The following is a 72,089-nucleotide window of genomic DNA, read 5'->3' on the forward strand; positions in this document are numbered from 1 at the left end:
GCCTCTGCCTGGGCGCACTGCCCCATCCCCCAACAACCGTGACAGCATGGCGCCCCAGTGCTCTGCTGCCTCATCCTGGATTCTCATCAGCAAAGTCGATAATTTCGAATTGAGAGGTAACTACTTACTGCGTAGTCAGGGAAAATATTTGACTGGAGATGAGGAACTGGATTCTGTCAGCCTGTTATTGCTGTGGATTTTACTTTTTTTTTTTTGTATATGGAACGCTTCACGAATTTGCATGTGATCCTTGTGCAGGGACCGTGCTAATCTTCTCTGTCTGGTTCCAGCTTTAGTACATGTGCTGCCAAAGTGAGCACGCTGTGCATTTTACTTTGTCCAACTTGTGGCTAAGAGAGTTTATTAGGATAATGGATATCAGTGGTTCTCTAACTCATACTCATCATAATCACCGGTGGAAATTTTAAATAATACAACACCTGGACCCATCTTCAGAGTATCTGATTTCAATTCATCTAGGACGGGACTTATTATTTTTTTATAGAGGGTGGGTCCCCTGTGGGGTGGGCCCAGCAAAAAGGGGGGGTCCTGGAAGAGGGGTGGGGCATGGTGGAAGGTGTGGTCAGGACCTAGTCTTTTTTTTTTTTTTAATTAGCATCTCTGATTATCTATTTGAATGCCTCTTCACATGCATTCTCTACGGACCTCAGGGTTTCACTAATGCAAGCCCCAGGCCCAAGGGTTGTCAGTGCAAGAGAACTCACCCAGAACAGTTGACCCCATTAAGGAAGGTGGTGAGCATTTTGCAAGATAAAGTGGCCAGAGAAGAAAATATCTCTGTTTACCAGAAAAGGCACAGCCTAGTAAGCATTTTAGATTTGCATGGCCTCAACCAATAAAAACTCATTTAATATTTTTAATCGAATGTGGGTACCGTGGGGATCTCTGAGAGGGATAGATTTTGCATATGACTGCAATTTTTAGATGAGCAGCACGTGATCCCCCAATTCACCAAAGGGTAGGTACTAAAGTCAGTACTTAAGGCAAAAGATAACCAACACTACCCTTGAAATTCCCATAAGGATATGAAGGTGGTAGAGCTCGTTCCCAGTTCAATACAGTTTTCCCTCTAGTGTTAAAACAGATTGCTTCTTCTCTGGACCCTTAAGAGATGGTTGGTTTGTGTTTAAAAAGGACTATTTGTACCTAAAAACAATATCTTTAATACAAACTTCACACCCAGAGGGCTGAGAAGCTTAAGTTGAGAGAGGCTCTGGCTTAGTAGCAAGGAGGGTATGTGAAGGAAATTTTCAAGTTGTCACAGTGGGAGGGTTGGCCTGCTCCAAGCTACTCTATCTTACCTGAGGGCAGAGGGCCCGGACAAGCTGTCTAGGCCGCTGTATCGGGGTACCATAACTAGTGGGTACAGGAATGAAGACACAAGTCCGTCTGGAGCAGACTCCTTCCGTTATGAGAGCAATCATTTGTGTGGCTAGTCTTAGTTATGTGAATGTAAAGGCACTAGACTCTCCTTGCCTAGGAAAAAGATGTAACAGAATTTTATAAAACGTTCTGTGGCTCATCAGTTTGCAAAAAGAGCCCTGGAGGCTTCTGTAAGGGAGTGGATGCAAGACCTCATGCTCTTCTTCCTGAGTTGAAATTAGAGAAACCAGCTTTTAAGAGTGTGGCCCTAACCATCTGCTGGCAAGGGAGGCTTCCAGATGCCCCAGAGGGGAATTCCTCATGACAGAATCTGCTGGTGATACAGGATGTACAAAGAAGAGTTCTCGAAAAACATATAGGTGAGACTGAGGAACCTCCAGACCTAGCCGCTAAGATGTGTTGTCACTCTTCGAGAGCAATGGCTGACTATGTGAGTGAACACGGAGAGCTTTAAACTTGGAGCCCAAGCATGAGCTTTGGGTTGGGCAGGGATCTGGCCCAGCAGGGTATCACCTGATACTTGAGCCAGAGTCCTTGTAATTCCACAGGATTCGTGTTCAGTGATGACACGATACTTTTAAAAGTCACAGAAGCAAGAATGCCCATAGGCCGAGGAGACTCTCCAGTTATGCCGTTTGGAAGTATCGCCCCACCTGGGCTCAGGGAGTCCCTGGGATTCTTGGGCAATTTGAAGTAGGAATCCCAAGAGAGCCCCTGGATTTCTGTAAATTAGGAATGATTAAGCAATAACCAGGGGAAATGTATAAAGCTGATAAAGATTTGGGGAAATACAATTCTTAGTAACATGTTGATATTTATGTGTTTCAAGACAACCAGCTATCAGGGACCATTCGGCATTTGAGATCTTTTTGATCATTTATAGGAAATTGATCAGAATGTGAATTTCTGATGCTTTCATGAGTGGGTCATTTTATATATATAAATTGAAGGTATTATATATATATATATAAATTGAAGATACTTCTTGAGCCACAAGAAGTATAGAGCTATAGGGAGCTATAGATTATTATAGGAAATCAGAGTTTTGTTGACTTTAAGAAGTATTTAGAAAGTAATGAGTAATGGTCTTCTACTCTTATATTTTAGTTAATATGGGTTATTTTCATTAGATTAACACTAAGAAGTCAATATTGTCATCTATTTGTGTCTCTCAGGAGCACTTCTAATTTTCCAATTGTAATCAACTCACAAAGTGTCCTTTGCAAAGGGTTGGCTCACATACTTATGCAGAGATTCAAAGCTAGGTATTATCTTGATATGTACTGTGTATCATGCTTGATGGGACTTTTTTTTTGAGGATGTAAATCAGAAATTGCTTGCAGAACAGTTGAATTATTCACTTATTCTTTTATTTTAAAAAAATCCTAATTTATTGAATATTTGCTACGTGCCTGGTGCTCTATAGTAGAATCAAAAGTGAGAAGTAAAAGGGGAATTGGTGCAGGGAAAGGGAGGGAAGGAGGGAAAGGAAACAATCATAATCATCCGTGGCTGGTTTTGTACTAGAATTGTAGCTTTATAGATTAATTTTAGTAAAAAGTTGACAGTTTACAGTATTAGGTCTTTCTATTGTAATCTCTCCATTCAAAGTATCTCTTATTTCCATTACTAAAGGTTTTAAGTTTTTTCTTATAATTCTGCACAATCATTGTTGTTTATATCCAGATATTTATATTGCTATTATGAGCAATAGAATCCTAAGCCGTTTCCCTACTTTTAATCTAAGTCCTCCTGCATCCACAACTACAAACCTATCCTCCTTTTAGATTGATTGAAGAGTTTTAAAATTATTTTTATTTCCTTAAAATAGGAAATTACACATTTTTGTCTTAATGGTTATCCTTAAAATTGAGACATGCTTACCTAACAATGCCTAAAGTTTATATTTCTTCCCTCCTCCCCAACAATATAAACAAGTTTAAAATGCTTAATTTTGGTCACTTCCTTTCCATCTTGATATTGTTACCAACACTTGATTTCACCTTTTTCTGTTACCAGAAATGAGTAATTCCTAGTTATTTTTATAAGTTCATTATTGTAAATTTCGCTGCATGTATACAAATTTATTTGCTCAGCTTTTCCTCTTGCATTTCTTTTGGAAAATATTTGTTCTGAAGTTCCTATAGATAGGATCTGTTCTTGGTAGATTTGTTTGTCTGAAATTTCTTTATTTTACTCTTGTTCTTTAATGATCGTTCAGCTGGATATAAAGTTATAGATTGATTTTTTTTCAGGGTTTTGAAAATATGATTCCAGCGCCTTCTTGTTTTCCCAACACAGTTCTGGAAAAGTCTACTTTTGGTCTGATTTTCTTTTCTAGGTAACTTGTCTTTTCTCTTTTGTAGCTTCTGAAATCTCTTTTTCTTCTACTCCCTGCACTTTTGCAACAATATATTTTTGTGTGGATTTATTTTGTTTTGGAACTACTTGGAACTTTGCTTCTTGACATTGAAGATTTATATCTTTCATCCATTCTGGAAATTGTTCATCTTTCTCACTTTCTCTCTTCTTCTTTTTTCAAAAGATTTTATTTATTTATTTATTTATTAAAAAGAGAGAGAGAGAGCATGCGCAAGCGGGGGGGGGGGCAGAGGAAGAGGGAAAAGCAGACTCCCCACTGAGCAGGGAGCCCAACTCGGAGCTTGATCCCAGGAACCCAAGATCACGACCTGAGCCATAGGCAGATGCTTAACCAACTAAGCCGCCCAGGTGGTCCATCTCTCTTCTTTCTTTCCGGAATTCCTGTTATAAGACATATGATGGACCTATTAATTCTACTTTTCCTGTCCCTCAACTCCTTTCATATGTCCCATTTTTTTTAGTATCTTGGGCAGAATTCTAGGTAATTTCCTTAATTTCCTTAGATCTATCTTCCGCTTCACTAACTCTCTCTTTAGCTGTATCTACTTTTCTGTTTACCAGTGAATTTTTTTAAGGTACATTTAATCAGCATCATGATCAGCTATTACAGTTATCAATTAACAACATGTGAACAACAACAACAAAAAACTGCATTAAAACCTTCTGTTGGAATGCTTTTCACTTTTCAGAGAACAGAAACTAAATTATATGATTAGTCACAAATACCATCCTTATTTTTTTTTTTCTTGTAGCAGTTAGGCTCTGCCACTGTGATTGACTGAGTTCACAAACTTATTGTAACCCATAGCTTTTCTGTCACTTCTCTGGCTCTCCTTTTCTGCAAACTTTTTTCTTGGCAGTAATTAAAATCTCTGCCACTGCTATAACTACTGGTGTTGCTTAGACACCCATAATGACCTTGGTTTTGTGGTTTGGCAAAGTACTGGCCTTCACCACCAAAAGAACCAGAAAAGTTTCCTTTCTTCATGGGTCCAGAATCTGAAGATTGATTGTTGTAATTGCCAAAGTTACTGTGGCTTCTACCACCTCCAAAACTTCTGTTATTACCAAATCAATTACTGCCATCATATCCACCACCACCAAAGCCATAACAACCCTGGAAGTTTCCTCCATGACCAAAGTTGTCATTCCCTCTAAAATAACCTCCACAACCCCTGCCAACATTTTAAGAACTACTTTGACCTACATGAGACACTGGCCATCTCTTGCTTAAGCAGGACTCTCATTACTTCACAGTTCTTGCTATTCATAGGATGGTATATCTGAATGACAGTCTTATCCATGGAGTTATGGTCGTAAAAGGTTATAAAAGCAAAACTTCTCTTCTTGTCACCATCCTCATCAGTAATGATTTCAATCACCTCAGTCTTCCCATGTTGCTCAAAATAATCTCTTACATGATGTTCTTCAGTGTCTTCTTTAATGCCACTAATGAAGGTCTTTTTCATAAGTAACTGTGCACCTGATCTTGAAAAACCTTCTCTTGTGACACCTTCTTTGGTTCTATGACACTTCCTTCCATCTTGTGTGGCCTTGCATTCATGACTCCATATGCTTGCTCCACAATGGCTTATGTGACAAGCCCAAAGCTTCTAGAGTGCTTGGTGTTTAGATCTTTCATTGCTATGCAGTCTGTGAGTGTTACTCATATTTTTCAGTCTGCCACTGGTTATTTTGAAGTTCAAACCTTTAATGAAGAGCTTCTACAGTTCTTTGGGCTCTTTGAGAGATTCTGAATTATATATGGTAGTGGCCGTGGGAAAGAGTTTAACAGTGCTTCCTCAGTGGTGGCCGTAGGCAGAAAAAATCACTGTTTTAATAACAGTGGTTATATTTTTAATTACTGGATGTTCTTTTTAATTATTTTTCAAATATATTTTAGCTTTCTCTTTTTTCCTTTAAGTATTATGTACTATATTCATATGTATTATTCATTTTGCTTTTTAAAATCATTCCTAAACAGATTTGTTTTATAGTCTGTATATAGTAATTTTATTATCTGATATTCTTGGGAGTCTAAGTGTGTGTTTTGTTTTTTATTTTCTGTGACTCTCAATCATGGTGGCTTATTTTGTAGTGTGTTTTGTAATTTTAAATTATCAACTCAGATTTGGTGAAGTATTACATGTGAGAATCCTCTGCGGCCTGGTTGAAAATGTCACCCTCAAAGAGGTTTGTTCTTGTCTCTGCTAGGCACCTCAATCTAGAACTATTTTGTTTTTTTTTTTTGTTTTGGGATGATACGTTGGCTAGACAATTTCTGAAGTGTGCAAGTTATGTTCGTTCTAATATCAACCTAAACAAAGAGAGGCTGGTAGCTGTAAATGGTCCAGGCTATATATTTATTTTAATTAATTTTTTCCTACCCTAATGCCATTTCAGAGCAAACTAGTTCCCAGTTGATTCCCTGTGCTGGTAGTCAGAGTTTTTCTAATTGAACTTATTGTCCTCTGAAGGTTCTGACTTCATGTGGGAAGAGATGGGATGCTGTATCCTAATTCCAACTCCTCACTTCAAGAAAGCCCAAAACCCTGTTTCCTGCCCTGCCCTGGTCTTTAATTTAAAACCCAATCTGCTAGGGGCACCTGAGTGGCTCAGTCAGTTAAGTGTCTGACTCTTGGTTTCAGTTCAGGTCATGACTTCCAGGTCATGAGATTGAGCCCCACTTTGGGCTCTGTGCTTATTATAGAGTCTGCTTGAGATTCTTCCTCTCCCTCTGCCCTTTCCCCACTGCTCACACACTTTCTTGCTCTCATCAGTCAATCAATAAATAAATACCCAATCTTCAAGAGAGGCAGATTAAGAAGCCTGCACTGGGGGCACTAAGGCTTGAGTTTTCAGCATCCTCTTCATATTTAACCTTTGGAGCTTTCCTATATTTGAAGGTGGGAATGGGGAGAGTTTACTTATGTATTTTAAAGGATGCTTATTTTACCTATGTCAAATTTCTGAGCGTTTTGCGTCAGAAGGCTTCTTTTTAGGGTATTTAGTCTGCCATGTTACCAGAAATAGAAGTCTCATTTATATCATTTTCTTTATTCAGTGCTGTTTCCCCAACACTGGGGAAAATATTTGGTAGATGTAAATTGTGCCAGATATTTGTTGAATAAATAATTGTTAAATTAAGGAAGAGACTTGAATAACTTTTATACATTTTAAGAGAAAAATTTTGAAAGATAAGTTCTTAACCTCCAGGCAGCATTGGTAAGGGTGAGAATTTTAGGCCCAATTTAAGATCGATGAAAGGAAAATGGCATTTGGGGATGAGTTGATTCCCCTCATGGTTGTCAATATAATCTACACAGGGAACTGATTCTGCTATAGTTGTTATAAGGAAAATGCTTACATGTCCAAGAAATAGGGAAATTGCTTTTGGACATCATCTCACTCTATTTATTGGTCCAAAAGAATGAATCACATTCTAGGCGGGATTACACTCTCTGGATTTTATTTATTTATTTTAAGGACCACCTTCTCCATGATCTCACATTTCTTAGCAGCCTTCTCACAAATTAAAATGCATATCTGGGGACTTTTTTTTTCACCATGAATAAACATGTGTTTAAATCTATTCCAAACAGTTCTAGAATAATTGTGATAAATGCTCCACCCTTTCCCCTGACCCATCATTTAAGATTCCATTTAGACAAAGATTCTTTCTCACTCTCCTACACTCCTCAGATATTCATATAAGGTCTTGTCATTGGTTCCCTTACACTCTGAAGAGACTTACTTTTGCTAATTTGACCACCATCAGAAAAAATCCCCAACTACAAGATTGGATTAAGTGAAGTGTTGATTCAAGATCAATTAGAGGTCAGGGCCAGCAACATGTATTATTCCAGCCCTGCTGGATTGTTTTCACATTAGAAGGTAGAGGAAAGGTCACCTGTTGTTTCTAGGGACAATATCTAATAATCTAGGATTATACAAACCTCCCCAACTTGCTTTGTGGAGAGAAAGACCACCTATCCTTTATGTTAAATGAAGTGAAAATATTATTAACCCTAATAGATGCTAATATCATATTTATATGCACTTTGTACCTCTAAAACTATTTTAAAATACATTGTTACATTTGATTCAATTCTGAAAATTTTTTTCTTGGGCTTTGTTGCTAAGGAAATTTTAACTGTCTCTCTTCCTCAGTGTAAGTGGACAAGACTATTATGAAAACTATTTTTAAAAATTATTGACATGTTAATTCAACCTGAATAAAAGCATTAGGTAGGGGTTTGAGGAAAACTTAAATAAATCATGATTTATACCATGTTTGAGTTGGTTCATGATATTTTTAACCATCTTCAAATGTGGGTTGTATCTCCATCTGACAAGGAAAGTAGATTTCTTATGACCAGAAATCCCAGATTTTCTAGGAGGATTTAGAAGCCATTTTATTTTAAATAAAAGTGCTTTGTTAAATGAATAACTAAAAGTCACGTTCTGGTAGAACTTGGTTAAATGTGTATCTAACATATGATTTTTTTTTCTCTGGATTGCATATAAATTTAATCAGAAATCATAGAAATATTTTGACAGTCTACACATTCTAATTTTTGTTTGGAAAATGTGGTCATTGAACCAACCAAGTCATTTTCAAGCTCATTGGACAGAATACTTCTGACTAAGTTTTAATCAGAGGATGCTCTGATATACTGGAAAGGACACTGGAGTGAGAGTTGGAAGACAAATATTTGAGTCCAGACCCTGCCTCTTATAAGTCTTTTTATCATCTTGGGCCAATTACCAAATCTCTCTGAAATTTGTCTCGTCTTAAAAAAAGAGGATAATCGTGTCTATATCTAAGGGTAGTTGTAAGGCCTAAATCCAAGCGTGCACGAGAAACTGCTTGTCAGGTAAGAAGCAAAGGACACGTGTTCTGTGTTAGCCCTCCCCGAAGGTTCTGAGCAAGGGCACGTTTGTCTTAGTCCCTGCTGCGTTTCCAGTACTGTATGTAGCACAGCAGCTGACTCACAGGAGATGCTCAATACAGACTGATGGAATGAATGATAACTGTTCTTCCCTGAAGGTGATTCAGCGTGTTGTTTATATCACCGTCTGAACCATGAAATTTCTTTTGTTTTCCCATGAACAAGATATGGAGGTTAGAATAAATTATGTGCATTGTTCCTTCCAAATGTGACGTTCTATGATTCTATGAATCCTCACTCTCAGACTCTTGGAAGTGTCATGTAACCTCATTGATCTGTTGAAGTCTCGTATCCATATGACAGAACAACACAATTCTCAGACACCATTTAATTGTATGTCTACAATATACAAACCAGAAGGATAATCCTGACCCAATCACTTAGTCAGTTCAGAAAAAGTGAAAGAAAATCACCAGTGAATGAATGGTTAATAGCTAGAAGCATTCAAATTCATTTGTCTGTATAGTATACTGAGTAATATTCTTACTCCAGTTCCTAAGCCCTGTAGAAGAGGGAAATTTCTCATCTGTGAATCATGATCCTAATAAAATCTCCAAGGGCTGGTGTAAATACCCACAAAACACTGGTGCTTGTTATTTCCTGAGAGTTGCTGAGAAGATAAGCCATTGTTTATAGTTACAGCAATATGTAAGAAAATTAAACCCGTACTCCCTTCTTCTCCTCGTCCTCTTAGGCTGGGAATATTTGTCTTGATTAAGCATGATTCCACAATGACAACTCAGAGTTCAAGGCCTTTCATGAAGTCTTCATTACTATTGGAGAATAATGATCAAGGGACAGATGTCAAAGTTTATTTGGGTGGGTAGACTTTTGGAGACTCCAATTCAGTTTTCGTTTTCTATGTTTCCTGCTATTTGTTCGGCTGGTGTGTCACCTCCACCTGTCACATGAAGCCCCGAAACATTCACAGATGGGTTTGCCATGCTCCCCAGCCTCTGCTGAAGTAACCAGGGTGAGCAATCTGGCTGACTGGACACTGGATGCATCTTCGTCATTTAATTATTTGAATTGGGTTTACGGGCAGTAATATGATTCCTCTCATCCGTGCAACTTAGGAAGGACTGCGGTGCTATTAAAATAGGATTGGGTGGACTGCCTGGGGAAATCCAGAGCCTATGATTCAATTACAGGGGCTTTCACAGGGTCAGTCACTACTCGGAAATTACAAAATCAAGTCAAGATCCAAAAATAGTCTAAATGGTAAACTGATCATGTTGATCAGATTTTAATCATGCTCTATTACCTAGAACTAGATCATAACATGAGGGAACAGATGAAGAGTTATTTGTTCATCGAAATGGTTTTGTCCAGTCTGTATCTCCATGGGCAGCCAAAAACATAAATTCGTTTGGGTCCATGAAAAATTGTCAGGTGGAAGAAGACTGGCTTTCCAATTCCTTCTTTTGGCCGGTTGTCATTGCCCCCAGTCTCTATCCAGTTTGGGTTATCCTTTGTTTAGTCTGCCATCCAGGCTTGTTTCTTTCTCCTCTCTGCCCGTGTTGCACCCAGCTTGTGCTCTCCCCTTCCCGCTCTTCGCTGACACACATTGGACAGCACTTGGGTTGCTTCGCTCTCCTAAAATTCCACCCGTACAAGGCTAGGGTTACCTGCAGTAGGGATAACTGGCAGTGGGGGGGGGGGGTAGGGGGGTGTTCAAGGATCAACCTGCAAATGATACCCATCCTAGTCTTAAACTGGAGGTTCTATTTTTTTTTTTTTTTTTTTTGCCTGAAACTCAGTCTTTCTCCATGTTTTGGTGCCCTTTCTTTCTTATTGCCCTCCTCTCTGTCCTGAGAAACTCAAAATTACCCAACTATTTAATGCAGAGCTATAACAGTCTTACTCTTCCACCTTCCAGGCCTTATCTTGGGGCTTCTCTTTCCCAGTGAGCGTTGCGAAACTGAGGAGTTCCTAGGAAGACTTTTGCCTTCAGCTTCTGAAACCACACTAGTGTTTTTCCTTGCTAAGCTTCCATCCTTCCTTTGATTCCCTACAGTTAATGCCCATCCATGGAACCCAGGAGCCTGGTGCTTTCCCACCCTCCCAGGACACATTGTGAACTTCAAGTGTCAGCCTGTCTTGTTCTGGCCCACACTGCTGAGGGGTTCTATGATACACCCATTCCAAAAGATTCCTTCCCAGTTAGTCTTATGCATTAATACCAAGATTTAATCCCATTAAACTATCACTCCCAGTGAAGTGTACCTACCTGAAAATGGCAAAAATGTATATGGATTGCATTTCAATAGAGGACTTGACCCAAAGTGTTACGTCAGTGGTTCTCAACTGGGAACAGTTTTGTCTCACACCTTGCTTCCTCCTCCCCTCACCGGGAACATCTGGCAATGTCTGGGGACACTTTTGGTTATCACAGCTGGAAAGCAGGAGCGTACCTCTGGCATCTAGTGTGTAGAGACAGGATTGCTTTTGAAGATTGTACAACGTGTAAGACAGTCCTCTCACCCAAAGGGTTAGTGAATAGGGAATTTTCATTGATAATGTTTGGGCAAAAATATTTGGTGAAATGTTCTTTGAAAAACATATGTAGACACATGTATCAACACATCTTCTGCAAGTCATCCAAGCATGGGAGTTTCCGAAAGGGACAAAGGAATCCTAGAGGGACAGCAAGCAGCCTGACAGTCGGGCCACCTTGGAGTACTTGATGTGCAGAGTCAGCTCCTTGCTTAGGCAGGTCACCCCAAAACAGTTCCTCAGGGAAGGGCAAATGTTGGGTGGATTTCCTTTGCTGCGGGAGAGTTTCTTTCCATTTTCCGAGCTTTCCCTACTTGTGTGTAAACAGCACCCACAATCAGGATACACAGATCTCAGCAAAGGGGCAAGGGATCTTGTATGTTTCTAATCAAGCTGAAAAAATACCATTTCAGCCAAAAGCAAGCACTTACATGGAGTGTAATAATTCAGAGAGGTCAACGAGGGTGGGTCTAGCTGCTGTGGAGACACACTGAATTTAAAAACAGAGCCAAAGCGTGCTGGCACCTAGAGAGGGTAGGCACTTAAATGGCAACACAGGGTGAAAATGCAGAATGATTTCTCAATCAGGAATATAAGCCTTACCCGTGAGCTCACAAGAGTATTTATCAGTAAGGGAAGCCAACTGGCTTCCCTGAAAATCTTCACAAACTTGAAAGCCACCTCTTGATGAGGTTGTGTAGGAAGCATATTCCTGAGGAAGACAAGGGAATAATTCCCATAACCTGCAGGGATTTCTTTCCACCAGAGGGTTTGGCAAGACTATCACAAGTTTAAAATAACAAAGTCAACACTGAAAATTCACTTTATTATGTTTTGATTTCGCGAAAGATGTAGACTTGTAAATAACAATAGTTCTTTGTAACAATCTGCGTGACACTTTTATTAGCTCGTGGAAGTGGGAGGTTTGGTTAAACAGGAATCATGTGAATATCAGGGGAAGAAAAACTACAGTTGGAACAACTATGATTTAGAAAAATAATAATCATGTTGGGCTTTGCAAACCACCTGTCACCTTGCTGATCCCCTGAAAAATGTAAAGAACATTCTCATGGATGAGTGAAAATTTTCTCTGCCTAGGTAAGGAGAAGGTCAAAATAAGCACGCCCTTGTGAGCTTATACCGGTGGATTGTTTTTCAGAAGGTCAGCACAGACCTAACAAGAGCAATTTACCAGCTTTGGAATTGGCGAGGTTTATTTGTTAAGAGTATGCTTCTTACTCTTAAGATAAGGAAACCCAGGTTGAAGTACAGTAAATAGACACAAAAGAATGGTTCTGGTCGATTGGACACCTCTCTGAGCCTTTATTTGGAGAGCAGGCAAGACGGGGAGATGAATGTTCTTCAGCTGAGCGAGACACCACCAGCCCCAGGCTAGCCTTTAATAAATGAGCAGTAATAACAATATCTTGGCCTGAAAACGCCAGCGAGGACAAGTGCATGTACGGTCGTGTTGGGTGCCTCCGAGGGAGCCCTGCTTTAGGTTTTGTAGAGCTGATGTGAGATCCCTTAATAGATTAATCAGGCTGAGAAATGTCAATGTGAAGCTAGATTTTCTGACTTTAAAGCTACTTTCTTTGAAAAAGAAATGTGATACCTAACGTTTTCGAGCTTCTTGATAACTCCAATGGAAAGGAATATGGTTATGACAATCGAGAACATCTCTTGACATCAACCTTGGAAGCCTCGTGCAGAGCTACATGACAGGTACGACAGGTTCGGGGAACGTGAGCGATGGCCTGAGGCCCTGCCCCTCTAGGTCTCCTGGTGTCTTGGGAAGTAGGTGCTGGGAAGGGACAGGGAAGCAACAGTGGAAGGCAGGGCAGAGGTTACCCGCGGGAGCTGAAAAAGCCGCTTTGCGCTGTCACCAAGCTCAGCCAGTCACATGGCAACAGCCACCTGGCTCTTCCCCTTCCCATCACCCGACCCCATACAGAATATATTGCCATTTGGTAGATCCTTCAGGGATGTTCCTTTCAGTCTGGCAATATCCAGATTATGTTGGGGCCTCCCACCCGGAGGGGCAAAGAGCCCTGGCTGAGTGTGGTCATGGCACTTAGGGCTTTTATGTGGGAGCCTGTGTGTGAGAGGCTGTCCGAGGTGTAACCGGGATGCACCCTGACCAAGCATGCTCACAGAGCACAAAGATCAGTCCAGTCCAGTCTTCCAAACTGCAGGCCAGTGTAGGGAGGCACGTTTATTTTGAAGAAGACAACTCATTTGTTAAGAGTCAGAGTCGGGTGCAGATGATATCTTTATTGTAGAAAACTCCGCTGAGATGGTCAAGCTCTATTGTGTTGGAACTTTTTCAGCGATTGCAGAACATTAATGGGCAACCCCTGGGGCCTAGAAATCTTTCTTTTATCATAAGATTTTCATTGAGAGGGAATTTGTAAGGGATCTGAACTAAATGGATTCTTTCATTTTGTTTTGGGTAATGGGTGCCGTACATTCCCTTAAGAGCCTCAGATAATCAAGAGCTCAGTATACCCTAGAATCAAGGCCTATTGATCCTCAACCAAACCCTAAAGAAAAGGAGTTGGAATTTATCTTCAGCTCTTTTTAAATTTGTTTTCCCCAAGAGTGGAGATTTCCTCTTTCAGAAGTAAAAGCAGATAAAAATACTTCATTCTCTTATCACGCCCTCCATGATGACCACACCCACTGCCACTTGCGATGGCTGCCGTAGTCTCCCTTACAGATCAGAAAAGTTAACTCAGGTTTCTATATGGATATGCCCTGTGCCCTTGCTCCTTATCAAGAACGATGCATCTCAGCATGAAATGAAAGTCAGATCAAAACATCCCAACAATTAAAAGAAATCATGACCATCCCCTTTGGATGCTAAAATGACTTAGAATCCACTTGGGTTAATTTTGAGACAAACTAGATAAAGTGCTTGGCTTTCCTGATTCCTCTGTTTGCAATGGAGATTGGGGGCAATCGCAGTAAGTGCACACAGGCTTTCACCCCTCTTGGTCTCAGCTGCCCCAGATACAAACTGGAGGGAGCTGAGATGTCCTCTTAGATCCTTTCCATTTCTAAATACACTCGTGGATTTATGATTTCATAGTTCATCCAGCAGGCTAATGGCTGTGGGACCACTGTGCAAGTCCCCTCACCACCACCCCCAGAAAGGCATTCACAGGCAGCTGCAGTGTAACTAAGACAGCCCACCTGCCCAGCCTTCCCACTCGCCCCCAAAGGCCCACACTGAGCTCAGAGCAACTGTCCCGCTCCACTCTTCCCACCTTCTGAATCCATAGGATAAAAAGAGGAAAGAGCTACTTTGGAAAAATCAGATGACAAATTTTGGGGTTTGGGAGTGAAAGAAAGGAGATGAATTCTGTCATTTTGATGAGGGCTAGGAGGCAAGCAATAATTCTGACAAAGTACTCCGGCAGGCTATTGTCCGTGAGCTTCAGTCTAGACGTCCTGCTGCAGAGCAAGGACGGAGAAACTGAAGACCAGGCTCTCAATGAGTGAGCGAGTATCAGTCACTGGACACCAGATGCATAGAATAGAACATCATCTTAGTAAATGTGAAGAGACCACATTGAGAACCAGAACCTAATTGTACCGACGGGATGAGACATAACTTCAGATATTTCGCCTTTCTTTCATTTAATATACGAAATGGGGCGGCAGCGTCTGTATTTTCCTTGGATGTCATCTTTTGGCTCATGGCCAAAGCCAGCCATAATTTGCATGTTGATGTTCCCATAATTACAGCTGGGTCCATAAAATATAATCTCCAAATGATGATTTGTTTGCAATATAATATACTAGGGTTGCCAACTTTATAAACAAGGCTCTGTGTCATTTGCTCTAAGCTATGGTGTCTTGTCATCTTGTCAGCCTCAGATGAACACAATTCAATATGACAGCTCTTTCAAACGTGCTTGAAGGGTGATGGGTACAGCTGATGCGCTTGGCACATGTGGCCAACTCGTTCTGGGCATCTGTTCATGGTGAAGGCTGTCCAGGCGTGACTTAGCTCTGGAAACCTCTCTGTCAGCATGCTGGTTCCCTGATCTTGTCATCCTCAAAGTTTTCTTTCTCAAAGCCATTTCAACTACAAAATTCCAGGGGTCACATGCATCATACCAGATAGGAATTTTATTCCCCCTTTTCTTCCTTATCTGTACAGACATGTTTTCTGATATTCCACTCACTAAGTTATTTTTCTCCATCTTCCCCCAATAGATACAGAATACTGCCAGATCATCAATCTTCTTTTAAATTCCTTTCAGATCCTAAGAAGGAAGTCTCCTTCCCTAAAGCTTCTTTATATCAAGCAGACAGTAATGCAAAGCAAGTCCTTTCTGAGGCTCTTGCTATTGTAAAGATTCCAAACTGTACCGAAGGACACCGGTCCTGTCTGGTCACACCAAACTTTAATATGGCAATAAATGCCTTGAAAAATATGCATTTAAACCAAAAGTTCATTGAAAGCCATCGTTCTCCAGGCAATTACCAATCAGCCCTGGAGGGGGTGGCTGTGAAAATCACTTGATCAGGCAAAAGCCTTGCTTGGTCTTTTCAAGATTTAAAGTTAATTCAATGGCAGTTGGTCCTGCTGTCTTTACCCTCCAGAGAGAAGTATAGAGTTTGGTAACTGTGAGCATTTATTGTGAGACACAGAAAAAGCTCCTTTGGGACACTCTTTTCCCCTCTGGCCAAGTGCTCCAGAAAGAGGAAACGTCTAGGTGGGTGGAGACGGGGATCGGCCCCCCGTCCCCCCCTTTCCCTCCGAGCTGTCTGTCCTGACAAGGAAGAGGTGTGCCCCCAGAATGCTGGCAGTCGGGGAGGATAAGGCATGCTTTATGTGCGGCATGTGGCCCCCGTCCTGTGGCCCCCGCGGCGGGAGAAGGAGCTTCTGTTGAGACAAAGGTCACATGCCTTAGGAAATAGCTCCCCGAGAAAACCCCGAGGCCCAGTGTCCTTGCAGACCCGCCAGAGTCCTTGCAGGAGGGCAGGTGGGCGGGGCCTTCCGCCGGCGTCATGTGGGAGCCGCCCAGTCAGCGCTCTTGGGGGCCTTGCACGTGTGCACGTCCAGGGCCTCCAGACAGTCCTGACAGCGCACGGCACAGCACCAGTGGAACTTACACTCGCACTTGGTCATCCGGGTGACGCGGGAGGTGTCGTAGCCTCTCCCGCAGCACATGACTTCGCAGCTGTCCATGCCACGGGAAGTCAGGTTGCACACGCGGCCTGCTGTCCCCGGGGAGCCTGGAAGACAATTGGGGGAGGAGTCACTGAGAAAGCGTGGGCGGAATACAATACGCCTCAGGAGGGGGAGAATCCCTCCTCCAAGATGGCGCCCGGCGGCCCAGGCCGGGTCTGTGTTCCCTGGCACCGGCCGCAGCGAGTGTAGCCGTGCCCACGGGGCCAAGTCCGGGAAAGACGGATGCGGAACTTTGGACCTGCCTTGGGCAACTTAACTCTAGTGCTCCCACTTTTGAGCTGGATAAACGTTTCAGTTAACACCTACCCAGCCTTGGATTGGCGGACTGCTGAATGGGCAAGGCCAGATCAGAACGGAAGAAGGATCTATCCTAGCTCCCTCTCACCTGCCCTCAAACCACATCAAAGGAGCAGTGACCCAGCTTAGTGCTCTCAGAATTCATCAGGGTGTGGAACCCTCAAAGGGAGGGGATTCTGTCTCCGCAGACCTGACGACGCTGCCTTATTAGAAGGAGGCGAGAACTCTGGCACTGAAGGGGAGGTGTGTAAGACCCCGAGGAGGAGGCAACACCAGCTGCTTTACCTCGAGCGCGGCTGTCCAGTGGGCCATCTGGATGTGCGTGAGGCTCCTGGTCGAAGCCAGGATGCTAAGCCTTCAGTGAACGGAACTGGCATAAAAACCTGCTAGGAGCTACCAGCAGAACATTGTCTTAGTTATGTAAGGTAAGGTTTCCTAAATGGCAATTCATTTTTATGTATTTGTTTTTGAAAAAGCCTGTCAAAGGTACGATGCCTCTTCACATGTTCTATTCCCAGGGAAGCATCCAGAATTCTTTTACAAGAGCATTATCAGACAACAGAACAAAGTGTAGTGGGCCTTTGTGGAGCGTTAGCTCAGCCCACAGGATCCTTTCTGCTGCTTTCTCTGGCACAGAAACGGGCACTTGGCAGCCATGTTGAACAACATCAGCTGCTCTGCTGGTGGCAGGTGATTGGACAGGTGTGGGGACCTGGCTCGTGCTGGCCAATCAGGTAGATTTCCCTGGGGATTGGTGGTTTTGCTGGAGCTAGGCGTTCTCGCCAAATAGACATTGAGTAACCACTGGCAGCCATGCGGTGTGTAGGCAAGTGGTCTACAGAGAGAGAAGAATGAGGCAGATGTGCAGAGACAGCGAAGAGAGAACATGGAGAGAGGATGCTGCCCAGATCCTGGACTGTCTTCCTGAAGCTGCTTCCATATCTCCCCTAGGCCTGGCTGCGTTCCAAACTTTGGGTTCCTAGAGATTCTGTATCCTTACTATAAATTTCCCCTTTCAGCTTAAACCACTTCGGTTTCTATTACTTGCAATCAGCAATCCTAAATAATTGACAAACTGAGAGAAGCTAAGCTCTGTATTTAAAAAAAAAAAAAATGTCAGGATGAAAAAGACAGTGACTTTATTCATTTTTAGTTCCTCTATCATTTAACAAGGAATTTCTCCTGCTTCATAACTCCTGTCCTGCCTCGTGACTCTCTGTTTATCACAATCCAAACTGTGTTCCAATTATCTACATAAATGTCATGTTGCCCTGCCTGTCAAGAATGACCCGGGAAGCAGCCAGGTTCCAGCAGGGCGTGGGGTGGAGAGGAGGAGAGGGGTGGGCAGAACTCATTCTGCGTGATCAGGCCCCTGACAGCAGGAAGACAGGCAGGGGATTTCATGATGACAGGAAGGATGACAAAGGGCTGGGGTCAGGGTGGAGGGGGGGGGTCAGCCAGGGATGGCTGGGAGCCTCTATGGTGCTGAAGAAGCACACAGTTAGAAGAGGCAGCAGCTGGGGCTGGACTCGGGTCGATGGTCAGGACAGGGCTCAAAATTACTGACTGGACAAGAAGGACTGACCACCAAATACCGCCTTTTAACAGCATGCCCATTATTTCATTCAGCAAACATTTAATGAACACAAATTTGTAAGACACTGTGCCGGCTGTTTAGAGTTTTGGGTAGTGGTGGTGGAGAAATAAAATAATTAGAATTCACTTCCTAGTCTCTGAGAACTCATACTATGATGAAGAGATTAATATGTAAAGAGATACCTCCAGTACTTCAAGATAACCATTCCATTTGCTGAAGACCAGATTCTCTAACCTCCAGGAGAGTTTTGTGCAAAGCACCACTGCAGACAAAGCTCACGATCGTAGGATGAGGTCATTTAGAGCTTGGACACATCAGGGTTCAAGCCCTAGCTTTTGCCATCTAACAGCTACGTGACCTTGGGCAAGCTATTTAATGTCATTAGGTGTCAGTTTCTCCCCTTGCCAAACTGGGATGGAAATGGAGTTCCTTCCTCACAGGGCTGCGGTGAGGCGGGAATGAGATCCTGCATGAAAAGCACCTGGCAAATAAGGGCTCAATTAATGTCACCCTTCCATTCATTTAGCTGGTGTTTATTGAGTGACTACTATGTGCTATCACAGTTGTGGGAGCCTGGGATGTAGCAGAACAAAATAAAGATGCTGCCCTGAGGAGCTTGAGTTCTAGAGGGAGTGAGCCAAACCTATTATAATAATGATGAGTGCTATTAATATCGGTAGCAGCAAACAGGATCAGAAAAGGAGCTGTTAACAGCACAGTTTTACAGAGGCGGCATCAGAGATAGGATGGAGGGGAGAAGTAGAGGATCTGAGGGGAGAAGGGGGCGAAGGGCATCCCAGGTAGGAGAGAAGCTGTCAGCAGACCCCCCGGGGCGTGTCTTCGGGCCCGCAGAGTGGACGGTGGCACAGGCGCAGGGCAGGCAAAGGGCCCGGAAAGGGAGCCGGGCCCCGGTCTAGGGCCTTCCTGCCTTGCTACAGTTTGGGTTTTATTCCATGATGAGTGGCAAGCCTGTCCAGATTTGTAATCAGAGGAAACCGCGTCGGAATGACAAGTCTGAAACGGCTTCTTGGGACAGGGAGGTATCCTTGAGGCAGCTGGATTCGTCCAGGAGATAATGAGCGTAGGACAAATACGTGATGGGGGAAAGGGGGAGGATCACTAGGACTTGGGGACTCACTGAATTGGGGGGAGGGGATCAAGTAGGAAAAGACTGAAAACCATTCACTTGGCTCAACACGAAGGAGGTAAGCGGTGCCCTCCGACGAGAGCGGCTCCAGCAGAAGCACACGATGCGGCAGCGATCGCGGAGTGGATGGGGGCGAGGGTAGGCGGACACGGAGTGTGGCCAGTTTCCAAGAAGCTTGGTGGCAAAGCGGATGAAAGAGCATGGCAGCAAGGCGTGATTAATGAGACCGAGGTGGGACTTGAAGGTTATTTTAGGCTGTGAAGTTTCTGGGTGGTTTGTTATGCAGTAGTACACATCTGACACAGTTCAGCAGGTTCTAATTAGATAAAGTACAAAGGTGGAGAAAACCAGTCCGTGCTATTAGAAGTCCGAGTAGTGATTTCCCTTGGGGAATAGTGAAAAGGGGCATGAAGGAGGCTTCTGGAATGCCAGTCCTCTTCAGGTCTTGGTCTGGGCATAGATTATATGGGTGTGTTCACTTGCGACCATTCCCTGAGCTATACATGTGGTGTGCACTTTTCTGTATGTGTTTTATGTTCCAGTAATGAGAAGAAGAGAGAGGAGTCCACATAGGCAAAACCAGGAAACCAGCAAAACTCTGATATGTGAGGAGCGGAAAGGTGTTTAACCTGGCTGGAAGGCAGCATTCAAAGGGGAGCGTGGCAAGAGGTGAGGCAGGAGAGGCGGGCAGACGCCAAGACATGGAAGGCCTTGTGGGACAGGTGAGGGCATTGACACTTTAACCCCAGGACAACGGAGTGCTACCGAGAGTTTTTACTCAAAGGGGGCTACGGTGGATTTACATTCAGAAGACTCGCTGTGGGTGCCGGGGTCGGATGGATCGAAGGGGGCCAGGGTAAACTCAAGGAGCCAACTTAGAGAGTGGTAAAGTGCCCTGGGCAGGGCACAGGGTGACCAGGACAAGGACAGTGGCAGTGGGGGGAGGGTAAAAGAGGTTAAAGGGCTTGGGGGATGTGGAGACGGCAGGACGGGAAGGACACGGAGGGTGAGGGTCAGGAAGCACTCCCAGGCTTCTGGCGCGAGTGACTGGGTTTATGCTGGTGACCTTCCTTGGGGTGGGACACCGGGGAGAGGCAGGCTTTGAGCCGAGATACTGAGTTTTGTTTTCAGCACATTGGCTTTGTTGTTGACAGTGGGTCCTCCAGGTAGAAACCTTCACTGAAAATACTCTTTGGGACTCAGGAGAGAGGTCAGCACGGAGGTGCAGAGTGGGAAATCTTTACCTCAGAGGTGGCCACTGAAGCCAAGGTGCAAATTCGACCCCCAGCGGGTGTGAAAAGCACTGTCACCTGCCACCCCAGAGGCCACCCTGAATTTTCACCTTTTTGGGGTTTTTCCATAAACCCTGCACACCCATAAGCATTCTTCACTTCCACCAATATGCATTCATTAAAATATGAATACACGCAATTGGAATTTTCTCTCCCCCTTGGTGTTGGGGGTGGGGAATGAAGCTAGGACAGGGAGGTGAAGAGTATCATTACCAAATCACCCTGTGGGCTTTTTACCGACATCAAACTTGGTGACCTTTCCCCAGTGGCCTGAAGCCTAAGGAGGTCCCGAGCTGGTGGTCTGACTCAGCCGCAGCGATGGTTGGGGTGTTTTTTTCCGTCAGATGCAAAAAATTGAACCGGACTCTGTTTGAACAGCAGGAGGGCTCGGTGAAGTGACCTCAGCACCATCAAAACTCTGAGAGAAGTGGGCAAAGTGTGGCCATTGACAAGAGCTTAACTCAGAAGTGGTTTCAGTCAAGGAAACAAAGCCTCCGGCTTTGAGATCTCAGTGGCTCAGCGTTCTGTTACAGAATGCCGGAGAACACCACTCTTCTGAACATACCACTCTCCACTGGCCGCCCAAACGGGGAGTAATGAGGGCCCAGAAGAAGGAAGATGAGAGGGGTTTTTGAAGATTGAGAGCCAGTGATGTGAGAATAGTGGTGAGGTCACAGTTTGGAGGGGGAATGGCCCCCCTCTGAGGACCCCAGGCTCCCAGGAATGTGCCAGCCGAGAGGTTCAGGGCAGGCTCTGTCATCTGGGGAGAGGACAAGGCTACAGGACGTTGGACTACAAATTGGCCCTTCCTTTGGGGTTTGGATCTAATTAGATTTAATGACAGACTGTAGGGCAGGAGGGCAATTTTGACACCTGCTGTCATTTGAGCAGAATATAGACCCATTTCTTCAAAACCCTGAAAAGAACATTTCTAGTTCAAGGATGCAGAATCTATACAAAATTTGCTGGCATTGCTTTCCTTTACTGGAGTTATAATAAAGCCCCATTATTAATGACAGCAGAAGGGCTCTACTGTCTTAGGGACCTCCCACTATCCTTTCCAAAGCAGAAGGCATCACTATTATTCTTAAAGTAAGGAGATAAGAATCAAGACTATAAATGTGTGTGTGTGTGAGAGAGAGAGAGAGAGCACGTTGTGAAAGGGACCCTCTGAGTTTTATGATCTTCCTGCTTATTTAGTTCTAAATATTTGAGACATACACTTTTAGATCTTTTTTTTTTTTTCCCAAATACTATACCTGTTCATTAACTAATGAGTCACTCATTCCTGCCTGGGCCACAGCAGGAACGACCAGGTTAATAAAGCCAGCTCCACCTGTCAGCCCAAAGCCCATGCCTCCTTGCCTTTTTCCTCTCTTCCCCTGATTCTTCTTGCTTCCTTCCACTCTGCCCTCTTTTCCATCCTCTTTCTCTTCTTTTTGTTCATAATTGGAGCTAATATTTATGGGGCACCGACATGCGCTAGGCCCCATGAGAAGCATTTTGCCTGTATTATCTCATTTAATTCTTGCAAGCTTAGAAAGTAGGTAGTGTTGTCCCCAGTTTGGAACTGAGGGAATGGAGGAGGGTAAGTAACTTGCTTGTGATCACACAGCTAGCAGCTGGCAGGTCAGGATTTGAAGCCAGGCTTTCGTGAGTCCAGAGCTGAAGCTCCTGACCACTGTGGCATGTGTCAGGGAGCTCCGTCCCGCAGCCCAGCCAGATGCCAGGAAACCGAGCCTTAGCACCCTTCCTGCTCTCTCCCGTCATTATTTTATCAAATGAAGAACTTGCAAAGGTCCTGACATGCGGTCTTTTTGGAAGCGACCTTTTCCTCCAGCATATGCTACACCATAGACAGTGAAGACCCCTGCAGTTACCTGAGAATGAGGAAGGCTAGTTAGCGTGGTGTTAGTGGCTTACACTGTATTGTCCCTGTACTGATATGCCCATCGAACTCCTGTCCCCTTTTTGAGGGACGAGACTAATTTCTTTGCAATACCAACATGCACACCTCCAAAACAGTTACGTGTCCTCAAGGCAGTTTTAATTTATGTCACTGGTGGGGCCATGGCTGAAAACGTTGGGAAGAACTCTTGCTAAGCAGCACTTTCTGGTTCAGGAAAGCCAACAGCACCAATTTGCATCTCACCGAAAATAGCATGTCTTAGCCTGATCACTCACTTAATTCTACCCTGGACTTGACTTTAAGATTTGCTGAGACATTTCCAAAACCCAATCTTTCTAGGTCAAATATTTGCAACATACAGTATCTACAAGAGCATGTGTAGGCTGGCTTTACAAATACTTCAAAGGAAATTTTAAAAATATTTAGAGTAATGGCCCTATCACTCTTTTCCCAAAGCAGTATGGTAAGAGGATAAACACATATTTAGATGCTTCACATTTATTTATTTTAAAAATCCTTCATGGTTATTTATAATGTTATCTCCTACTGTACTTTGATTTACTCAGTTTACTTAAGATAAGTTGCAAGTCAGAAGCTCTTTTCCCTGACTTCCCTTAGGTTTAGCTTTGTGAAATGTGCCCTGATGTGTGGCCTGTCTGGGTGCAGATCCCAGTTCCCAGAGTGTGGCAGACTCAGGCTCCGTGAACCCAACTTGCTTCTGTCACCGTCAACACCGCACTCTTACGAGATTATCTGCGGAGACTCCGTGTCCGGAAGACCCAGGCAGTCTGTGATGTCTATGCCGTGGGAAGGTGTGAGTTCCAGCCAGATCCTCCTTTCTCCTCCCCACAAGTGTTGTCCTCACCCTTCACAGAGATCAAATTTGCATGGGGAAGAAGGAGGATGAAGAATTGGTGTTTCTAAGTCACATAAGTTGGGACCATTGAACACACTTTTGGTGGGGCAGTGCCATGGGAACTTTACAGAATCGAGCATCCCTTCCCTAGAGCTATAAAATTAATAATGGAGTCAGGGTTCCCAGTGCAAAAACATTTCTGTCTCCACCGACATGCATCTTCCTGACAGCAGAGGAGGACGGAGAGCTTTTGCTAATAGTTCCCAGACTCACACCTCTGGGACCTTGGAGGAAGGGCGCTCTCTCGAGCACTCTTTCTCTGTGGATGGGCCTGTGTCTTTGGAAATTCCTGCCACTCCAGGCTGACAGAAGCCCATATGTTGACCATTAGGACATAAAACAAGATTCACTTAAGCCCGTCATCCAATCGGCTGTTTCTCCTCTGGTTGACTTACATGTTGTCATTAACGACACAGATTTATCGAGGGAAGAAAAGAATGTTAGAGCAAATGTTAGAGACCGCACATTCATCTATCTACACACATGGCTTGCCCCTCGCGCAGTAAGGACTGCAAACCTAAAACTAGGAAAGACAGTATCTCCACTTCTCTCAGATAATCTTATTCAACGTTTTTATAATAACCAGGAAAAGCTTGACTGGCACCAGAAAGCATGTTCCATTAAATTAACAAATCCTATCGTGGAATTAAAGTTAAGGTCAGGCTCTTCAAGGCTTTCCATGTCTGGCACACCTAGTCCACCCAAGTTTATTTCCCACTGCCCCCTACTTGTGCCCCTTATGAGCAGGCCAACTCCTCACTGTCCCACTGAAGTGACTGGCTGTGTAGACTGTTTCCTCACAAGAGCTACTCTCATCTGCTGTCCTGGCCTGTCCTCACTCCATTAGATCAGAGGTCTTTTCATTCCTCGAATTTCGGGCCTACTTCAGCACCTGCCTTAGAGCCCTCCCTGTTTCTGCTCCTCACCCACCTGACCCCCTTCCAAAGTCCTATAATGCGTGTCACGCAATAGAGCTCATACACTGTTTCAAAATGTTTGATGATTTCTCATGCATCTTGTCTCCCCAAGGACAGAGGTTAGATCTTGTATTTCTTCTATACACTGCGTTGTGCTCAGCTGTCAACATATAAATTCCTGATTCATTAAATATTAAATTAAAAACAACTTAAAAATGAAGATCAGCTTTTCCTTGCCAAGGGAGGGCACGCTTCCCCAGGGAGTGGTCACTGAGTCCTCAGGCACTATGGTCATAGTAAATTGGCTAACAGCCTGGTTTCTACTCAAATGATCTCACTTGAAATATAGAGAACAGATGCAGAAATTTCAGCACATTTTAAAAAGATAAAGATTGAAAATAAAAACCTAAGGGAGTCTGTGGCATTAAGTTCATGTTCATGTTCTGTAATGGCAAACTTAGAGTGAAATTAATTAACAATTCACTCATTCATTTATGGAATCATAGAAACCTAGGGAATTTCTGGGTAAAACACATATCTTAAGAGACCCAGAGAAGCTAATTTGTCCACGGCTACCCAATCAGTAATCACTAAAAATAGTAATAGGTAGCAACAGGTAGCATCAAAGTCTCTGCTGATCCATAGGCCAGGAATTATTAGGAATACAGGATTTGCATAGGGTTAAGGAAGAGATTCACCACACCAACACAAAATAGGTTTCATGGGGAAAGCCTACATGAAGTAAGAAAATACATTATTTTAAAATACGTTAACATCATTCTTTTGTTTGTAACATATTAATTTTTTCTATTACAAAAAAGAAGGACATCAATTTGACAAATTTTTTGTTGGTGCAAATTATGTCAAAGACTTCAAAAATAGGAAAATGAAAATTTTGTTTCCTTTTTTTCTGAAAAAAGTGTCTTTTTTCAGTTTTCACAAATTCAATCTGATCGCCACTGTCAATTCAAATTAGGGCCCTTTTCAGTGTATCCTAAAAATTTAATAATTCTAGTACATGTACATTCTGAAAGGAAAGGCAGACTTACAGACCACGCCTATAACATAAAGTAGCATTAGAAGTATTTTGCTTGCATTAACAGCAAAACCAGATGAACTAACAAGTAGTCCCACTGATAGTCGTAAATGAAAAAGGTCCCACACAGAGTAAAAGAACTGAGTGTTTGGTGGCAACTAAAAGCCGTTGATATAGTCTACTGCTGTATATGAGACTTTTATCTCTTCCAGGGAAATGGGCAGCCAGCAACATCCTAAGCTCTCTAAATGGTCCACTAATGCATTTGAACATGAGGAAAAATTCCATTTAACATTTCAGTTTAAATGGGAATTTTCATAGGCCGTGTGTTATCATCAGTGATGAGCAAAGACGTGCTTAATAGTCACCTGTCAAAGCAACCAAGTTATCTTTAAGTTATGACGTTGCACCAGCATAACTAAGAATTCAGCTCCTATGATGAGCATATTTAATATGGTTGATAACTTGCCTTTCAACTCAATTCAGCACATTTATATGCTAAGTGAACATAGTTCCTGCCATCATGGAATCAGAGTCCAGTGGGACAGACCGAGACCAAACAAACATGTAAATAAACCAGTGCTGTGAGTCAGGGAACAAGGAAGGCTCTCTGAGCTAGACCCTGATGCATTTCCGGAGTACCTGGTGATGGGTCGATGCGCAAGCGAGAAAGAGGGCAGCACATGACCTGCGGGTTTATGGCTGCCAGTGGAGCGGATGGCTCTGCTGTTTTCTGAGAAGAGGAAGCTTGAGGAAAACAGGTTTCGGGAGTGGGACAAGTCAAGAGTTCCGTTTTAACAGAATCAGGCTGACAATGATGTGAGCAACTGAGAGGAGCTGTTAAGCAGGGGTAGGACCCAAATGAGGCCCCAGAAGCAGTTAAAGGCATTGTGAAGAAGGCCCCCAGGGCAGAAGGTCCAGAAACAGAAGGGAAGAGGGCCCAGCCGGGCCCTGAAGATCTTCAAGATTTACAAGGAGAAACTAGCAACTGGAACTGGGGAAGACCAGCTAGTAGGGCAGGAGGAAAGTCGGAAGACTGTGTTGCAGGAAGGTGGGGCTGGCTAATTGCATTAGCTGCCGCTCAGAGTTTGAAGAGAGGGTCCTCTGGATAGTAACTAACCGTAATTATACAATGTAATCAACAATTGCCTATGAAAACAGCGACTTACAGGCCTCCCCAGTACATTTTTCATTTCATCCTCGTCTAGCTGTCTTGTCACTTTTCAGGTATCAATTCATGAATTTCTAAAATAAATCTCAATGCAGAAAGGGATGAATAACCTATTTTTTAATTTTCCAAATGACACATGTACGGTAAAAGCTTATAATAGAGCGTCAGAGTGAGGACCGAAACCCAGAAAGCACCCCCTTCCTGTCCGGGCTTGAGGACCCCCAGCACCTGGCCTGAGTCCCACTGCCTGCTCGGCACCCAGCTCATCTACAGAGACAGGGAGGCCTTGTGAAGGCTCAGGGCAAGGACGGGTCTGGCTTCCTCATCTTTGCATTCCAGAGGCTTATCGTATGGTCTGACAAACAGAAGGGGCTCAATAAACATTTGGGGCCTCGGAGGTACTGTGGGAATTGTGCATTAGTTATCAAAATAAGGTCCATCCATTCCTATTGGCTGACACGCCGTTCCCTTGCTTTCAGTTGGGTCGCAATCACAGAGCGTCAGCAAACCAGGCCACGCCATGGAGCGTGTCTAGATTGGTGAATCTCTGTAAACCGTGGTTGGAATCGCGTTCCCAAGGTTCCAAACTGTTTGCCAAGTACGATTTGTGTAGAGAACACCTTGATACCTTAGTGCTTCCCCCACTCACAGCCCGCAGCCTTCGGCCACGTGGCGGGCGTACAGCAAACAACAGGTTAAGCAACTGTGGAACTCTGTTTTTTGAACTTGACTGGAGAAGACGTGCAGGGTCGCCTGTTTCCTACAGTTGGAGAGGAGACCTCAGGGTGACCTCTGGCCCAGGTCAGGGTTTTACATCATAACGGGGGAAAGTGGCCCGTGATGAGGTGCATTCGCATCTCTGGAGAGGACACCGGCATTCCTTGGAGATGGACTATCTCTAACTGGAGGGCTTCTTTGATTTACAGACGCCTGGGGCAATAACCGGCGTAGATAACCACACGAGCGCGAGAATATCCGCCTCAGAGAGCCCGGCTTCCCAGATGCAGCCTTCAGAGTGGCCTGCATCATGTCACATGCACGGCGTCCCGCTGCCGCACGGACTTGCGGAATCTGAGGGGAGTCTTTATCGTTGAACATCAGAGTACTCACTTTCCTCAACTGAAGGCTGGTGGACAGTGTCTGTTGTTGTTGTTGTTGCCATAGAATAGCTTCCTTAATCATTTGAGCTTGTGATTTTTTTTTTAGGAACAGTTAAGGACATTTATACTCTCGAAAACTTGAAGGGCTTGTCCTTGGAAGGGGCCTCAAGGCAACGTGAGCCAAACAGGAGGGAAGCTTGGGTCTGACCACTTTCCACCTCCCTGTGGGCCCCTCCGCGCACTCTGTTCCCGTGTCCTCATGCTGCCTCTTTAGGACACAGGTTTCCCCTCCCCAAATTTCAGGAAGTTAAGTGATAGAGCGAGAAAAGTATGGACTTTTGATTTTTATTTATTGTTTTATTTACCACCTACAGGCCACACAGTCTCGGGCAAGTTAAGAAGCTTTTCTGAGCCTCAATTCCCTTCTCTATAAATGGGGGTAACTGCTGTGCAGATTCAGAGAAAATGCCCAGGAGGTGTATAGCAGGGGCCAGACTCTCAGGGGAACTCACCCAATGTTCCCACCACCCTTCTCCCCCCTGGGGTCTGGGTCTGTCCTCGCCTGGGCATACCCCAGGGTCTTGACTCAGCCTTCTGCATTTCTCATCGAAATTTGCTATGCCTGGTATTATTCTCTTAGGACTTCACTAAAGGCTGGCTTGATCATCTCTGTCAAGCTAATTCCAGTGAAAGCTTGGATGGCTGAGATCATTTTAATGCACTGACAGTGCAAGAGGGTTCCTGAAAATTCAGGGCCTCTACGTGGAAGAAGATCCTTTATACTGGGCAAGCCAGGGTGGGGAATATTTTTGGGTGCTACTTGTCTAGAACTCCTTAAGTAAAGATTTCTTTTTTCCTTTGTAAGGTATCAGGTATTCCAAAGAATATAATGTCTCCCGGGATTTCTTCTTACCTAATACTTATGAAAAAATACTTATGAAAACAGTGTTAGGCCAGGGACTGCCTAAAACATCGATTTTCCACTTTAATGCGCTGAAGTTTGAAATGCAGACAGAATCTCACCAACAATCCCCTGAGATTCTGATTTAAGAGTTTTCCGAAGAGGCCCTCACTTTGGAAAATAGTGGACTAGACCTGTAGCCTTCGTCCGTTCCACAGACCGGATTGACAAAACAAGCAGGCTCACTCCGGTCACATAATGAGTTTCTTGGAAAGGGAAACAAGTGTTGGCCAGCGAGAGTAAAGTCAGTCAGCTGCAGGTATCTCTTACTTGGCAAGACTCAAGCTGCTCACCACCATTGCTTTTCCAGTGCTGACAAGTAGAAGGTACCCAATCAGTTAAACAGGAAATGTGTAGGATATTTTAAGAAAGCGAAATAGAACAATATGGCCACAATTAAGCACACTGGGTGGTGTGAGATGTCATCTAGGGAAAGATTAGTGCCAATTTGAATAGAGAAAATGAAAGAAAAATTAATTTGCTTTAAATTTTACTGCCCCATTCGGACCTATTTTAGAGCCTGGATACCTGTGAAGGTAACCCATTCCAAACACGTGGGCGTTCCATTTAGCCCTTCCTAGAGAACAGGCCCTTCCTAAGGCAGTATGGTGCTACTGAAGGGAAGAGAGTCCCTCCGTGACATGCTCACTCAGTAACGCGCACATGCTGGGGGCTTCTTTAATACAGATTGACAGGACGCTAGCCTTGGAACCCCCAGCACCTTCCTTTCAGGACAAGGGTGCAGAGCTCAGAGAACGAATGTCGCTGTGAGTTATGAGCAAGAATCTCCCCCTTCCTGAAGGACTCAGATTTTGTCACATCTCCCTGCCTCCGCAGAGGTTAGGGGCTACTCCAGAATGATTGGGAACCACACCCTTCCATGACTGTTGTGACCAACTTTCTAGAGTGCACGCTACAGGATTTCTAGTAGAAAATGGCCAGGATAAGTCTTCATCTTTAGAAGGCCATCGGTTACACGGCAAGCGGAAGGCTCTAGGCTGCTGTGTGAGTTGACGCAGGCTTTCTCAGGGAAAATCCGCATCTCACACGTGTGGCTATGTATATGTGAATTCGAGTATGAACAATGAAAACTCTACTCTTTCAATAATTGGAACTTTTGCCTACATGATAGCAAACACCCTGAATCATATTTTCACTTAAGTAGTCACCTGATGGTCAATAGAATTAAAAAGAAAAGTTTATACGGAGGACTTTGGCATTTTGTTCGGCTCAGCTATAAAAAGACGTGAAGGATAGCTCAAACGGGTTATGAATAATCTAGGGGTCCTAATGGAAATCTGGTCCAATACACTGAAAATGGCTACTTAAAAAAAAAAAGAATAACAGGGTGGCTCCTGGTTAATCAACACCACCAACAACCAAGTTCACATCTTTTTAAGCTAAAAATGAGACAGGCTAAAATGAGCCTAAAATAGAACAGAATAAATTGAGAGTGACTAAATGATAAAACTTCCCTCCGAAAGTCAGCATCTGCCACAGGGTGCCTTGCGGCTGGTGCATCGAGAGACAGAGTGAAATGCTTAAAAGGACGGACGGTTCAAGTCTCTGCTCTGTGTCTTAACCAACCGGGAGTTTTTGAGCAAATTCCGTAACCTGTTTGTCAGAGCCTCATTCTCCCTCCCATAAAATGGGATGATAACATACCCCTTTACAGATTCTCTGTGGAGTCACTGACAGAATGCAGATCAAGTGCTCATGAACGAGAGGTACTGCAGATGTGTTCGCTATTTTAGGATCAAGGCACAGAACCGTGTTCTAATTCCGGGAGGAGCAAAAGCAAAGTGTGGAAGAACAACTTAGTATCCTGAAGACGAGTCAGGGGATAGATTCAGAATCTCCTCTGGGGGGAAGACAAGGTAAGGTCTTTATTTCATTGGACACCCATGAGGCAGTTCAGTGGTCATCACGCATCATAACCATTTGTTTCACTGTGTGAACTGCTTCAATTCAAAAAGCCAGAGAAGATGTCTTGGGGAAGCAGGTCCTCTGACATTTGAAATGAGGGTTTGGCTTCACGCTGTCTTTTCAGAGCTAGCTAGTGACAAGTTGCGTCAGGGTCAGGTGTGCGGGCCATGGGATCAGATAGCCAGACATCCATCCCCTCCAAGACCAGGGAGATCTTGAGCTAGTCATTCACTTTTCTCATCTTGGGATGATGATATCATCCAGGGCTGCTTATCTGATCTCAAAAGCTAAGATGGGAATTTGGTTCGTGCTTGGTGTTGATCAACCAGGAGCCACCCTCTCCCCACTCCCAACCCCCGAACTGGTTCCAATGTGCTGATGTCATTGGGTGGCTCTGAGGATTAAATAAGACCATGTGTGCAATGATCTGAGCCCATTACCTGGCACACAGGAGTCAATCCACTGTAATTCCTAAAGGGATCACAATGTCGTCATCCCCATGTCCTGTCGGAGGAGCCTAAGCTTAGATGGCTAGTTAATGGCAGAGGGGAGCCAGACCTCTGGGACAATCCTGGATCGAAGTATAGGTTTCATGGTGATTTGGCTGAAACTTTGGGCTGAGAGTAGGATGACTTGTTAGAGGTCCCAGAGCAGGTCAGGAATGCAGCAGGGCACAGATCTGCTCCTTGCGCTCGGCCCTTGTTAATCCGTAGGCTGCATGTACAAACCTGCCCAAAGGCTGTAAAGAACGTGCTCATCAAACAGGAAGGAAATTCAGCTGCTCACGGACAAAGGAGAGGCTCTGGACTTCTTGTGACATTCCCTGGTAATAGTCCCTTTTGGTCAATCTAGTGTTAGGAGCTGGCTGCTGTCTGCACTGTTTTACTGGTTTCTTTGCAATTACTTTAGAACCAAAAACAAATTTAGAATTTAAATTCAAGGATGTTTTTCCTGATAATGAATTCCCTTGCTTTCTACTAAGTCTGGGAAGTTGGCTCGAGCCAGAGTTTGCCTTGGGCTCTCCATCTCCTCCTATCCACTGAGACTTGGGCTCATTCTTATTTTGGATGAGGCTTTGCAAAGACTGTGCTAAGCCTGGAGCTCACTGCTGCCAGGGAGAGGTGAGAGGTAGAGAAGAGCAGGTGCCTTAAACCACACTGGTGGAAACAGCTACGTTGAGGCTGATGGAGCTGCTCTTTGAGTGAGTTCAAGACAGACGAAGTGCTGTCTGGAGGAAAGGGTGTGGCTTTAATAAACAAAATGCCTCTTACACAGCTCTCATCCACTGCCCACCAACGGCCAAGCCAGTGGGGATGAATTTTTGCTTTCTAGTATTTGGCAACTTCTCCGCATATTGGAAAGAACGAAGGAGTGAGAAGTATGGCAGATCTCAAAACTGGCTAACTTTAAAGCCCTGGGCCCCTCTTCCACAGTCACAGAGGTGGGATTTGTAAGGGAGAAGGTGCATGGCCTAGCTCTACTCTCTCGGCTTCGGGATCACAGCAGAGACACCGGTTGCTGTTCAGAGCGAGTGGGCATTAGAGTTTCGTCCAGGCTGAAGAATTTGGCTAATCTGCATATTCTGACTCTTTGCCATGTACCTTCTTGGGTTCACCTTTCTCCAGAACCTGCACATTATGAACCCATTTCTCCAGTTGCCTAGGAAAGCTCTCCACACGCTCACATGACTGAGCAGAACACGACGTTGAACGTGAAGGCAGCTGGCTGCACTTACGGAACTGTCAGGCTGCACACCCAGGACTGCACTGAAGTTGTGGAGTATGGATCGGTGACAGAATTAGGTACTGCGAGTAGAGGGTTTTGAACTTACCTGCATCTCGGTCCCTGATACAATAGTCTGGAGAATTCTCAAAATACACGAGGTCATTTTTTGTTGGCTTCTTAAACCTCTTGTTAGCCACAGTGAAACCAGTGCCGTCCTGGTTCATGACGACCTGGATGGCCCCGTTGTACTTCCTCCAGAGGTAATCGCCCGTTTTTCTGAAGTCGGCCATGGCCAGCCAGCACGTCCTCAGAGTACACGAGCCGCTCACGCCGTGACACTTGCATTCCTGTTTCAAGAACCGCTTTACCGCCTGCCGGGAGAGACGGGCAAGTTCAGTGCAGGTGGACGCGAGCCCCTGACGGGTGCTGCAACTCCCCTTCCCGCCGAGCGATCGAGAAGTGACCCTGATGACAGAGGATCCTGGGGCTTAGGACTGGGAGATGTTGGAGGGCACCTCCGCCACACCTCACTGACCACCGGAGGTGGGGTTCCCGGGGAGACTCGGGGTGGGGGCAGTGCCTGACCGTGAACACCATTTGGCTATTGGTATAACAAAAACCTCACTAATTTGAACTGAACAGGGCACAGGGCCAGTGTGAAGAGTGAGAGAATGAATTAGAGGGGTTTTTTGTATATAAATATGGCTTTATTATCTTAAAACTGTACAGTACTACTCAGGAATTGCTAAGCCTGCTTTCGATACGCCAACGATAGTGATTGTTACTATTTCCATGTTCCAGGCATTGTGCTGATGCTTCCTACACTCTATCTCAATGACCTTAATCTTCACAACGATCCTGTGCTACCATATTTATTTTGCAGATGATGGGGGAGCAAGTCTGAGGGAGGTTAAAGCACTTGTCCCAAGGGACACGGCTGGTACAGGACAGAGCCAGGGTACGCTGGAAGTCAGCTGATGACCTGAGAACGCCAGTCATTTGGGAGATTATCACTCGACTTTGGCCAAATTATTCAGCTTAGATGACAGGGCTGAGCTTGCTCTGTCTGTTTGCAGAGAGGAAACAAAGGGAAATGGGACCAGCCCATCTCAGCTGGCTCCCAGCACGGGCACCCCCTTTGTGTAGGCTGTGGGTCTGTGGACAGGGAAGGGCTCTGGTGGGCCCTGGAACTGTCCAGGGATATTTCTGCTTTGGTCTTGATTAGCCAGCAGACCTGGGCCAGCCCCAACACAATTTTGTGTGTTACACAGGCCTGGCCCATTCTCCCAGACTCAGCTAAGGGAAGAGAGTCTTCAGGACCCATGGTCCCCAGAGCCTTCCTGAGCTACTGTTCTTCCCACTTTCTAAGTGAGGAGACTAGGCATCAGGGAAGTAAGATGACGGGCCCAAACTCCTAGGCCAGGATGTGGGATGGCAGATGCAAACTCAGACTCTGGAGTCTTTCCAGCTCATAGGAGGGACAAATAAATGGATTTCCTCAAAGTATTTTCTAAGAGCATGTGTTCTGATTACAAACCTTCCTGTGCTCCCTTTTTCATATGATTCACTAATTTAACAATTGTCATCCCCCCCGAACAGTTAGAACTAATTTCTTGTTCAATCAATCAGTTTTCCAAATTATTATAATATTGAAAGAGCTTTTTGTTGCTCATGGGAGATCACGACTGTCGATTAAGGACTTCCTCCATCAGATACCCAAAGTGACACACAGAAGGGCAGTGGGGGCGAGCAGCCTTGGGGGGCTCACCAAAACAACGCCTTTGATCCTTGGCTCAGGCACAGAGCAGAGGAGGAGAAACCTGCCTGCCGAGGGCTCCCACCTCTCTGCTTGTATCCCCAAGACAGCACCTATCTGGGTTGGAAGGCATAGGCAGAAGGGACAGTGAACCCCATTGATGACATTATCTAAGGTGGTACTATGAACAAAATTCTTGGCGTAACACATTGAGAGAATGATTTCTAAGACCTCGGATGTGGTAGATTCAACCTTGCCCTGCCTATTTCCTGAGAGTCTGGTATAATTGCTCTGGGGGTGGGACGTGGGTGGGTGTCTCCAGCGCTCATCTCAGGGGGAGCTCCCTGCAATACAATTGCTTACCCTTCCCCACGCTCCCCCAAACCCACACGCATGCAGATGCCAGTCTTCCAGGCTGCCTTGCCAGGGCCTCACCAAGGTAACTTTGCCCAAACCTGGTTTTGCCTCCTCTACAGATTCAATTTCTTTTCTAACCAGGTGTGCAGAAAGGTTCTTCATTCCAGAAAGTCAGTCCCAAACAAGCATTTTAGAGCCGAAGGATCCAAGACATCGTGGTGGCTCTCCAGTTGCAAATTCAATAACACCCTTCCCAGGTTGGGCCTCAGCACCCTACATGTCCTGCTTTGCCCCTCATGGTGGACCATGCCCTGTTAGCATTTGAAATCTGTGCTCTTCAACATAAGCCAGGCTTGAAGGGCAAGGACAGAGAAGTGAGCTGGAGGAATGTCATTAGTTTGGTCCTCCAGGTCACAGGGATCTGAGGATATTTAAGGGATGTCTTAGAATGAACTCCTTTTCTAGAACTATACTCTCCCATGTGCCTTCCTCCCCCCCATATCTTTATATTCCAGGTGTTTGGTATGAGGTTCCCTGGGTGACCTGGATGGCAGGCCTCACCACAGACATGGCCCTAGAAGGGCCACCTTGGCTCCCTGACTGCTGCATTTGGGTCCCACCTGCCCAGGAGTTTTCTATCCTAAGATCTCAAGAGAGCCACATAGAACTCATTCCATGCCGAGTGCTTGGGAACTGAATGCTCATTCTTCAAGCCTTAGTCCTTTTAAAGCTGGGCTATTTACTCATAAACAACACTCTTAGCTTCACAAATGACAGGAAATATTACTGCCCTCCCTTTATAATGCTAAGTTTCCAGGTTGCAAACTTCAAAGTTGGTAAATGTTTTAGATGACTAACTGAAGCATTTGCGTATTAATTTAAAATTCGATCTTAAACATGTATTTTACGAATCCTTCTAACGACACATGGCAGTGGTACACCCTGCCGATCATCATCACCACTGGCAACGGCCGTCCCCTCCCCCCTGCTAAGTTTTGCTCAGGTGTGGAAGCCGGTGCTTCAGAACGGGCCAGGCCTCTCTGACCCAGAGCAGCCCAGGTCAGTGATAGTAATTTCAGTGTCCCGCTACTGATTCAGCTGGGGCCCATACGATGCTCGGAGCACTCTGTAGGGGGACTTGTGAGAAAGATTTCTTCATGCTTTAAAAAAGACACACGAGAAGCTTTTTTTCCCTCTGTCTCTGGATGTGGTTTTCTGCAGCGGCTCCCCTGGGACATGAGGCAGCCAGCTCAGAACCAGCAACAAGCTGCTGCTGGCGGTATGGAAAGATGGCAAGGACCGGGCTCTGGAGCATGTTGCTGAACCGCTTGAATGAATCCACCTTGGCCTGGCCCTGCCTCCGTACTTCTTGTGATCCAAGATATGAAGTTTGTGCCCCCAGGGTCTATTACTTATAACAGCAAGTATTTCAACTGGAACCATGGTCAGTTCTTGATTGTGGATTAATCATAGGCTCTATCTGACAGTGAACCTTGGGGGAAAGGGAGACCTTCTCTGATGCTGGGTTTGCTCACAGCTCTAGGCCCCACTCTTAACACACAGCCTGTTCGGGGCTCCATCACAGCTCGGGGGACCCATCCGCCTCTGGGTTTGCAGACTTGACATTCAAACTCTTAACCATGAAGGGGACAACCCCTGCTCAATCAGAGAGGCAGAGGGAAGGGGACCTAAGCCGAGGTGGCATGATTTAGAGAGTAGCTAATGCTAACGTACGAATAAGGAAGGGGACTGGTGAGTTTAGGAACTTCCTAGTTTAGAAAAATTCCTATGATCCAATGTTATAATAACCACGTAACAATAACAACCACTTATCCAGTACTGCACTGTGTGACAGGCTCCATGACAGGTGGTTTACACGCATTATCTAATTACCACAATTAGGCAAAATAGGTTATTATTCCCATTCTATAATTATGAAAACCGGGGCTCAGTGAGGAAAGTAAAATCCCCAGTTACCCAGATAGACGGAGGCAGAACTAAGGTGTGAATCCAATTCTCACTCCCAGATGTGCGATCTTTCTAAAAACATTTAAAATCTTATATAAATTTCATTGTGCTTTTCTCAAATTTTGAATTATGCATACTGTTTCCCTCCATTCTTTTGAATAAGTCAAAAATTGACTAGATAAGATTGCCTGCATAATGGAATAAAAGAGGCAGAGAGATTGAGGAGGGGGGACTATATTGCATCGTCCAAACTAATAGTCATCAAAAAATCTATTCAACAGGCAATTCACAGAAAAAATATAAAGTCCTAACAAAAGTACAAAAAGATATTCAACTTCAGAAGTATCAAGAAATGCAAACTAAAAGAATGCAACATTGTTTTTTGCCTAGCAGATTCACAAATAGTAAAAATGCTGATAATACTAGGTGTTGGTTGGGAGTACCAATGAAGGAAGACTTTAACAAACTGTCGGTGGAAGAGTAAATTGATACACCATTAAAAAATGGAGAGCATTTTTGCAACACCTGTCAAAATTTTAAATATATGTATCCTTTGACCTCAGTGATTCCACTCTGGAAATATTTGCACAACTTTGAAGGCTACATGCCCACATGGATGTTCAATGCAGTGTACTCAGCAAGAGCGAAAATTAGGGGAAAAAGCCCAAATGACATCAATAGGAAAATAGTTAAGCAAATTATGGTATATGCTTAATAATGGAATATCATGTGGACTTTGAAAATTGAGGTAGATCAGTATGACAGAATGAAAGGAAGCCAAGTGGCAAAAACAAATTGCACAGCACTATATACGATATGGTCCACTTTTTAAAGGCCTGCGTATGGGTGTAGACACAGAGAAAGAAGGGAAAGCATGCTCTCCTACAATCTGGCTGCAGTCTGAGGGGTTGCATGGTCTGAGAAGAGAGGGAAAAACAGAGTCAAACTCTCTGATATTGATACGTTGTACACCTGACGCTAATAGAACATTGTATGTTAATTATACTTTCACTAAAAAATAAAAGAGTCAAGCTCTGTATGGAACAGAGTAAAACAACAGCGATTGGGGGATTGTCGCCTGGCATCTGGAGAGAGCAGAGCAGTGAGTCTCGTTCCGGCTACACATTAAAATCACCTGGGTCTGGCTTCCGGCCCCAGACCGGCCTCTCCCTCCCTCTGCGGAGTAAATCACAGCTGAGGCTGGCGGCGGCCTGGCCCTGACGCTACTACCCGTCTCAGGTGCTCCTAATAGGCGGCCAGGCGGAGAAGCCCAAATCCCAAATGGCGTCCAAAGCCAGGAATGCCCTGGAGGAGGAAAGAAGGGGCTGCAGCCCCCAGGAGTCCCAGCCCACCGAGGGGCCGACGGGTTGGAGCAGGTGAGTTGCTGCGTGGCAGGGAACGGCATTACATTTCTAGGAACAGGGATAGCTGATTATTGAATTAGAACTTGTGCCCTACCCTATGTCTCCGAAACATACTCGTATCCAGGAAGAAACGGCTACAAGCAACGGTTTGTGCTCATGCTGTTTTGGAGGGACTCAAAGGCGGGGATGGAGTAAAAGCCAAGTGCTTTTAGAGGACCAGGCTGCCGTGGAGGGGCCTGCCCAAGGGGACGTGCCCCCGGAGGTCTGGGGAGGTGAGGGGAGAGGGGCTGCTGGGCTTCCCATGCAGGCCACAGGGCAGGAGGTGAGCAGCCGCAGACTTGCTGGCAGGTAAAGGAAGGGGTGAGCGAAGCGGAGGACCTGGGGACATCCCAGGGGCTGCCAGACAGTCTGGGATTATTGTGTTTGTTTGTTTTTAATGATTACTTTCAGAATTTTTAACGAAAGAAATATGTGCCCATGGTTTCAAAATATCAGATAGTCCAGGAAGGATCAGGGTGAAAAGCTGAAACCTTCTGTTGTACCCTTGTCTTCTCTCCCCCTTCTTCTGACCGCACAGCACAACCCCAGAGGTGGTCACTCAAAATGAATTCTGCTTGTAGCCTTTCTGGTGGTTACCTACGTGCCTGTAGGAAGAGTTCTGTGCCAGGGGACCCCTGACTTTGGGAATAGGAAAAGGCATCCCAAGAGCCCTCTGCCAGAAAACTGCCATAATAACTAAACAAATCCTTAGTAACCACAAGGTGAGTCGAGCCCCCTGGAGGGTGCGTTGCCAGGTTGGCCGAACGGGAGGTGGCAGCCCTGCCTGTCACTGTTGACCTAATCTACAGAGGGTATTTTCTAAGAGACTTCTTACAGTGGTTGAGAATTTATCCCAGCCCTTCCTTTCCTAACCCTGCCTCTCAACAATTCTGGTGATCTAGGCAACTTCAAGGCCCAAAGTTGAACAGTTCTTGTTCCAAAAGTTCCAAAAGTCACCGGTGCTGTCTCATATGAAGACACTGCAGTCCCTCCTCCCCTTCTGCTTCCCAGTCTCCATCAGTGGTGCTTGATCTTTTATAGGGACAAAGATGAGGGCATTCAAGTCCTATTCTGTGACTGTAGGTTCTCCCACAATGTGTCTAGGCATTGACTCTAAAAATGGAAAACAACACAGAGGTAGTCTGTTAGCTGTGCAAGTAAGGACCATCCCAGGACTGCGGATCATAATCTCTGATCCAGCATCACAGCTTCTGTGACAAAGAAGAATGTGTTTGGAGTGAAGTTTGGGGTTTTCCCATTTTCCTTGCTACCAACTGCATTTACTATAACCCGATGTTTTGCACCCTCACCACCCTTCCATCTATCCCTGAGGCCTCCACGATCCTCCACTTTCCTCCAACCTGGACTGGCTACGCAGCTGAGAGCCAACATCATATCCTCCCAGTTTGGACACATTGCTCTGCTAGATGCCATGTTCGCTCTTTTTGGTTTATTCCTTCTCTTTGCAGCAACTTCTTAACTCCTTCAAGGTGCATGGGGGATATGTCATCTGAATTTTTGTGCATCTAAAATGTCTTTATTCAGCCTTCATACTTGACTAATAGTTTGGCTGGTTATAGAATTCTGGGTTGAAAATAATTTTTCCTCAAAACTGTGAAGGTGTTGCTCCATAGGCTTTGGCTTCTGGTGGTGCAGATGGGAAGTCTGATGTCCAGCTGATTCTTTGGCAAGTGACTTTTGTTTTCATTTCACTTTGTATTTTTTTCTACATGGAAGTCTCCAGAAACTTTCCTTTATCCTAGGTGTTCTGAAATATCAGCATGATATTTAGGATTTTAAGAAAAAAATTAAACCTCCTCAGCTCTCAGTGGACCCCTTCAATCTGGAGACTCTTTCAGCACAGAGACATTCTCTTAATTATTTTTCTCCCTTCGATTTTTTCAGTTTCTTCATGGCATTCTAATTAGTTGCTGAGCCTTCTCAATTGATCCTTTATGTCTTTTATATTTTCCCTCTTATATTTTTAATACTTTCTTTCTGGCTTCTTGAGAAAGAAATTCCATTAAAGTAACACTCCTAGCTCTCACCAGTCCCTTACTCATTTCTCTCCAGGGGAGGAGAAGTGACTTGTCCAACTGGTGAGTTTAGAGGAAGGACAGGGTTATGTGTCTGGGTTCCTTCTTGTCTGGCATCTGCCAGCCTGTGGAGAAGGTGAGCTATGATCAGTTCCTTCCCTCCAGCAAGGGGCTCCCTGCAGGGGCTCCAATGTGCAGCCTGTGACAGGGTGAGTAAGTCTGTCCAATTCAGGCGTGGAGTGCTAGCAAGTGCTTCGAAGCTTTGAATCTACATCCTCCAGGGCAGCTTTCTTTTCAATAGAGCAACAGACATTTTTATTCTATCCATCCATTTCCTTTATCAATTTTTCGGTTGGATTCAAATTCAAGTGGGAAAGATGGGTTTGTTTATGGATCTCCTTAAACTCCACTTGTCTTTTGGGCTTCTTCTTTTTCTTTTTTTCTATTTATTTGTTTGTTTGAAGCAAAATGGTATATAATATTATACAAGTTCCATTATAATTTGACATCTGTATACATTACAAAGTGATCACCACCAACAGTCTAGTTACCCTCCATTCTACAGTTGATCCCTTTTACCCATTTCACCCGCTGCTCCACCCCCTTCCCCTCTGGTAACCATCAACCTGTTCTCTATCTATGAGTTTGTTTTTGTATTGCTTTTCTTGTTCGTTTTGTTTTTTTAGATTCCACATATGAATGAAATCAAATGGTATTTGTCTTTCTCAGTCTGACTTATTTCATTTCGCATAATATCCTTAAGATCTGTGTTGTCACAAATGGCAAGATTTCATTCTTTATGGCTGAGTAGTATTCCACCGTGTATATCTACCACATACTTATTCATTCATCCACTGATGATCACTTCAGCTGCTCCTATATCTTGGCTTTTGTAAATAATACTGCAGTGAACATGGGATGCAGAAACTTTTCAAATTAGTCTTTTAGTATTCTTCAGATAAATACTCAGACGTGAAATAGCTAGAGCATATGGTAGATAGATCTATTCTTAGTTTCCTGAGGAATCTCCATAGCGTTTTTCTGGGCTTCTCGTTATGCAGAATTTCTGGGAGGTTTCTTGGCTTTCTCTTCCAAGCTCTTTCCTACTCTCTCAACGTCACTTTTTCAAAGCATCCATTCTTGTAGTTTATGGATGTTAATATCTTCTGAAATATCTGTGAGGAGATTAATTAGGCTTTTAAAAAATTCTCTTCTCATCCTTGAATTATTGTTTTTTCTTCTTGGGGTCATTTTTCCTACCATTTTTGGTCTTTTTCTCTCTTGCTGCTGAATTTAATTAAATATATGGTAATCCTTGGACAGTCTCTTTATATTTAAGAATGAAGTCATAAAATGGTATTTAGGAATGCTGGTTATATGGGTGGGGCTTGTGGGCCAGAGGGGTTTGCTTTCTGGTGAGTAGGTAGGACACTGGCTGTTATGCTGGAGACTCTAGCTCCAGAAAGCCTGGGAGGTTATGCCAGACTTCCAGGAGTTTCACTCATGGGGGGAGGGGAGTGGATGAGGGTTCCATCTCTGGGTTTTTCAGTTAGTCCCAGTTTTTAGGCCCATGCTTCTCTCCAATGCTCATTAGTAATTGAGCATCTTGGTTCCCACTGTAGCTATTGTCCCATCTGCTTTTTCCTTTCCTCTATCTGCTTTTACTCTCCTACTAGACTGTGGCTTCTTCATCCTTCTTTATCAGTACAATTTCTTCATTTACTTCCCACTTCCCAGAAATTTGTTGGGCTCTCTCATTTCTTTGACCATTCTCCTTATGGTTGATTTCAACCACTTTTAATCCCATTGCTATAATTTTAATGAGGTTTTGGGAGGAAGATGTGAAATACCATATATCCTGTCCACAGCCTTCAGTCTGTTTGCACTCAAATGTCTGGAAGGACCGTGGGGTGGGGATGGGGTGGGGAGTAACTTCCCCATCTTCCATAGACATTTCTGCACTGCTCAATTTGCTTTCGTTTGGGCAAGTCTTGTTTCACTGCAGGAAGAAAGAACACTAGAAAGAATTGTTGGCAGCGGCTTGCTGTCTCTTTTCAGTGTGTGATGCTGAAAGCTTCTTCCAAAAACAGACCCATGACATGGGTCCTGTTTTCTCTTTTGTCTCAAATCTTTCCTAAAGGGTCTCTTCTGTTTCCTTCTTTGATTCTTAATGGCTGCTGCTTCACGGTTGCTGTCAAGATTCCATTTCCAGCCTTCCCTGCCTCTTCTCTCACATTCTTATGGCCCTGTGGCTTTTCATATCACCAAACTGGCCAGTGCAGTTGGCATCAACCCTTCACCCCTCACTGTTCACTTAATCCCCTCTCATTTTAATTCTGTGGCATCCAGTGAATAAATACTTACTTGCTCATTTGACATGACTACTTAAAAAATAATAATAAATATGATTCCTAAGGCCAGCAGTACTCTTTTGGTATTCAGCCTCATGGAAACCGTTTTTAGCTTACCAGATAACTTTTCTCAAAAAATCTTCTATAGGCTCATAATTGGTTCCGTGCTAAAATCGTACTTAGCAGATTCTTTATGTGGCCCTTAAATCTCTAATTTTGAGTATTTTAAGTCTTTGGTCTGCAGAGGCTATTTTCTAGACTTAGGATTTAAGAAACTTCTACATATTAGCATTCTATCCCAAAGAGACAAAAGTTTGAATATTAAAAAAAGAAAAGGGGGCTATTAAAGAAGATAATGCATGCATTGAGGTAGAACAACTCTATTTTATATTTATCACCCAACTCACTGTCGGAGCATAATAATGAAGCATAACATTCATGAGGGTCTTACTATGCGTCAGGCCACACCAAGCACTTTATGTCACTCACTGAACCCACCCAAGCACGCCATATTCACTGTCTCATATAAGCCGCACAGACACATAAGGTATTTACTATTTTTATCCCCATTTCACAGATGAGGATATTGAGATACCTAGAAGCTGAGGGGCTTGCCCTAGGTCCCACAGGCAGTGTGGCTGAGACAGGATGTAACCCAAACGCGACTGGCAGCAAGGCTACACCTCAAATCACTCTACCAGCGTTTGTCATACTCCACCCCCCAGGGCTTCATATTCTCTGGGTTCAGTGAGTTTTATGAAAGTTTTTACATGTAGTGTTTGTGTATCTAATTATACTCTACAAGGAATTATTTGTCAGTTAGTAAAACTTCTCCCAAGGAGAACGAAATTTTGGTTTAAGTCAGCTTTGCTGAAAATGGAGTCCGAGCACCCCCAGGGTGTCTTTGTAAGACTTCTTTACAGGACAGCTCTTCCTATCAGAATAAGGGCAATCCACCTTATACTCTGTGAAATGGATGCCAACTTGACTATTGACCTTGCCTTAGAAATTCAGTTTAGAATTTATTTTAGGTCCCTATATGCTATGTTTTAACTAAATTACTTAATTGAATGTGGGCATTCAAAGGAGTGTTAGTACTTCACTTTTTAAGTTGAGTCTATGCCACAAAGCAACTAATATATTTCTGGTCTTATATCAGTTTTCCTGAGGGAAACACACATTAAAAACCTATTTAATTTTCAGATGCTGGCTTAAAGCCAAGTACATTTATTAACAATTGAGTCCTTTTGACAGGTCCACATCTCTAAGATAAGAGTTCCTGAATCAGACCAACTTCTGTTTTTCAAACATACAAGCTCTGGAACTAGGGAAACAAGGGACATTTATTAGCCACCTGTGCAGCTGATTTGCGGATACAATCATTTATTAACTTAAATGAGACATTGTGATTTCTCGAGCACTGTCATTCTTCAAAAACTGTGCCTGCGGGTGGGCTTAGCTAGGAAATATAAGGTGTGGAATTTATATTTGTGGAATTCAAGAACATTACCGTTGACTAACCATACATATAATAATTCTTATGACTAAGGAGGCCAGTCTAAAAACATTTTCTATGAATAATAGAATTTTACGGGGAACTGTAACAATTTTGTTAAAAGTTATTCTCTGTTTTGGGACTTTGATTCTGGTTAGTTTTTGATTCATATGCTCTATAAAGATCTATAGTACGAAGCACATACTATGTTTAGGTGCAAGACAGGGGTGAGGTTGGCAGAACCAATCTACCTTTGCAAAATGCGTTTAATTCTATGAACTAAGGAGACCAATTAGAAAACAGGTACCTATGAAGTGAGATTTGTGCCTCCTAAGGATGCTCAACATTATTTAAAGGAGGGGTAGATGAATAGGAGGTTAAAGCAACCTGGCTCTGTAGTTCAGTTCGATTTGATCATTTTCCATTGATACTCCTTACTTTTTGAGAATGTGATTTCTTTTTAATAATGCCCAGTTCTCTTGGTTCAGAACCATTAATAATTATTTATCTTAAGGGGCATCTTGGAAGTTTTTATTAGGTCCAAGATTCCTCGCCTGTAATAAGTCTGTGCTTATGTCTTGGGAAATATCCATTTCTGTTGGACTCTGGACACGTTTCCTATAGACAGAAGTATCTGCTTTGTCCCCCAGTGCCCCAGTGGGCCAAGCTCAGGGCAGGCTCCGGTGCTCCACGGCAGTGACCTTGAGTAGCCCTGGTTTGGGCAGGGCGTGGAACTAGAAACTCTGAATCCCTTGACCCTCCAAACTTCTCCCATATAAAATACAGGATGCCAAGTTAAGTCTGAATTTCAGATGATTTCAGCTAGCAAGTAAATTCAATTTGTTTGCTAATTCCAGCCACCCTATTAGACCTTAGTCTCTTCATATGCAAAATATGAACAGCAATGGTATCTGCCTTTTAGACCTGCTTAAAACCTGGTGTATACATTTTATTTAATGTGGCAATCCTCTTTGGGTAAGCTGTCTAAAGTCACGCTCAAGTATTAGAGCCAATATTCTGATCCTAGAGCCCCAGTCTCCATACTGCCTTGGTCAGGATGCCTTCAATAGCTAAGAACCCCTAATGAATGAGGTAGCTAATAGTAATGTAAGCATTATGTTAAAAATATAAATTTCAACACAGTTGCTATAAGCTAACTTTTTGTTAGTATACATCAGTAAGTGTAATATATACATCAGCCCTTGTCTGTATATTTAAGCCTGAAAATAAAACTCAGGGAAGTAAACATTTCTTATAATTTTCCTACTCTATTTGAGGCATTAATTCAAACACATTATAGAACACCTGAATTTTGAAATCTATCACTCTTTCAAGGGGGACTCCAGAGGAATGATGAATGCATAAGAATGGAACTTAAATATTTAATTTCTCCCCCATTGTTCAGCACCTTCCTGTTGCTCCCCAGCTACATCCAGATCTCTGCGCGCGCACTCGAGGCTGAGATCTGGCAGACTCCAGTTTGCAGCCTCAGCCCCTATTAAGTCTCAGTTATGAACTCCACCCTAGGGCCCTCGTCATTCCTCAACTTTGATGTTCTTTCTGCTCCAGTGTCTTTCTTGGCCTTGCAGTTTCTTCGTCCTGGAAAGAATGTTCCCTATCTCAATCATGGGAAATCTTTATCTCCAGCTCCAACACCCAGTTCTGTTGTGACACAACCTTTCTCTCCTCAGCGAGCTGGCCCTGTGGCGGATTTTTCTGTCAATACCGGCAGCCTAGAGCGTGCCGGGCGACTGTTTCTTGTGGTCAGGAGCCTCTTCGTCTTATGCTTTTCTACCTAAGACTTAGTGCCCCAAACTGTGCCTTTCCCCGAGTAACGCTTTAATTATCTGTCGACCTAAATTTAGTCCCGTCGCACACAGGACTCTCCAAGCAGCAGCAGCGCCATTAGCTGGAATTTTCTGAATCCACCAAATAGAGGTTAAGTTGCTTCAGGCACACTCACAGTGACCTGACCAGAAGTTAATGTTTCTGGCTTTTAAAACAACGGTCCCCCTGTTGTTAAAAAGTAATACAATTTCATCACAGGGTGCTTTGAAAGAAAGACCTACACAAAGGGGAAAACATCATCATTAAACTACCTTCTAAGGGCAACTGCTACTCTTTTTAAAGTACAGAAACACTGTGTTTTTCTCAGAAATGCTCAACAGAGACCCCATGGAAGGTCCACGAGCACAGAAGGGTGAGCACTGCTGGGTTTGCACCCTGAGCCCAGTGTGTCACGACTGTGTGACTCTTTAGTAAGCCGAGTCCTCAGCGTGCCATCGGAAAAGTAGCAATACTCATGCTGGTTTATAACCTCCAGGGTTTCTTGGAAGATCAAATTGCAAAATGTGGGATAGCGTTTTGTAAACTAGAAAATATTACATGCCTGTTTATTAGTGTGTCTAACTGCTCCAAGATGAGTCTGTGCATACCTGGGACCATCAGACTGAATCCTAAGTAATAGTTCCTACTGGGTTTGTGTCCAGCTCTGTTAGTAAAGTCACGGATGACCTGCGCTTCACTAAAGAGAAAGGAATGAACTTTCATTGAGCACCAGTGCATGTGAGGTTCTGTGCTATTTGCCTTATTCTTCTCTTCCCACAGCACCACGGAAAAAGCCTTTTACAGGAGAAAAACGGAATTTCAGTGAGCAAAGCCCCTGGTGTTGGAAGATTAAAACCAAGGTGGGTCTGATTTTAAATCCCATATTCTTTGTATTTTCACTATAGTAAGAGAACTTCAGGGGAAAGAGTGTTTATGGAATTCTTATCACGCACATTTCTAGTGATTGGAGGGCAGTATTTGATTGAATACATAGATTATTTTGATTCTCTTAGAAAAGAGTCTCTTAGAAAAAGGTCGAAGAAGCTGTGATCATGTCAACCAATTGTGATTACTTGTGACTATTTCTAAAGAGAAGACTAATGTTAAAGCCATTTTCAAGCTTATGAAAGGGAACAAATGGTGGATATCTTGTAATTTGTATATCTTAAAATATAACGTAGAGCTTTTCATGGCATGGCATCTTTAGACTTAAAAAAAAACTGTTGAGAGAAACTGGAATTTCCTTCTTGATAGAATGTTGGTTTTGAAGAAGGTAGATTTATGTTTTTTGGAACTTAACAGTAATCTAATTTAGATGTGGAAAATTAGACTCAATCAAGGATGAATTTTCAAGTATACATGAAGGAAAAAAACGATTATTACAAATTTCGAGGCTGTGATAAACAGCACAGAGGCTCTGAAATGATATTACAGTACAGAGACACATGAGGGTGCTCTAACCAGCTGCTGGAATAAAGAATTAAACTGTTCAAATATTAGGGGAAAATTAAGGCCCATTGTGAACGGTAGTGTTGAATTCACTTTGTAGTGTCAGCTAAACATGATCTTGGAATCCATGTTTTTCTTTTAAATAAAATGTATTGGTCCCCCAGCCCGCATTTTAAAAAGTAGAAGATGTTCATATTGGACAATCTGGGAAACACCGAAAAATACAAAGAAGAAAATAGGAAGAAACGGACAGCGCTCTCTGATCTGGGAGGCTGGGGCTTTCTAGAGCCAGGCCATTTGGAGGCTTAGCTCAAGAGGCCTGCCTTCAAACACAAGCCCAGCCTGTTCTCATTTTGATTCCACAGACCTTCTGCTGGTAGGAAGGGGGAGCAGAGACTGGGGGTCTAATGACCGCAAGAAGAGAATTAGAGACGCATGTTTATCTCAATACATTTACTCTCATTAAAGTTCATATTCACTGACATCATGCATCTCCTTGAAAAAGTCTGCCCACCCACCATTAATTAAAGCCACATTTTAAAAAGTCAGTGTGTGCACTTTTATTCCAATCAAAAGTAGCCTCCTAAGTTTTGCAGACTAGGCAGGAGAATATCTGAGGCCTGGCAGCTGTTCACCTCTACACAGTGAAGAATCATGTGATTTATATTAAAAGTCATGTTAAATCAGGGCCTACAATATAAAAGCTAAGATCTATTGTCTTGAAGAGGTGAAACATTCAAAACCTAATGGCCTATTAAGCAAAATTAACATTTCTTTTGATAAATCGACATTCTTTTGGTTACAGCCTACGACCATATGCCTTCACCTTTACAAACAGCCTTCTAGATCTAACTAGACACCCTGCTTGAATAATTAAGCAGCACGCTCCTATCAAAGACAACACATTTTGTAACTTATACATGTAGTATCAATGTCAAAACAAAGGTCAATGTAGATTTTTAAAAATCTAAACCATTGCACAAACAGTAATTACCAATAGTTGTAGGATTACACAACCATAGTCTATATTCTTGGCAGTAGTCACTGTAGGTTCATAAATTCATGAAAATAAGGAATGCTGATTTTTAAAGTTCAAGAAAGGTACTATTTGTAAACAGCTCAGGTCACACTCATTTTATTCCATGTGTTAAGCAAGACTTTCCTTCCAACTTCCTTTAAATGAGATTTGTTCTTTCCATGAGCCTAGTAAACGGGTTTTCATCCAAACAGATCTGCATTCTTTTCAATTCTTTTTTTTATTAAAGCCCTCCTGGGGACCTTTCAATTTTATGCTGATCTTTCTTTATATATTAATGGCAAGCACATTTTTGTTTTTTGTGTTGATAAAGGACAAATTATGGTTATCTCTTCTCATTGGCAATTCGATTACTCTAGAACGGTTCTGACCAAATATTTGATTAGCCAGTTTATGTTTTTTACACAGAGATAATGTGCGGCGCTCAGATTCTCTAGTTATTCTGGTCCTGTCACTATGCAGAAAGAAATGGCATAACAACAGATCTGAATACTAGCTCTGAAATGGTTTAATCCTGGGCCAAAGCACCCCTGGGCTGCGAGTTGAACCTGACTGCTAGTACTGACTTTTCTACTGACTCTCCCTGTGACCTTGAGCACCTTAGGGCCTATTGCCTCATCCAACAAATGGGGGTGAGGAGGTGAATAATGGCTGGGTCCCCACGGCCCAGGAAGTTAGTCAGGACTAGTGAGTAAGGGGCCAGAGTACCCCTTTGGGGCATGTCTTCCCCTGGTCCCTTACTCATCCAGTCCCAGAAACTATAAGGTGTGTCTTTTATGCATGAGAGTTGGGTCTGGTTCTAAAAAATCTAGAAGTCAACAAGCCATGCCTGGTGGGTTCCTTTCCTGATGAGTTTGAGAGAAGACGCCCTGGGTCTTGATCATCTCAGATACAAGCACTCAGTTCCCATTGGTACGTGGGATAATTCCCTATCCTCACCCACAGATTGTATCTTCTGTCTAGATGATACAGTATCCAGAGGGACCATAAAACACTTGACTCTATGCCAAAAGCAATGGGTGGACTCCGGCTCAGCTGTGGGAAGGAAGGTGGAGTGTGGGTGGAGACATTTCAACCCAGTCCACGGTTTTCTTTAGAATCTTGGCTGGGGGTGGGGGGTTGAGTGGGGCAGGGCAGTGGGAAGTTGTGACTGTCTAGCATTTTATCAACTCTAGGAAAGGTAAAGATAAGCTTGGCTTAAGTGATTTATACAGTCATGCAGTCTGTAAAATGAGTACCACTGCGTCCATACCTTCCTGCCGGCTCTGTTGTTGTGAAGGTTCATCAGGGCTCTGGCATCCTTTCCCTTCCTCTCCTTGGCGTCCACAAAGGCTCGGGCAAATTTGATCCCATAGTCAATGTTATCACTGCAGCCACCCCAGTCGAAATTGCCCTTGCTGTCCTTGGCGGTTCCCTTCTTCTTTGGATCACAGGAACAGGATTTTAGTTCTCCTTGGCTACAGGCCCTGGTGATGGCAAACACAACTCCAGCTGAGGAGACGGCGTAAACAAAGGCAGATTCCCGACTACCTGCAACAGAAATGCTTTCCTTAAACGTGGTCTGGAATCACTAGCTCTGAACAGCTTTCACCCTAGAGCTGTTGACCGCTCGCTCCGCCCTTGGCGTACTTCGCCAAGGGGCAAGAAGGTTCTTGTGTTCTTGAAGGATTCTCTTCTAGAGCCAGGGCTTGCTTTTTAATAGGAATGGTTTCCATATCATAAAAGCTTTTGTCAGGTTAGGCATCTGTGTGACAACCATCCTTAAGTCAGTTAAACGTATAAAAGAAAATGCAGCAAAAGCCTGTCTCACCCACTCCTGGCTTTCTGTTAACCTCCCGTCCTAGAGGAGAGGAGTATGGCCTCTGAGGCCCTCCTTGCATTTGCAACAGAGTCTGAGTTCTACCATTCTGTCATTGCACAAAATAGTTTGGTATTTGTGCTACCGCAGCTCTCCTTGAAAAACCCTTCCAAGCTTGCAGGCCTCAGTGAGGACACTCTTGTCACATAAACAGCCGAGGCCGAAAGACTGAATTCAAAGACACCTAGGGGCTGAGGCGGGGAAGAGAACTCAGGCAGGAGCCAGCTCTGTGCGTTCACACCGGGGAGCTCTGGCTCGGCATCAACTTTCACGAGTAATTGAGAGATTGTTGAAGGCAATATGCAATATCCTTGAGTTACATACTACGTCTGACTATTAAGGTGAATTTACTTTCTTCTGGAACACCTGCACTAATCACTGGTATTGGGTAAAAGACAGTGAAAAGCTTTTCTTTGGTTTTTCTGGAAGGAAACAAATTTACCGCCTATAATTAGACTTGGGCAAGAACCCTTTGGGGTGCTTTCTTAGAATTGTTCTTTATTAGACCACAGGCTACTTTCCCTTACAGGCTGAAAGGTACATATTTCAGTGCAATAACTACATTAAATTATTTTAATAATCTGTAGTAACTCATAACACGGTGTTGTGGTATAGTGACAGATATAAGGCTCTTTAGGGTCTGTGTGCACCTCATTTTTCAAGTGGAGCTGTATTTCATTGTTATTAGCATGCCTTTTTATTAATGGGTGCTGCAGCAGATATATTAACAATCAAAATAGAAGCTCAACAATCTAATGCCAATGCAAGGCAGGGAATGGAGGGCCGTGCAGTGATTCAGTATGTCAAGACGAGTGTGACTTTTTGAACCACGCAGCTGGGAGAACAAACCACCTTCTCGCCTTGAAGCCCTGCTTGTTTCCGTTTGTCATTCAGTGCTAAAATTTATTATATGTCCCTTGCAATATTTGCTCTGCTAGTCTCATTATTAAAAATCAGGAAAACATATCTACACCATATTAAATGGCACTTACCTCAGCCTTCAAAAAATATCTCCCCTGAAACCTCTAACCATCAAAAAAGGAATCCATCATGCCCTGTATTTAGGTAAAATCAATTACATGAATATTTGCCATAGGTAGCAGGCAGCACTCTCCAGGGAGAAATGTGATGGTCACAGAGCTGTTCTAAAGAGTCCCAGGTTATATTACAAGGATCATAGATTTTCTAAGTGAATTGAGATGTTTTGTAAAAGAGGGTGATTAATAGATACTAATGTGGCTTAATCTCAGGTAGTGGCTTTCAGATATATAAAATTTTTATGACACCCATTTTATAGTTTAGGAAAATGCCTTGTCCATAGCTACCCCCTTGATCCGCTAATGCCTGGCTTTGTATTTGGAGTGTAGTGCCTACATTTAGAGATGCCACGGAGGGGGGAGATTCCAAATGCTTCATGTATTTAACACTAGTCTTATTTTTTAAGGAGAAAGAAGAGCAATTTTATGAGGTAGTCTTTTAGGGGAAAGGTACGGAAGGTGTGGATAACAGAATGTCAGTGACCAGATGGAATTTTGAAAGCAGTAGAGGAGTCAATTGCCTGGGTGCAGAACTCGTCCTGGCATAACTCGCAAACAATGACATTCGCTTGTTGGCTGAAAGAAGGAAGAAAAATCACTGGAAATCTGTGTTTCCGAAGTAATTACCAGAGCAAAAACATCACCTTTCTAAATATTCTCATTTATTATTCAAACACATTACTAAAGAACTAGATGTCTATATATTTAAATACAAAACTTAGCACATTGACTGACTTTTCATTTTACCTCCAGATGTTTTGGTATCATGTAGATACGGCCTTAAGATGTTTTCAGTTAAGTGTCTTAGATGAATCACTAAAATGCTATGTGTGAAATAGTAGCACATTTCAAGAGTTGGCTTTGTAACAAAACAAATTTTGATCTTGGGCCTCTTAGAAAAACTGATTCTTTTTAAAGCCATCACAATATGAAACAAAATCCAAATCTAAATGGTGGTACTTAACTTCCTGATGTGGTTGAAGTTTCACTGATTTGGGGTTGAGAGGGATGCCTGTGTGGCTCAGGCAGTTAAGCGTTTGCCTTCAGCTCAGGTCATGATCCCAGGACCCTGGGATTGAGCCCCGCATCGGGCTCCCTGCTCAGCAGGGATCCTGGTTCTCCCTTCTTGCTTCCTATACTTGTGCTCTCTCTCTCTCTGACAAATAAAAAAATAAAATCTTTAAAAAAATCATTTGGGGGTTGAGATAAGTCAAGAAATGTCTATTAAATGCATAGACATCATTTGGGGGGGTGGGCGGGGGATGGTTACCTGGGAGGGCAAAACACTAGAAGCTCTACATTCTGGAAAGTTACGTGTCATTCAGCTCTCTCTTTAAATGCTGGCGCTTTTTTTTTTTTTCCCTTTTTCTTTTAATACATTATAAGGATGAGACCTACTCACCTTTTTGTTTTTTAAGGCTTATTCTAGAATTCTGGAGGTGTATTCTTGCAGGAATACTTTTGGGCTTACTACTTTGTTCTTACTGCCTATGGCTAGTGACAGTCGGTGGAATGAATGAATTACAAATGTTTCCAGAAATTGTTCTGTCCTCCTCTAGCTCTCTGAAGCAAAAGAGGCAAGTAAATGTCCTTCTTTTCTCTATGACCATGGGATATGTTATAACTTTCATGTTCTCCCCATCAATGGTGTTGGCCTTTGCCTTTCCTATGCATCTATAAGGACATTTAGGTTTCTAAAAGAGACCTTCACAACTTAAGATGTGAATTTCCCTCCAAGCAATTAATTGTAAAAATCTTTGGATAGCTTCATTGGAATTTCTTGATTATATCCAGGATAAACTACTTTAGGCCAGATTCCACCCTCCCATAACCAACACAAAATCATCATTGACAGTCATAGGAGTTTATATAAATGTCTAGGAAGAAACCTGGCCTTCTGTGAAGAATGGAAAGAAATTGTGGAGCATGAGTCTTTTCAGTTTTGAGTACTTTGGCAAAGCTTTCAGCTTCATCTGAAAGAACTCCGAAGGAAGTATAGCTTAGACTCCCTTATTTACCTGAGGTCTGACACTAAGTCGAGCTAGTACCTCTTCCTCCAGTTCTAACCTCTTCCCTCTCAGCAACCCTACAGCCAAGATTAAGGGATTTTACAAATGAATTTCCAGCTTTGCTAGACATGCTATCTTTAGGTTCCATGGGCAACATTGCTTACTTTGATTGGTGATCTAAAGGTTTTTCTTCAATATGGAGACATCTGAATGGATTTTTACAGACAGAATTTGGAGGTGGACATTTTGTAAATGAGAAGGATATTGAATTTGTAGTGATTGAAAAATGATTGTGAGTACTTTGGAAAGGAAAGTCCTCATACAGCCTTAAATCCTGAGAGCCTGTCTACAACATGCCCAAAGATCACTTGTGTTAGATATTTGTAAACTGTCTCTGACAAGGTCCAGCACTTTAATTGATTCACTGGTGAGCTAATCTAGGTGAAGTCTTAAAATTCCATGTAGCTGAAATTTACTATTAACCTTTCAAAAATTTGCGATGTCATATTGAAACTCCAAAAGGAATGCGCGAGAATATAGTTCTTAAACTAGAGAATAAAATTGCAGAATATCGCAGTAAATTAACTTTAGGGATACACTGAGTGAGAGCACTACACCCTTGGGGGATTTTAGAGACATTCAGTTATGCATTTGGCCTCATAAAACCCTAGGGCTGTGATGATTACATGATAGAAACACCCTCTGTTAAGCATTACCAAGTGTACAGCCTGGACGATTTTCTTAGGAATTGGGGGGGGGTGGGCAAAAACAAGTGTCGTTTCCTGTTTCTGGGGTTCACACATAAACTGTTGTGTTTTCACTCAGATTTCCTAATAGCAAATGGGCCATGCTACTTCTTGAAGAATGCTAATAATGCCAGGTTAAGGGATGGGTATTTTTGACAATGAAATCTGATTTTCAGTTAATTTGCTCTGATTGTATACCAGCTACTTCCCATATTCGGAACTTTTAAGAAATTTATTATGTAATTAGATAGTGTTTAATGCTCCTTCTAAGTAAAACAGAAACAAAACAAACATACATATTTGAAAACTATGCGTTCATGGTTCTCACCCAAATCCTCCATAAATATTCTTCTTCCTAAAATGTGCCTGAAAAGCAGCAGGTGCTCACTACGAGTTCATCCATTCATTCACCCTGTCGCTGAGTGAATGATGCCTGCCCCAGAAGGCACCACAAGAGTGCGAAGAAGAGAGGCTAGTCCCTACCTTGCAGAATTTACAATCTACTGGGGAAAGAAAATGTTGAATTTAGACACAGAGTGACCCAAGTAGCTGGGAGGTGAAAGGTGCTGAGCAGAGATTTGTCTCTGCTTCTTAATAAACACACAGTTTTTTGTTTTGTTTTTTAAATACTTTTTGGTCAGTAAAAGATTTGAGTATCCCATCCTGATCTGCTTAAATCTTCTGGAAGATTCAAGTCCCAGAAAGAATAAAAAAGTCAAGAGAGCCCTGTGACTGCTTCCTCCTTTCTCCTGAAGACAAACTCTGATCCTGGAGGGACAGGCAAGGTTGTGACAGGACATGGATGGACAGAGCACAGAGCCAGGAGACAGTGCTCCTATACCACGCCCGGCCTCCTTCAAAACTTGAGGCGAGTTCCTTGATCTCTCTAAGTTGTCATCTGCAAAACAGGGACAATGCCACCCAATAGAAGAAGCTTCTGACTAATACAGTGCAAGAGAAGATGAGCAGGGTCTCTGAAGACCAAATCAGGGGACAGCCTGTGGAGCTCCACGGAGGCAGGGACTTACTTCGGAGCAGGACCCTGCCAAAGAGGCCGTGATCCCGGTCCAGCGTGTTGCAGTTCCAGCGGTGCTGGCGGAACTGGTGCTGGCACTCCGCTGTCCACTCGGCCACGCCCAGGCCAATGGCCCGCATCACGTCCGGGTGCCGGTGGCACAGCTGCCGCTGGCGGCTCACCAGGCCTGGCACGTTGTCACACATCACCCTGGAGGAGCCACCTGTGGCTCTCATGTACCTGAAAAGGATCAAAACGGAGGTGAAACACCATGAAGGGCTAGGGCTGGTGCTGTGTTCCCCGGGAAACTAAAGAACTCAGAGCAGGGTTCAAATTGGAATTCTTTATCCTTTTGCGGATATTGGAAAGCAAGAAGCAGCACAGCAGGCATGGGAATGATCTGGTAGAAGCCACCCCAAAATGAAGCAATGACTGTGTGTCTTGGACAGGAAGCCAGGGCCACCTGATGATGCTCTGGCTGGGGTGGAAGAGTCAAGGTCAAGAGTGAGGGAGAGGGGCAATGTGTTTGGGGAAGAAGGCTTCAAAGACTTTTCCCCAGAAGGCTCTGATCTCCAACACAGTATGTCTGGGCTTTGCTCTTGGGGGAAGTCAACCTTTAGAAGCAGCTTGCTCCCATTTATTTGACCTAATGTTTAAGTGTCTTTAGAAACTGTCTGTATCTGTCTAATCAACACCTGCTGGTGTTATCTCTGCACAGACATGCCCTTCTTTCCTTACCAAAAACTCCTTTAAATATTTCCATTTTTCCAGCTCTCTTTGGCTTTTATAGAGAAGCTTTGGGGAAAAAAAATTCTTTCTATTGTTATTAAGGACACTAAATGTTTGGAAGAATCAAACAGTGTTATAGCTCCATAAAGTACTTTTGAAAAGAAACTTTAACAAAAAATTACATCATCATCTCTACCCAGATGTTCTCTATTAGTTGTGAAATGTTTAGAAAGGTACCTTTTATATAACCCAAGCTGCCATAGGTGTCTTTTGAAGCGATCAAACAAGGAGAATGTCTTTTTCTTGTATTTTCATTATTTTATATGATCATAAAATCGTTACAGCTGTGACTTCCAAAAAATATATTTAAGTGACAGCTGAGAGACAATGTGACAAAAAGCCTGGGCAATAAATAATGTTTATACACCCATGGAAACAGAAATAGTCATTTTATTGAAAAATGGTCACTCTGATAAATCAATCTTTGATCCTGTGTCAGCAATGTCAAGGCTAAACGCCTTCCTGTTCAAAGCGGCTTAGGAAGGAATTGAACCCTTCTTCCCATCATCGCTTTGCCTTGCTCCTTTGAAGAGCTCCAGGGTCTTCCTAAAGTTCCCTGTTCTAGTCTTTAATTTGGCTGAGACTCCTTACTTTTGCCAGATTCTTTTGTGTGTATATATATATAAAGAGCCCACCATAACTGGTCTTTCTGAATCAGTATTTTAGTATCTGTTCGGAAACTTGCAGGTTCAAGGACATTACAGAGCTTACAACTCCACCTCTTTTCAAGATCAGAAGGAAGGGAGACAGAGTGGAGAGAGAATCTCCCTTTGGAACTTTTAACCACGCTAAGACCTGTTACATTTCAACATTCTGCCACTCCTTCACTATGCAAAATAAATCGCAGACCAGCATACAAAGGACAGCGAAGTTACTCTTTGGGGTGATTGTGATTTGAACAGAGTAGCATCTTAGAGCCCCCTGGGGCTGGATCTTCTAGTTAAGGTGGTAATCTCTACCTGGAGGCAGCAAGAGGTCCTTCCGCTCCACGGGGTGAAGCATTAGGAATGTGGAAGGACGGGAAATAATGCAAAATCATACGCTTTGCGTTGTGAAGCTCTTAACTGCCAGAATTGGCCCGTCGGTTTATCTAGGCAGTTTGAGGGGCGGGGGACGGTTGTAGTTTTCAAGGTGAATTTTCATACACACACGCACACACACGCACGCACACACACGCCTGTGCTACAGAGCTAGAGACCGGCTATCATGTCTTTCAACGGGATAAGAAATTGGCTGATTTTGCTGTCGCTCGTCTGGATCCAAATCAACCAAACATCCGAGCTCTCATTTGAGGGAGACTGGGGGGGGGGGGGGGTTGGAGTTGTCAAAGCTGGAACGGTCTTCTGTGGAAAAGCAAAGGGGCTGAGGCTGAGGCGGTAGGAGAGGACAGCAGAGGAATTTCGATAGCCGTGGCCGCGGAGAAGCACCACCGGGAAGGTCTATGTGGCTAGTGCGTTCCCCACTCCCATCTCCAAAACCCCCCTGCACCCGTGCGCGTGGACTTACCACCATGAAGAGCTGACCTCAGGGGTGAGCCAGGTCAAGAGCAGAGGGAGCCAGAGCCAGATTCCACCGAGAGGGGCGTTCATATTAACCCCCTTGCGTCCGCATCAGGTCAGACTCCGTGTGCGGGCGCCATGCGTGCCCCGAGCAGAAGCGCTCAGCGCCGGGAGCGCCTCGTCACGGCGGCCGGCGCCTCGCCGCGCCCCCGCCCCCCGCTCGCGTCTGCGGCGAGTGGCGAGACTCGCTGATAAAGTTTCAAACCACCAGCGGGCCGAGCGATAAAGGCCAGCCTTGGCCGCCTCGCCCACAGCCCAATTCCCCAGGCGCGGCGAGCGCGGGCAGCCCGAGAGCTCTGCGCGCCTCCTGCGCGCCCCTGTCCGTTCAGCTCCTCGCCTGCGGGGAGCAGCCGAGGGAGGGGGTGCGGCGCCGGGTGGGGCGGGGGGCGCAGGTTTTATGCAAGAGTGGATGAAATGATGGCAAGAGATGTCTGGAGATGAGGTGAGGCGGGGACGGAGGAACACCGCCGCGTGGCCTCGAGCACCCGCGGAGGTAGGCACCTTTCGGGAAGCGTCTGATCAGAGAGCATCAGTGGGGCTCCTGCCACAGGACCGGTGTGGCAGAAAGACGAGGCTACCCTCCGGCAAACAGAAGTCTCCGAGCGTGCAGTGTGGGAAAATGAAGGAGAGGATGAAGAGATTACTGTGTACAGGATGCAAGAATCCAGAGATGATTTTCAACTCATTGCTCCGCTTCTCTCCCAACGCCAAGAGGAAGAGCGAGTGGAGATTTGGGGCTGCCGAGGCGAAGCCGGGCAAGGTTGGGGAGGGAGGGGCCAGGCCTCAGGGAAATGAAGACCTGTGGCCTTGATTCCTCGGAGCTGGGCTTATATACAGAGCTCGCAGGGTGGGGAGCCGGGAGTCCATGACCCTCCGGACCTCACCCAGGCACCCTCAGCCAAAGTGTCTGGGGAAGATGCGGTCTTTACGCACACTCAGCTCCTCCCCGGCGCTGTGGAGCGCAAAAGATCACATAGGGAGGAACCCAGGCAGTGCGGAGCTGCGGGGGTCTGTGCTCCAACACGGGTCACGCCTTTGCGCCTTGCGGGGGTAAAAGGACCCTGGGTCCTGGATCTGGGCCCCCGCATAGAGCCAAGAGAGGCTCAGGCTCACGGGTGGAGCATCTTAAGCAGCAACTGGCTTGTAGCCCCGCCGTTTATCACCGGAAAGGAAGGAAGACCAGGAACTCGTGGCGGCCGTGAACTGTTCCATTGCTCTTTTCCTGGGGTGGAGGGACCCGCCGCCCGCCAGGGGAGCGTGCCTTGGGGAATGGGGAATGTGTGTTCGTGTTGAGGGTGGGGGTGGGCGCCGCATTGTTCGCAGTGTGAGGAGGGGTGGCTGTCCAGATAGAAAGGCCAGGCTCTCCCCCCACCCACTCCCAGGGCCTGGACTAGCCGCAGCATCAGCCCTTGCTGGGCGCGAGCGCGGTGAGAGGCTGGACGGGGCCAAGCTCAGAAACGCCAAAAACCTGAAAGATGCTGTCATCGCCACCCCCATCCCCCCCGCCGATCCCTGGCAGGTCCAGCCCCTCCCAGGCTGACCCAGATACATCCCTGTTTGGGTCCGGAAAGGGAGGGGAGGGAAACAAGCACCGCGCCACCCACGACTCGGGAAGAGCAGGGCTCCGCGCCAGGGCCGCTCCATATCGCTGGGCCGCGACCCAAGGGAAGTTCTGGTCGGTCTGTGCCGGTCGTGAGGGAGGGGTGAGGAGGGCCCGGGGCAGGAGTGGGTGGGGGTTGCGTTTCTGCTCACAGTGTGTGAGGCCGGGTGAGCGATGTGATAGTCACCGCACAGCAAGAAATAATCTCATTTACGTCTTTGCTTATGCTCATAAACCTCTTTCCTGGATGAAGGAGAAGAGTAAGCTACAGTTTACTTCCACTCTATTTTGTCCAGTCTCTTGCAGTAAATCCAGACACTTGGGACATGTGGAAGAAACGAGTGGCCCCAGAGGAACCCTAAGTTGCCAAAATTTCACTTCTACCAGCAAATAATATAGGGGTGTGTATGTGTATGTTGGGAAAGGTAGGCAGCTGTATGCTTCTCTTATGGAGTTTGAGACCTGAAACTACCTAAAAAACTCCTCAACTCCAAGTTCCACCCACCTCAGCACCTCCTGTCCTCCCAGCTAAGGGCAGTTAGAAATACAAGGACTGTGACCATCAGCTTAGAGGCCCTTCCTCTCTGCCCAGGGAATTATTGAGTGGCCAGGACATCTGCCCTTCAGTTGTTGGTGAGGCCAATGGAATGACCTAAACCTGAAACAGACCTTCTGGAAAAAGAACGGACCATCCCCAAAGCTAATTAAATCCACTCCAAAGGACTTCATCCTGGGGCAGAAGTACCACATGACTTGCAGAGAAGAAATCAGCCTTGGTAAAAGGCAAAAAGCTGAAAAGTTCAAGAGAAGCTAAATCCAGATGTGAAAATAGGTCCACCCAAACACCCCTTCCTGACCTGTCTAGAGGCAGTCTGGACCAGATGACTTGTCTCTTCCAGATCTGTGATTACGTTTCCCTTACTCTCCACCCCTATTCACTTATGACCCATTATGAGCCCTGTACAACTCCTCTTCTTGCGAAAAAGGTCTGACTTTCCTCCTTCCTCATCTGTACCTGTTCTTCAGATGGACCCTTCACTTTGAAGAAAGTGTGTTCACTACTAGAAGTTGGGAAATGCTCAAGAAAGTTTGGGGAAAAGGAAGTTATTATAATCCTTACTTCTGTTGCAATAAAAACTACCACCCTAAAGAAGAGTTAATAAATAATGAAGTAAATTGCATATGACGTCAGCTATGCTATAGCAGATGATGAGGTAAGGAAAGGCAGGGTTCAGAGTGCCATTAGATCTATAGATGTCTGATTTTTTTTTTAGTTCAGTGAGAAATCTCAGAATTGACTGTAAAACTCATTTACAGTACACAGAACCCGATTCCCTTTCTGGAGATTAATGTTAGTTTGCTTATAACTTCGGTATAGCATCATAGCCAAATGAGTCAGTCTATTTTCTTAGTTAGATCCATTGTTTGTCTAATCTCCCAGGGCAGAGAGGGAACTAATTTACTACCAAACCATCTCCACCCTTTAAAAATGGAGAGTTACTTCTTCAACCAAGTAGTCATTTGTGTTTCAGTCTGAACTGGCTTCTTCCTAAGGCAGTGACTCCTAATTTAGCTACTCACTAACCAATGATTCAAAGGTCTAGTATCTCCAACTTAGATTCAGTGACCTTAAGTGAGAACATTTTGTATTAACAGGATGGGCCAAAATAGGAAAGAAAAAAATGTATCTTTTTATTTTCTAAATCTATGAGTATCATATACATTACAATATAGGTTATGTATCAAATAACAACATAGAATATATATCCTTACAATTTTTTTACTTGCTAAGTCTAACCAACTAAGACTGTCACATACATAACATAGGTTAATTTTGAAATTTTAAGTTTGTTTTTAATGCCCTTATAAACATTGCCCCTTTCCCTCTTTAGTCACTCCAAAATTTTTATTAAGTGCACTCTCACCTATTCTTTGTCAAAAATTCCTCTTAGGAATTGTTAAAAGTATCAGTGATTTAAATCTCAGTGTGCATTTAAATGTGCACCAAAGACTTACTTCTAACCATGAGAGAGTAATAGGTACCTGACTTTTTCTCCTACTGGAGAAAAACCTCTAAAACTACATGCAACAAATCTTTTCAGGCATTGGGTAATAGGTAGCACACAGCTGTGATCTTTGAGAGAAGGAAAATACATGAGGGATGCTCCATGACTATCCCATAATTGTCCTGGTTTTTCTGCTGAAAGGCACCTTTTTTTGGGGGGGGGGGTGCAAGAAAGTGGAATCCATACAGAGTAGTCTCGTTTATGGAGAACTTGGAGTCTTGGGCTATCGAAGCAGCTGAAATTGGCAGGGCAGCATTTTTGAAAGTAGGTAGCTGTGAAAAAGGGGGCCCTAAAAGTCTACATGGGGATTCACCATGATTCCTTGGCCAAGAGCTGAGATGAATATGGACATGAAAAGACTCTGCCGGGCCTAGTAGGGATTGCCTGCTGCATATTATGCAGTGGTGAGAGACAGAATTCCATCTCGGCGGGGGTGGAGAAACTTCATGAAGCACTTAAAGCATTCACTTTAGATGTTAGAAAGGCCATCCCTTTAAGGGGCACACTTTAGTGTAAAAAGCATGTTTTAGGTCAAAAATTCAAAATTTTGTCTCTCCATATCACATACTCAAAGAATAAAAACAAACCAAACAGGCCAAGGGAAATTTACAAGAATAAAACCAACCCTCATTAGAGGAAGACAACATAATCCAGCACCCTCTTACGGAAGACCATATTGTATAATTTAGTGTTGAACATACAATAACAAAAATTAATAGGCAAGTGAAAAACCAGAAAAATGTGACTCAGACTCAAGAAAAAGCAGTCAAAAGAAACTGACTCTGAGATGGCCCAGATGTAGGAACTGGTGGGAAAAATATGATCACAATGAACAAATAGATGAAGAATCTCAGTAGAGAAATGAAAGCTGTAAGAAACAAATGGAAATCTAGGATCAAAAAGTATAATGTCTGAAATGAAAAATTCAGTGACTGAGTATAACAATGGAATGGGGTTGGAAGGAGAAAAGGATGATAAACTTAAAGATAGAAATGATCTAATCTGAAGACCAGAGAGAAAAGATACTGAAAATTAAAGAAATGTAACCTCAGATATCTGTGGTTAAGTGCCATGTCGTCTAATATACGTGCAAATGGAATTCCAAAAACAAAGGAGAGAGAAAATGTGAGACTACATAGATGTATATGAAAAAACACAGCACCGTATTTGTCCAATATGCTAGAACACATTTATTTATAGACCCAAGAGGGTCAGAAAACCCTAAGCAGAATAAATACAAAGCATATCAAACTGTTTAAAACCAAAGATGAGAAAAATCTCTAAAGCAGCCAAAGGGAAGAGATACATTAAATACAGGTGAACAAGAATATGAATTACAGCTAACTTTTCATTAGCAATAATGAAAGTCAGGAGACAACAAAGCAACTTTTTAAAAATGCTTAAAGAAAAAAAGTGGTCCCCACAGAAGTCTATAATAAGTGAAAAATATCCTTCAAAATTGAAAGAGGAGCTGTTCTTTGTTTCTTCTTCCCCTTACCTTGGGAATAAGGACTACACTACATGAGTATGGGCAAAACTGAAACAAAGCAACCCTAATAAAGTCTAAAACCAACTCCTGACAGGATCAAAGTGAGCCATAAGAAAACTTAACTCTCCCTGAAATAACATAATATCATCCAGGGTCTCTATAAACTTTCATCCATTATATCCAGCATCAAACCTAAAAATTAAACAACAACAACAACAAAACCCAGCAAGCAAATCAACAGAAAAGAGAGCCAGAAGTAATTTAGCGTTTTGATTTGAGTTACCAAAATGACTTTTAAAAGTTCAAAAAATAACAGATAATTTTAACAGAAAACTAGAACTCAGAAGATTTAATAAGAATCATAGAACTGAGGGAGGAGGAAGGCCAGCTGTGACTGAAATTAAGAATTAGATAGATGGTTTGAGGAACTATCTAGAATCAGAACAGTGGACTAATAAGAAGAGAGGTCAATAAAAAGTATCCAGGTAATGCACAGAATTAAAAGGATTTAAAAATATAGAAAGGAAAATAAGAGATCAAGTGAAAATGTCTAGAGGAGAGAGAATGGGACTAAAGAAATATTTCTGAGAATTTCCCAAAATGATGAAAGAAAGAAATCCACATGTTCAAGAAATCTACAAACCTGAAGCAGAACAAATACAGGGAAAACGATTCTTAGGCACATCACACTTAAATTGGTGACAAAGACAAGGAGAAAATATTAAAGCTGCATGAAAAGACAGGCACAGTACCTTTGTGGGAGATACTATAAGCTAGGGCTGGCTTTTCAATGGAAACCGTTGAAATCAGAAGACAGTAGAATGACATCTTTAAAAAACAAAAAAAGAAGGGTGGTGGGTAGGACTACTAAACAGGAATTCTGTAACCATTATAAAGATCCTTCAAAAATGAAGACAAACCAAAGATGCTTTCAAACAAAAGCTAAGAAAGTAAATATTAAGATAGTTCTTTAGGCTGAAGGAAAATTATGCCAGATAGTGTTATGGAATTGCAGGAAAGAATGAACACTGGGAAGGGTGAATTTGTGGGAAGATATAAAATGATATTAATGTTAAAACAGTTATTAAGTGATTATAATATCTTGAGAGGTTTAAAACATGTAGAAGGAAAATGTATGACATCACTAGCACAAAAAACAGGAGGGTACTCTGATTCCAGGTTAGATGGAGTATGTAATACCTTGTCTCTCCCACTGAATGCAGAGATACAACTTGGAAAGAATGCATAGAGAAGCTATTTGAAGACTATGAAAGGGAAATAGTAGTGGGTGGATTAAAGAAAACCAAAATTTTAAGTACTAATAAGTTAGGACGAGTTTCTTATTTTGTACCTCCTCTGGTATCCTGCAGCCTGGACCCAAGGTAGACAAACCCTTGAAGTGGGTACCTTGTATGAATAGAGGGACTGAAGAGAGAAGTTTCCAGAGAAGCCCTCTGGTTTTGATTCAAGAAGCATGAAAGGGACTCCTAATATACCAGAGAGAGTGGGAGAAATCCCCTCAGTGCTATCCTCCCACCCCATATTTCTTACACCTGGGGCTCCTGAAAAGTCTTATGTTGGTGTTGGCAGTAGTGACAGTAACAAGAGTGAGAGCTCACATGTGCATAAAACTGTGACAGATGAGAAAATTCCTCTCCAAAAGAGGGGAGTTGTGGTCTCAAGAAAGAAGGACAAAATTCCATTGCCTTTCCCCCCTCTTTTCCTTTCTCTTCTGTTGTGTGGCTCCAGAAATGGATATAGTCAAGAAAGTAAATGGCAGAGTGGGATCACTAAAGCCACGGTTTCTGGCCAGAGGACCAAGAAGGGGAGTCCTTGAGAACCAGAAAATATCTGGGAAGTCAGAGAGAATGAGGAACTTGGAAAAGAGACCCCATAACACTGTATGTGAACACTTGTGCCTATTCCTGAGCTGTACACATGTGGATTTGACTCTAAATATCATATCAAAGACTTTGAGAGCAGAACTATGAGATAGACTAACTCCCAGGTCCCAGACAAATCACTGTGTCTTATACATGTGAGGCAGGCATGAATAGTATTGCAAAGGCTTTGAAAATTGAAATAACATCAGAACGTGAAGCCACAGAAAGCTGGTCAGAATTTTCAGCCTGAACCCAACTGGGTTGATTGTATGCTAAAACAAGACTATCAGCAATCTCCATAGGACTTAATCTAGATCTAATGATCTATTCAAAATATCCAGGATACAATAAAAATTACTTGGCATAAGAAGAACCAAAAAAAAAAAAATTCCAAATCATATAGGAAAAGAAAAGCTACAGACACTAATTCCTAGATAACACAGGTATTGAAGTTATCAAAGAATTTTAAAGCAATTATTATGAAAATGCACCAAGAAGTAAGGATGAATACTTTAAAAAAATTTATTTATTTATTTATTTGAAAGAGAGAGAGAGAGCGAGCATGAGCAGAGAGAGGAGCATAGGCAGATTCCCCACTGAGCAGGAAGCCTGGACATGGGGCTTGAAAGCAGGACCCTGAAATCATGACCTGAGCTGAAGGCAGACACTTAACCAACTGATCTACCCAGGTGCCCCAGGATGAATGACTTTTGAAACAAATGGATAATAGAAAATACCAGCAAAGAAACAGAAAACAGAAAGAGTAATACAGAAGTTTTAAAACTAAACATGTACACACTGTCTTTCACAGTGATGTAATGAAGTATCTATCTCACTAGCCAAGACCAAGAGCAAAATAGAGATGAAAGTGTGAGTGAACATGAAGACAGATCAGTAGAAATTATCCAGCCCTAAAAACAGAGATTGAAATGAAATGAACAAAGCCTCAGGGATCTGCGGAACAATTCTACAGGGTTTTAATATATCACAGAATCCCAGAAGGAGATGAGAAATACCCCATTGCAACAAAAAAATATTTGCAAAAATAGTGGCTAAAAACTTCCTAAATTTTGTTGAAGGTATAAACATAGAGATTCTAAAAGCTTAGCAAACCCCAAATAGGATAAACTCAAAGAGATCTGTGCCAAGACACATCAGAATAAAACTGCTGGAAGCTAAGGGCAAAGATAAAATTTTATAAGCTGACAGAAACAGATGATGCATTACCTGTGAAGAACAAAGGAAAATGATGATTTAAATGACTATAGATTTCTCATCCGAAATTATGAAAGAAGAAGGAAATTAAACAGTATTTTTATTTTTATTTATTTAGGAGAGGGAGGGTGAGTGTGCAGGCATGAGCAAGGCTTGGGGAGGGGCAGAGGGAGAGAGAGAATCCAAGCTGAGCAGGAAGCCCAACTCCTGGCTGGATCTCAGGACCCTGAGATCATGACCTAAGGCAAAATCAAGAGTCTGACGCTTAACTGACTGAGCCACCCAGGTGCCCTCAACAATATTTTTTAAAGCTATGAATGAAAAGAACCCTCGGCCCAGAATTCTATATACAATGCATATATCCTTCATTAATGAAAGTGAAATAAATACTCTCAGATGAAGACCTGTTTAAAATAAATGCTAAGAGAATTTCCTAAGACAAAAGGGAAATGATATAAGAAGGGAACTTGAAAAACCTGGAATGAAAAAGGCAAGAGAAATGGTAAACACCTGGCTAAATATTATAACCTTCTACTCTCCAGCTATTTAAAATACGTTTGATGGTTGAAGGCAAAAAAGGGAACAGTCTGATAGTGTTTTCATTGTGTGTAGATATAATACATAAGAAACTACGGTATCAAGTGGGGAGGGTAAAGGCACTTATATGGTGATAACTTTCTACATCCCACCTGAAGTTGTAAAATGTTTATTTTAGAATCAACTGTAAAAAGTTACACATATATAATATAATCCCGATAACAATGACTATACAGAGATATAGCAAAGAACATATAAAATTAAAATGTTCAAATAATCCAAAAGAAGGTAAGAACGGGGAGCAGAGCAATGAAACACAAACCCAGGAGACAAATAATTAAATGGTAGCCACAAATCAAGACATATCAATAATTATATAAAATATATATGGTCCCAACACAAAAAGTTAAAAATAAATATTGAATAAATGAAAAGACCCAACTATATGCTGTCTAAAAGAAACTCACTTTAAATTTAATAATACAGGTAGATAAAAAGGAGAGAAGATATATAATGCAAACACTAATTAAAAGAAAGATGAAGTAGATATGTCAATATCAAAGTAGGTATTCTGAGCAAAAACATTTACCTGGGATAATGAGGGACATGACACAATAATAAAAGGGCCAATTTACCAAGAAGAAATTCAGTACTAAATGTGTATGCACTGAATAATAGGCTTGCAAAACATATGAAGCAAAAATTGACTAAACTGAAAGAAGAAGCAAACATATTAACAATCATAGTTGATATCAACATTCTACTCTCAGTAGTTAGCAGAATGAGCAGGCAGAAAGTTAGCAAGAGATAGAACTCAACAACACCGTCAACCAAATGAATTTACTTATTTATAGAATGTCACTCTAAAACAGCAGAATACACATTCTTTTCTAGTGAACATTAGACATTCACTAAAATAGATGATATGCTGGGTAATAAACATTTTTTTAACAAATTAAAAGAAGTGAAATTATACAAAATATGTTCCCTGATTGAAATGGAATGAAATGGAAAATCAGTGAGGGAAAGAAGTCAAGAAAATCTCCAAACTTTTGGAAACTAAGCAACATATATCTAAATAATCTATGGGTCAAAGAAGTCTCAGAGGATATTAGAAAATACTTGAACTGAATAAAAATGCATGATTATGAAACTGTGTTTTATATTCTAAATTAAGAGTAAATATTGTAATCTCTAGGTTAACCAATAAAGAAATAATACAATGAATAACTTTTCCAGTTATCTATTGCTACACAACAAACTGCCTGCCCCCCAAATTACTGCTTTTTAAAAAATGTTGTCTATTTTTTAAAATAAATTCAAGTATAATTAACATAGTGTTTTATTAGTTCCAGGTGTTCAATATAAAGATTCAACAATTCTACACATTACTCAGTGCTCATCATGATGTGTACTCTTAATTCCCTTCACCCATCCCCAACCCACCTCCCTTCTGGCAACCACCAGTTTGTTCTCTATATTTGTCTGGGTTTTTGTTATTGTGGTTGTGGTGGTTGTTGTTCTTTTTTCTTTGTTGTTTCTTAAATTCCATGGATGAGTGAAATAATATGGTATTTGTCTTTCTCTGACTTATTTCACTTAGCATTATACCCTCTTGGTCCATCCAAGTTGTTTCAAATGGCAGGATTTCATTCTTTTTTATAACTAATAGTCCATCTAAATTCCTGCTTTAAAAAATTGAGATAGCATTAACATACAACTAATTTTAAGTGTACAACTTAATGATTTGATATATGTATATATTGTGAAATGATTACAATAAATTTAGGTAATGTCCATTATCACACGTAGTTAAAATGATTTTTTCCTTGTGATGAGAACATTTAAGTTTTACAGTATAACAACTTTCAAATATACAATACAATATGGTTCACTATAGTTTTCATGCTATATGCTACATCCCTAGGACTTATTTATCTTATAACTAGAAGTTTGTACCTTTTGACTGCCCTTATCCATTTTACCTGCTCCTCATCCCATCATTGGCAACCACCAGTCTGTTTGCTGTATGTGAGTCATTTAAAAAAAATGTTTAGATTCCACATATACATAAAGATACAGTATTTTCTTTAACTTATTTTACTTAGCATAAGGATCTCAAGGTCCATCCATGTTGTTGCTAAAGACTAGATTTCTTTATTTTTAATGGCAGAATAATATTCCATGATACACACATGCGTGCATGCACACATACACACACATACACACACACACACACACATACACACACATTTTATTTATCTCTTAATGGACACGTAGGTTGTTTCCACGTCTTGGGTATTGTGAATAATGCTGCAATGAACACAGAAGTGCAGATATCTTTTTGAGATAGTGATTTAATTTCCTTCAGATAATCATCCAGAAGTGAAATTCCTGGATCATATGGTCATTCTAATTTTTTTGAGGAACATCCATACTGTTTTCCATAGTGGCTGTATCAGTTTATGTTCTCACAAATCGTGTGCAAGGGTCCCTTTTCTTTACATCCTCGTCAACACTTATTTCTTGTCATTTTTGATGTTATTATAATGTAAGGTAATATCTCACTGTGGTTTTGATTTGCATTTACCTGATTAATGAGTGATGTTGAACACCTTTTCCTGTACCTGTTGGCCATCTGTATGTCTTCTATAGAATAATGTCTATTAAGATATACTTTTCTCATTTATTGGATTTTTTTTCCTATTGAGGTGCATAAGTTCTTTATATATTTTAGGTATTAATCTGTTATAAGTCACGTGCAAATATTTTCTCTCATTCTGTAAGTTGTCTTTTCACTTTGTTGACATTTTCCTTTGCTGTACAAATCTTTTTAGTTTGATGTAGTCCCACTTACTTATTTTTGCTTTTGTTGTCAAATCCAGAAAATCATCAAGACTGTTGTCCAAGAGTTTATCACCTATGTTTTCTTCTAGTTTTATGGTTTCAGGTATTACATTCATGTCTTTAATCCATTTTGAGTTGATTTTTGTGAAAAATGCAAGATAGTGGTTCAATTTCATTCTTTTGTTCGTGGCTGTCCAGTTTTTCCAATACAATTTATTAAAGAGACCAACCTTTCCCCTTTGTATGTCCCTGGCTCCTTTGTTGTAAATTAATTGACCAAATATGTGTGGGTTTATTTCTGGCCCCTATATTTTGTTCCATTGGTCTATGTGCTTATTTTTATGCCAAAATCATTGTTTTGGTTACTGTAGCTTTGTAATATAGTTTAAAATCAGTAAATGTGATGCCTCCAGCTTTGTTCTTTCTCAGGATTCATTTGGCTATTTAGGGTCTTTGTAGTTCCATACAAATTGTAGGATTGTTCTATTTCTGTGAAAATGCTATTAGAATTTTGATAGGGACTGCACTGAATCTATAGATTGCTTTAGTTTGTATGGACATTTTAACAGTGTAAATTCTTCTAATCCATGAGCATGAAATAACTTTCCATTTACTATGCCTTCTTCATTTTCCTTCATCATTTTCTTAGTTTTTGGTGTACATATCTTTAAGTTCCTTGGTTAAATTTATTCCTAGGTATTTTATTCATTTTGTTGAGATTGTAAATGTGATTGTTTTCAGAGTCCTCTTCCTGGTAGTTCATTACTAGTGTATAGAAATGTTACTGACTTTTATCTATTGATTTTGTATCCTGTAATTTTACTAAATTTATTCTAACAGTTTTTGGGTGGCGTCTGTAGGGTATTCTATGTATAACATCAAGTCATCTGCAAAAAGAGACAGTTATACTTCTTTCTTTCTGATTTGGATGACTTTTTTACCCCTTGCCTAATTGCTCTAGCTAGGACTTCCAGAATAAAAATGGCAAAAGTGGGCATCTTTGTCTTTTCCTGGTCTTAGAAGAAAACCTTTTATTTTTTTCACTGTTGAGTACAGTGTTAGCTTGGGCTTGTTATATATGGTCTTTATTGTATTGAGGTACATTCCCTCTGTACCCACTTTGTTGAAAATTTTTATCAGGAATCGATGTTGAATTTTTTCAAATGCTTTTTCTCTGTTGAGATGATTATATGCTTTTTTTTTTGTCCTTCATTTTGTTAATGTGGTGTATCACATTGATTTGTGCATGTTGAAACATCCTTGCATCCTGGAACGAATCCCAATTGATCATTGTATAAGATCCTTTTAGTGTATTATTATATTCAGTTAGCTACTATCTTGTTGAGGATTTTTACACTTTTGTTCATCACAGATATTGGCCTGTAATTTCTTTTCTTGTAGTGACCTTGTCCAGTTTTGGTATCAGGGTACTATTGGCCTCATAAGTTTACAAGTGTTCTCTTCTATTCTGTTTTTTGGAAGAGTTTGAGTAGGATTGGTATTAATTAATCTTTAAATGTTTGGTAGACTTCCCTGGTGAAGCCATATGGTCCTGACTTTTGTTTGTTGGGAAGTTTTTGAAAACTGATTCAATCTCCTACCTAGTAATAGGTCTAATCAGATTTTCTCTTTCTTCATGATTCAGTCTCAGTATGTTGTGTGTTTCTAGGAATTCATCAATTTCTTCTAGGTTTTCCAATTTTTTGGTGCATAATTATTCATGGGACTCTCATGATCCTTTGTATCTCTGTGGTATCAGTTATAACATCTCCTCTTTCATTTCTAATTTTGAGTACTCTCTTTTTTTCTTGGTGAGTCTAAAGGTTGGTCAATTTTGTTTATCTTTTCAAAGAACCAGCTCTTAGTTTAATTGATCTTTTCAACTGTCTTTTTAGTCTCTATTTCATTTATTTCCTGATCTTTGTAAATTCCTTCCTTTTACTAACTTTGGGCTTTGTTCTTCTTTTTCTAGTTCCTTGAGGTATAAAATTTCTTGTTTCTTAATGTAGGCATTATCACTATGAACTTCTCTTCATCTGCTTTTCCTGCATCCTGTAAGTTTTGTTATGTTCTATTTCCATTGTTATCTGTCTCAAGATTATTTTCTATTTTCTGATTTCTCTTTTGATTTCTTCTTTGACCTATCATTTTTTCAGTAGGATAATGTTTAATATCCATGTATTTATGGATTTTCTGGTTTTCTTATAGTAGTTGACTTCTTTTATACCATTTGTGGTTGGAAAAAATGCTTGATATGATTTCAGTCTTCTTAAATTTATGAAGACTTGTTTTGTGGACTAACATATGATCTATCCTGGAGAACGTTCCATGTGCACTGAAGAAGATTGTGTATTCTGCTGCATTTGGATAGAATATTCTGTAAATGTTGTTTAAGTCCATCACTAGTAATCAGAAAAATACAAGATAAAACAGAAACAATAAGCTTTATTGAATCCATCATATAGGAAGAAATGTAAGTCAGTTAATATTAAGTGTTGGTGTGGCTGTGGGGTAGGTAATGGACACTCATACACTGCTGATAGGTCTGTAAATTAATATAGGTCTGTAAATTGAAGAGCAGTATAGGATTGACACAGTAAGGCTCTCACCTGGAAACATGGTGGGATAATTCAAGGAGGTTTGATTTACAAAGAGATTATTTATGAAGGTATAGGCAGAGGAGCTGTTACCACCCTCAGACTGGAAGAAATGGGAGGTGAAGATTCCTGGAACCCAGAAGGAGTGAATCTTGTAGAGGTGCAGTCCCCTTCAGTTGAGGGTCACAGATAGCAGTCTTGCAGGGAGGAGAGCCTGGTGCATAAAAAGATGAACTTTGCTCTACCTCAGATATTCTTCTGGGGTTCTCCATTGGATAAACCCATCCAAGTCCTTGGATGTGGTTCATAGATTCAGCTTCCCAGGGAGAGAGAAGCTCTGGAGGGGCAAACAGAAATACCTGGCAACATCGATAGTTAATGATGTTGAAAATATTTGTGCCCTATAACTAGCTATTCCACTGCTAAATATAGCTAAAGAAACTTTGTCACATGTATAGAAGGACACGTGCACAAGCTTGTACACTAATACTGTTGAGAATAAATCCAAAATAACTCAAAATTGTATCAGTGGTGGGACAGGTTGGTAATATGTGGGATGGATATATGATGAAATATTACACAGCAGTTCAAAGGAAGTAATTACATCTTTGCTTTTTAACATGGATGCACTGGAAACAATGTTGAGGGAAGAAGCAGATTGCAGAATGAGGCAACAAAAGTACAACCCTGTATTAGTTGGGAATACTTTTGGCACCATTAACAGAAAACC

At 42.7% G+C, this 72,089-nt stretch overlaps 1 protein-coding gene and 1 non-coding gene across 2 annotated transcripts; both read right to left on the reverse strand.

Annotated features, from left to right (window-relative positions):
* Positions 1-213: 213 nt before the first annotated feature.
* On the reverse strand, positions 214-320 carry LOC113267377 (U6 spliceosomal RNA). The gene has a single exon (XR_003320749.1). It is a non-coding gene; the product is annotated as a U6 spliceosomal RNA (small nuclear RNA).
* An 11,721-nt stretch (positions 321-12,041) lies between these two features.
* On the reverse strand, positions 12,042-57,960 carry WNT2 (Wnt family member 2). The gene is made up of 5 exons (XM_026509994.4): positions 57,073-57,960; positions 54,791-55,017; positions 49,365-49,642; positions 32,541-32,805; positions 12,042-16,484 (listed from the first exon to the last, which is right to left on the reverse strand). Exons 1-5 carry the CDS (start codon positions 57,153-57,155, stop codon positions 16,255-16,257), a joined length of 1,083 nt encoding a protein of 360 aa, XP_026365779.1. The 5' UTR covers positions 57,156-57,960; the 3' UTR covers positions 12,042-16,254.
* Between the last annotated feature and the right edge of the window lie 14,129 nt (positions 57,961-72,089).

Source organism: Ursus arctos, unplaced genomic scaffold (assembly GCF_023065955.2).
Source record: "Ursus arctos isolate Adak ecotype North America unplaced genomic scaffold, UrsArc2.0 scaffold_3, whole genome shotgun sequence".
Classification (NCBI taxonomy): domain Eukaryota; kingdom Metazoa; phylum Chordata; class Mammalia; order Carnivora; family Ursidae; genus Ursus; species Ursus arctos.

Coding starts and splice junctions, on each gene's coding strand:
- WNT2 (XM_026509994.4), bottom strand. CDS start 57,155: ATGAACGCCCCTCTCGGTGGAATCTGGCTCTGGCTCCCTCTGCTCTTG. Junction 49,643..54,790: donor TGGCAGGGTCCTGCTCCGAA/GTAAGTCCCTGC, acceptor TTTCTGTTGCAG/GTAGTCGGGAATCTGCCTTT. Junction 16,485..32,540: donor TATCAGGGACCGAGATGCAG/GTAAGTTCAAAA, acceptor ATTGTCTTCCAG/GCTCCCCGGGGACAGCAGGC.